Source organism: Hippopotamus amphibius, chromosome X, assembly GCF_030028045.1.
Source record: "Hippopotamus amphibius kiboko isolate mHipAmp2 chromosome X, mHipAmp2.hap2, whole genome shotgun sequence".
Classification (NCBI taxonomy): domain Eukaryota; kingdom Metazoa; phylum Chordata; class Mammalia; order Artiodactyla; family Hippopotamidae; genus Hippopotamus; species Hippopotamus amphibius.
The window spans coordinates 94,940,751-95,004,763 of record NC_080203.1 but is presented as its reverse complement, the minus strand read 5'-3'; the positions used below and the strand labels follow the sequence as shown (position 1 = coordinate 95,004,763).

Sequence of the window (64,013 nt, the reverse complement as noted above, 5' to 3'; positions counted from 1 at the left end):
AAATCCTCTCCTCCATAAAAGCAATGAGACTATCGGCAAAGATTGTCACAATCAACTTTGTCAGAACTCTGGAAACTGACCAGAGGTTTACAACAATTCAGGAAGCATTTATTCAAGAAAAAGTCTGAATCTTACTAAAACAGTAAGTTTTGTGGCATTTGAACTTTTCCTGTTCCCATTCTCTTCTTCCCACTTCCACAACAGAGTTTATCCCTGGAATGCAAGGATTCTTTAATATATGCAAATCAATCAATGTGATACACCATATTAACAAATTGAAGGATAAAAACCACATGATCATCTCAATAGATGCAGAAAAAGCTTTCGACAAAATTCAACACCCATTTATGATAAAAAGTCTCCAGAAGGTGGGCATAGAGGGAACCTACCTCAACATAATAAAGGCCATATATGACAAACCCACAGCAAACATCATTCTCAATGGTGAAAAACTGGCAACATTCCCTCTAAGATCAGGAACAAGACAAGGATGTCCACTCTCGCCACTACTATTCAACATAGTTTTGGAAGTCCTTGCCACAGCAATCACAGAAGAAAAAGAAATAAAAGGAATCCAAATTGGAAAAGAAGTAAAACTGTCACTGTTTGCAGATGACATGATACTATACATAGAAAATCCTAAAGATGCCACCAGAAAACTACTTGAGCTAATCAATGAATTTGGTAAAGTTGCAGGATACAAAATTAACACACAGAAATCCCTTGCATTTCTATACGCCAACAATGAAAGATCAGAAAGAGAAATCAAGGAAACAATCCCATTCACCATTGCAACAAAAAGAATAAAATACCTAGGAATAAACCTAACCAAGGAGGTAAAAGACCTGTACTCAGAAAACTATAAGACACTAATGAAAGAAACCAAAGAAGACACAAACAGATGGAGGGACATACCATGTTCTTGGATTGGAAGAATCAACATTGTGAAAATGACTACATTACCAAAAGCAATTTACAGATTCAATGCAATCCCGACCAAATTACCAATGGCATTTTTCACAGAACTAGAACAAGAAATTTTACGATTTGTATGGAAATGCAAAAGACCCTGAATAGCCAAAGCAATCTTGAGAAGGAAAGAAGGAGTTGGTGGAATCAGGCTTCCTGACTTCAGGCTATCCTCCAAGGCTACAGTGATCAAGACAGTATGGTACTGGCACAAAAACAGAAATATAGATCAATGGAACAGGATAGAAAGCCCAGAGATAAACTACGGTCAACTAATCTATGACAAAGGAGGCAAGGATATACAATGGAGAAAAGGCAGCCTCTTCAATAAGTGGTGCTCAGAAAACTGGACAGCTACATGTAAAAGAATGAAATTAGAACACTTCCTAACACCATACACAAAAATAAACTCCAAATGGATAAAAGACCTAAATATAAGGCCAGACACTATACAAGTCCTAGAGGAAAACATAGGAAGAACACTGTTTGATGTAAATAACAGCAAGATCTTTTTTGATCCACCCCTTAGAATAATGGAAATAAAAACAAAAATAAATAAGTGGGACCTAATGAAACTTCAAAGCTTCTGCACAGCAAAGGAAACTATAAGCAAGAGAAATAGACAACTCTCAGAATGGGAAAAAATATTTGCAAATGAATCAACAGACAAAGGATTAATCTCTGAAATATATAAACAGTTTATCCAGCTCAATATCAAAAAAACAAACAACCCAATCAAAAAATGGGCAGAAGACCTAAATAGGCATTTCTCCAAAGAAGACATACGGATGGCCAAGAGGCACATGAAAAGCTGCTCAACATCACTAATTATTAGAGAAATGCAAATCAAAACGACAATGAGGTATCACCTCACACTGGTGAGAATGGGCGTCATCAGAAAATCTACAAACAGCAAATGCTAGAGAGGGTGTGGAGAAAAAGGAATGCTCTTGCACTGCTGGTGGCAATGTAGATTGATACAGCCACTATGGAAAACAGTATGGAGGTTCCTTGCAAAACTAAAAATAGAACTACCATATGACCCAGCAATCCCACTACTGGGCATATACCCAGAGAACACCATCATTCAAAAAGACACATGCACTCCAATGTTCATTGCAGCACTATACAATAGCCAGGACATGGAAGCAACCTAAATGTCCATTAACAGATGAATGGATAAAGAAGAAGTGGTACATACATACAATGGAATATTACTCAGCTGTAAAAGGCAATGAAACTGGGACATTGTAGAGACATGGGTGGACCTAGAGACTGTCATACAGAGTGAAGTGAGTCAGAAAGAGAAAAATAAATATTGTATATTAACATATATATGTGGACTATAGAAAAATGGTACAAATCAACCAGTTTGCAAGGCAGAAATAGAGACACAGATGTAGAGAACAAACATGGACACCAAGTGGGGACAGCAGGGAGGGTTGGGGGGGAATGAATTGGGAGACTGCAATACCAAATTGTACACTCTAAATATATGCAGTTAATTGTAAAAAAATAAAAAAGTCAAATTAAAAAAAAATAAATACCCTCAGGACTTCCCTGGTGGTGCAGTGGCTAAGACTCTGTCTGCCAGTGCAGGGGACATGGGTTCAATTCCTGGTCTGGGAGGATCCCACATGCCATGGAGCAGCTAAGCCCATGTGCCACAGCTGCTGAGCCTGTGCTCTGGAGCCTGTGATCCACAAGTACTGAAGCCCCTAAGCTCTAGGGCCCACGTGCTCCACAATAAGAGAAGCCACTGCACTGAGAAGCCCATGCACTGCAACAAATAGTAGCCCCCATTCACCACAACTAGAGAGAAAAGCCCACATGCAGCAATGAAGATCCAATACAGCCCAAACAAACAAACAAACAAAAAACAAAGACAACAATAACAAAAAATCAACACCCTTGCAATTCTCATGAAAACCAGCAGGCTAGCAGCCAATGGAGGAAGCAGAACAGGGTTGGAGTTCCTCCAAAGCCCCATTCCCAGAGAACTATCTTTATTTGACCTGTCTGGCACTTCCTTAGAAACTCCATTCACAGGACTTGTCTATTTGACCTGACTCAGTATTCACCTGGTGTGAACAGTTTTTCTTGGGGGTGCTTTTCAAAAATAATCAGCAGTGATTGTTTATCATCGCAGCTTTTTGAGGCAACAATTACAGTTAAGACAATCAACAAGCTGACCAAAAACTTAACAGAAAAATCTGGGTAATAAGATGTCCATAAGAGACTGAAAATTCTGACATATTCCTAGGAATCTAGAAAGCCATAAATATGCATAAGGCTGTGTGCATGCCTAGGATCTCTGGCTGACTTCGAGGCTCTGCACATGCAGGAAGTGAAGGCTAAGGCAGAGTTGTAAACAGCCTGCCTGAACATTGAAGGCATGCCCCAACATGCCTTCAGAGCTCATCAGCAAAGGCTGGAAGAGTTACTATTACTAGATCCAGGTGTTTAAAAAAAATCTGTCCAGGACTTCCCTGGTGGCACAGGGAAGTTAAGAATCTGCCTGCCAATGCAGGGGACACAGGTTCAATCTCTGGTCTGGGAAGACCCCACGTGCTGCAGAGCAACTAAACCCATGCGCCACAACTACTGAGCCCACGCACCGCAACTACTGAAGCCTGCACACCTAGAGCCCATGCTCTGCAACAAGAGAAGCCACCACACTGAGAAGCCTGCGGACCACAATGAACAGTAGCCCCTGCTCGCCACAACTAGAGAAAGCCCACGAGCAGCAATGAAGACCCAATGAAGCCAAAAAAAAAAAATCTGTCCAATCATTAGCTGAGAGCTAAGCTAACAGAGCAGAGACTTCAATGACCATATATGACAAAGAATACAGACTTTACAGAATTAGTTCAGGAAAGTCCCCAAAAAACAAAACAATACAAAACAGCAAAAGAAAATCATGGGGGAAGAGGGGAATATGATTTCCAGAGTTGCTACATTATAGTATTTAAGATATTCAGTTTTCAACTAAAATTGATAAGACATGCAAAGAAACAATAAAGTATGACCCAAACACAGAAAAATAAAGCAGTCAATAGCCAATAGCCATTGTCCCTGAGGAAGCCCAGATGTTGGAATTAATAGACAGATTACAAATCAACTACTTGGAATATTTTCAAAGAACTAAAGGAAACCATGTCTGAAGAACTAAAGGAAACCATGTCTAAAGAACTAAATGAAACTATGAGAATGGTGTTCTAACAAATAGAAACTATCAATAAAGAGATACATACTATAAAATAATAGGAATTCTGGAATTGAAAAACATATTAACTGAAATGAAATATTCATTAGAGGGGCTCAACAGTAGATTTGAGCTGGCAGAGGAAAGAATCAGTGAATTTGAAGATAGATCAACTGAGCTTATCCAATCTGAGGAACAGAAAGAAAAAAATAAACAAAAATGACCAGAGCCTCAGAGGCCTGTGAAACACCACAAGCATGTCAACACACACATTTTGGGAGTCCCAAAAGGAGAGAGAATAGAGAAAGGCACAATAAAGAATATTTGAAGGAATAATGGCTGAAAACCTCCCAAATCTGATGAAAAAGATTAATCTATACATCCAAGAAACTCACTGGACTTCAAGTAGGATAAACTGATAGAGATCTACATCTAGATGCATCATAAACAAACCTATCAAAGTGAAAGACAAAGAGAGAATCTTGAAAGTAGTAAGAGAGAAGAAGTGACTCATCACATACAAAGGATCCTCGGTAAGACTGACAGCTGATTTCTTATCAGAAACCTTGGAGGCCAGAAGGCAGTGGGACAACATATTCAAAGCACTGAAAGAAAAAGATTGTCAACTAAGAATTCTATATCCTTCAAAACTGTATTTCAAAAAATGAAAGGAAAGTTAAGACATTCACAGACAAGCAAAAGCTTGGACAATCTGTCACTAGCACACTTCTCTTATAAGAAATACTAAGAGAGTCCTTCAGGCTGAAATGAAATGACACTAAAGAGAAAATCACATTCACATGAAGAAATAAAGAGCACCTGGGGCTTCCTAGTTGGCACAGTGGTTAAGAATCTGCCTGCCAATGCAGGGGACACGAGTTCGATCCCTGCTCTAGGAAGATCCCACATGCCGCGGAGCAACTAAGCCTGTGCACCACAACTATGGAGCCTGCGCTTTAGAGCCTGTGAGCCACAACTATTGAGCCTGTGCTTTAGAGACCATGAGCCACAACTATTGAGCCCATGTGCTGCAACTACTGAAGCCCAGGTGCCTAGAGCCCATGCTCCACAACAAGAGAAGCCACAGCAATGAGGAGCCAGCACACCACGATGAAGAGCAGCCCCCACTCACCGCAACTAAAGAAAGCCTGCACACAGCAAAAAAGACCCAATACAGCCAATAAAATAAATAAATAAATAAATATATTAAAAAAAAAGAAATAAAGAGCACCTGTAAAGGTAACTATATAGATAAATATAAAAGACAGTATGAATGCAGTTTTTGTTTGTAATGCTTTTCTTCCTCCTATCTGATTTAAAAGACCACTGCATTAAGCAATAATTATAAATCTATATTCATGGGCATATAATGTGTAAAGAGGTAATTTGTATGACAATAATAGCACAAAGGCAGGGTGAGGGAATAAAGTTATAAAAAGGCAAAATTTTTTTAATACTATTGAAATTAAATTGGTTTTAATTAAAACAAGAGTGGTGTAAACTAAAATGTTAATTGTAATCCCCAGGGAATCTACAAAGAAAATGTTTTTAAAAATGGAAAAGAAACATCAAGATAATTAAAATAGCACACTGGAAAATATCTATTTAACATAAAAGTATGCATTAATGGAGGAATACAGGAACAAAAAAAGGCATAAGAAATATAGAAAACAAATAGCAAAATTACAAACATAAATTCTACCTTATTGGTAATTACATTAAATGCAAATTAATTAAGCACTCTAATTAAAAGGTAGAAATAGGCAAAATAGATGAAAAACATGACCCAATTATATGCTGTCTACAGGAGACACACTTGAGATTCAAAGATACAAATAAGTTGAAAGTAAATAAATGGAAAAATATTTACCATGCAAATAGTAACCAAAAGAGAGCTGGAATGACTATACTAACATCAGATAAAGTAGACTTTAAAACAAAATCTGTTACTAGAGATAAAAAAGAACATTTTATACTGATAAAAGGGTCAATCCATCAAGAAGATATAACAACTATCAACATATATGCACCTAACAACAGAGCCCCAAATACATGAAATAAAAAACCAGGCAGAACTGAAGGGGAGAAATAGACAATTCAACAATAATTGTTGGAGATTTCAATACCTCACTTTAAATAATGGACAAAACAACTAGACAGAGGATAAACAAGGAAAGAGAAGACCTGAACAACATTATAAACCAACTTGACCTAACAGACATCTATGGAACACTCTATCCTACAATAGCAGCATACATATTCTTCTCAAGTATACATAGAGCATTCTCTAGGACAGACTATATGTTAAGTCACAAAACAAATCTCAATAATATAAAAGGACTGAAACATACAAAGTATGTTCTTTGACCACAACTGAATAAAATTAGAAACCAATAAGAGAAGGAATTTTGGGAAATTCACAAATATATGGAAAGTAAACAACACACTCCTAAATAACCAATGGGTCAAAGAAGAAATCACCACAAAAATAAGAAGATACTTTGAGATGAATGAAAATGAAGACAACATACAAAAATTGCTTATAGGGAAATTCATAGTTGTAAACTTCTACATTTAAAAAGAAGAAAGGACTTCCTAGGTGGCACAGTGGTTAAGAACCCACCTGCCAATGCAGGGGACACACGTTTGAGCCCTGGTCTGGGAAGATTCCACATGCCACAGAGCAACTAAGCCTGTGTGCCACAACTATTGAGCCTGTGCTCTATAGCCCGTGAGCCACAACTATTGAGCCCATGTGCTGCAACTACCAGAGCCCACGTGCCTAGAGCCCCATTCTGCAACAAGAGAAGCTGCCGCAATGAAGAGCCCTCACACCACAACGAAGGGTAGCCCCCGCTTGCAGCAACTAGGGGAAGCCCATGTGCAGCAACAAAGACCCAACACAGCCAATAAATAAATAAAATAAAGTTGTAAAAAAAAAAAAAAAAGAAAAAGAAAAATATCAAATCAATAACCTAATCTTCTTAAGAATTTAGAAGAAAAACAAAACACAAAAACAGACACCAGAGCAAGCAGAAGGAAAGAAGTAATAAAGATTAGAGTGGGGACATCCCTGATGGCACAGTGATCGAGAATCCACCTGCCAATGCAGGGGACATGGGTTCAATCCCTGGTCTGGGAAGATCCCACATGCTGTGGAGCAACTAAGCCCATGCACCACAACTACTGAGCCCGAGCACCACAACTACTGAATCCATGCACTGCAACTACTGAAGCCTGTGCACTCTAGGGCCTGCGTGCTGCAACTACTGAGCCCACATGCTGCAACTGTTGAAGACCATGAGCCTAGAGCCCATGCTCCACAACAAGAAAAGCCACCACAAAGAGAAACCCATGAACCACCATGAAGAGTAGCCCCCTCTTGCCACAGCTAGATAAAGCCCACATGCAGCAACAAAGACCCAATGCAGCCAAAAAAAAAAAGATTAGAGTGGAAATAAATGAAGTTGAGAGTAGAAAAACATTAGAGAAAATCAATGAAACCAAAAGTTGGTTCTTTGAAAAGATCAACAAAATAGACAAACCTTTAGACTAAGATTTTAAAATAGAGAAAACTAATTACTAAAATCACGAATGAAAGAGACATAACTACTAACCTTACAGAAATAAAAAGGATTATAAGAGAATACTATGAACAATTCTATGCCAACAAATTAGAAAACCTTGTTGAAATGGACAAATTCCTAGGAAGACACAAACTCCCAAAACTAACTCAAGAAGAAACGGAAAATCTGAATAGACCTACAATAAGTGAAGAGATTGAATTAGTAATTAAAAAAAAAAAAACTTCCTACAAAGAAATACTCAGGACCAGATGTCTTCACCTGTGAAGTATGCTGAACATTTGAAATAAAATTAACACTAGGGACTTCCCTAGTAGTCCAGTGGTTAACACTCCATGCTTCCACTACAGGGGGTGTGGGTTCAATCCTTGGTCAGGGGACTAAGATCCCACATGCTGTGTGGCACAGCAAAAAATACATAAATAAATAAAAATAAAAAATAAAATTAACACTAATCTTTCAGTAACTCTTCCTAAAAACAGAAGAAGAGGGAACACTGTCCATTTCTTTCTATGAGGTTATTACCCTGATACCAAAACCAGACAAAGATATCATAAGAAAACTACAGATCAATATCCCTTATGATTATTGATACCATAATTTTCAACAAAATACTAACAAACTGAATCCCACAGCATGTAAAAAGGATTATATGTCAGACCAAGTGGGATCTGGCCCAGGAATGCAAGTGTGGCTCAATTCTCATGAAAATCAATTAATGTAATACACTATATTCATAGAATAAAGGACAAAAGCCATATCATATCAATAAACATAAAAGCATTTGACAGAGTCCAACATCCTTCCATGATAACAACACTTCAACAAATTAAGAATAGAAGAGAACTTCTTCACCACTTAGGTAGCAGTTAATATATGCCAGGTGCTCTGTTCAAACCACTTCACATTCACTAAATAATTTAATTCTCACATTAACTCTATGAGACAGGAATTATTATTACCCACATTTTACAGATGGGAAAACTGAGGTACAGAGCATTTAACTAACATTTCTTATGTTCGAAAGCTAATAAGTTGTGGAGCTAGGATTACAACACATAAATTCAGGCTACAGGCTCCATGTTCTTAACTATAGTCAGCTATACTGTCTCTCAGTGAATGTAAAATAATAATAATGATAAACAAATTTGGTTTCCTAAGAACTAATGATCTGACATTCATCTGTAAGCAAACTTAATTCATAAGACTGTTGACTTATATCAGTGACCATAATTTACAGTACTTGTAAGAATTTTTAATATTAGTACCAATGTTTATTTAAGTTGACAAAGCTGGGTCAATATTGATGTTTAATTGTAACTTAATTCATAAAACTGGTGATGATTATATAAGTTAACATAATTTGTAACATTGTGAAAAAACTTGTCAAATTAGTTATAAAATTTGATGGCATTGGTAATGGTGATTCAATTTCTTTTTCAATTTCTATTTGTAACTAAAATCTGATTCATAATGGTACTCATAACTTATATTAGTCATCATAACTTTAATATTAGTAATTATGATATCAATTGGATGTTAACCATATTAATAATGATTTCTATTAGCAACTGTAGGATAGCTCAAAACATAGGTACTCATAATTTATATTAGTAATCTTAATTTTTAATATTGGCAATAATTTGCAACAGTATTTTACAGTGTTTGCACTAATACTTTAATTTCTTTTAGTAATTATAACTTAATTCACAACATAGGTACTAATCACTTATATTGATAATCTTAATGTGTAACACTGGTAATAAATTGTAATCTTAGTTGTAATATTTGATGATATTTAGTAATGATAATACAACTTTTATTATTAACTATAACATAATTGAAAACAGGGACTTATAGTTTATATTAGAGCATAATTTATAATATTGATAATTTTAATAGTTATAATCTTCAATGATACTAATAATGATTACTCAACTTCTATTAAGAACTATAATTTAATTCATAACATTGGTACTCGCAATTTATATCAATAACAATAATCTGTAATACTGGTTATAATTTATAATATTAGTGATTATATTTGTGGTAAAAGTAGCCAACAATCCAATTTTCTATTTGTATACAATTTAATTTTTAACATAGCTACTGATAATTTTTATTGGCAACCCTAATTTGAAACACTGTTAACATTTCTATCAGGAGGAATATTTGATAATGTTAGTAACTGACTTGATTTGTATATGTAACATAATCTGAATCATTACATTAACTCTGTTAATTTACAAAGAAATCAGTGTTTTGATACCGGTGAGAATAGATACTATAAGAGGATCAATGATTTAAATCACACTTGTAACTACATAAGTAAATTCATTGTGGTAATAAACCCTGTCATGAAGCAGCATCGCCCTCCACATGCACGTGCGGGCCACGCTCTCTGATAGCATACCACTGGTAACACATCCATTGGCAATACTATTGCAACAGGCATGATGCTTTTCCCTCTGGCCCACCCCCTTCCCTGACACTCACCATCTCTTTGTGATTGGGGTAGAAGGTCTGATCAATTAGAGGGAATTCCTCTGTTCCCAGTTTCTTGTGCAGTCGAACCATCTGGGCAAACTATGAGAGTCAGGAGAGACGAGTCAGCAAGTCCCTTCACCTGGAGGGAGTCTCCAAGCTAGGACTCCAAGCTTCCAAACTTCCTCAGTTCTCCCAGATCACAGTGGTTTCAAGCTCCCACATGCATGTATGAGTTGTTCCCTCTGCCAGCAGCACCCTTCCTGTCACTTACCACCCAGGGCTTGTCACAGAAGTTGTAGACAGAATGCAAAGAGTTAACGCTGGGGATTCCAGCATACTGCAGCCCGATGACCAAACTGCGGTAGTCTCCATTCCGTGCCATGCTGAAGGCATGCTGGCGGATCAGCACGAAGTCTGGCTTCAGAGACCTGGGGTGGCAAGGGTAGGAGTATTGAGGGTCCCCCCAGAAGCTCCCCATCACCTTTAGAACAAAGGTCAGGTTTTGAACTCTTCACAGCTCCTAGAAACTGCACAACGGTTTTTCACCTCAGCCACATACACAAGCTGTTCCCTCCACCACATGCATGCGCCCTTCCCACCCTTCCCTCATCTGGGGACTCCTGCCTGCTCCTCTCTTCACCAAGGTGAGCTTGCAACTTGCCCACTCAGCTCTCACAGCTTCTCAGTCACAATGTCTCTCAGAGTACTACTGTCCACAAAGGATGCTGCCCAGAATAAACTCCAGCCTTAGGGCCTCTACATGGGCTATTCCCTATGCCTAAAATATTTCCTCCCTAGGTTTCTACATGCACCACTCCTCCACCTCCTTCCGGTCTTCCCTCAAATGTCTCTCACACTACTGGCCTACCCCCAACCAAACTGCAGACCCTTCCCCAGTCCCTTCCCCAATCCCTACATCCCTTTGCTGATATTTTTTTCTTAGCACTTTGACATTTTCTTCTTTATTTATTTATTGTGTGTATCTCACAGTAGAATGTAAGCTTCATGAGAGCAGAGGGTTATTTTTTTGTCTCTTTGGGGGGTCTGTTTTGTTCACTACCAGGACCTCAGCATGTAGAACAGCTCCTGGCACACAGTAGATTCTCAATAAATATTTCTTGAATGTAAAATGCTGAGGGCAGCACCTGGCATGCAGTAGATGCTCAAGAAATGTTTGTTGAGTTAATATCAATAACTGAAAAGTTTGGCTTGTGGTCTTCTGGGACACTTGGCTCTTCTTCAGAAGAGAAGCTATCTCCTTATATTCTGCGCCTAAGTTCTTTTTCTAAAAATTGGCATATAATTGACATGTTATATGTCAATTATCATATAAGTTTAAGGTGTATAACATGTTGATTTGATACATTTATATATTATCATATGACCGCCATTGTAGCATTAGTTAGCACCTCTACCAATGTCACATAATTATTATTTCTTTTTCCATGGTATGAATAATTCTTTTAGCAGGTTTGCTGATTTTGATACAATATTGTTGTCTATAGTCACCATACTGTGGATTAGATCTTTAGGACTTATTTATTTACCAGTTGCAAGTTTGTATTCTTAAACAACATCTCTCCTATTCTTCCACCCTACCCCCCAGCCTCTGGCAATCACCTTTTTACTCTCTGTTTCTATTAGTTTGGCTCTTTTAGACTCCATATGTTAGTGATAGCATACAGTATGATTTATCTCATTTAGCATAATGTCCTCAAGATCCATCCATGTTGTCACAAATGGCAGGATTTCCTTCTTTCTCATGGCTGAATAATATTCCACTGTGTGTGTGTGTGTGTGTGTGTGTGTGTGTGTGTGTGTATCACTTCTTTATCCATTCATCTGTTGATGGATACTTAGGTTGTCTCCATATCTTGGCTATTGTAATGTGCTTAAGTTCTTGCTCACAGAAGCATGAGAAGGGAGGTGGTTCCCTCAGCTCTGAGGGAGCCCTTATGCCTCTCCCATAACACCAAGGTAATCTTTTTACACTCACCGCACAACCTTCACCCCATTCCGAAGAACTTCCATATCCACAGAGAATCCACCATTGGCGTGAGCCACGAGGTTGAGATCAGAGAATTCAGCCTGGGAAGGAAAAAAAAACCAGGGATTCACTCACATCACACAAGAAAGACCACTCAGTTTGCAGTCTGGACAGTTGACTCCCAGGTCCACCTACCCCAACTAACCTGTTCCACTTTGATGTCAATTTCTCCATGGATCTTTTTCCCTTTGAAGTATTTCGCCCTGGAGAGGAAAAGCAGAGCACATCCGTCAATGCTCAAATTTCAGGAAGACAAAACCCAAGCTGGTCCTTTGACCCCTTTGTCCCTTCAGCGACACTAGAGAAACTATAATGTTAAAATACTTTGAAAAACCTAACAGTTCTTTGTGAACAATGAAGTCTGTTGTAATCCTTGTGGAGGTATGCAAATGTCAAAGGACATTGCAAACTATAAAATAAGTTCTTAAAACACAGAGAGCAGGCATTTCCCAAAGTATGGTCTGCTTGTCACACTGCTATTTGAAATGTTTCGCAAAACAAGGAGTGCTTTGTAAACTGTAACATACTTTGAAATTGCATGGAGGTTTGTAAATGGCAAAGGACCTTAGGGGATATATATATATATATAGAGAGAGAGAGAGAGAGTGCCCAGGTATGTGTCAGTACCTATGTTTGCTTGTGTGGCTTGAAGCATCTCTCTGCTCTCTAGCCCTTTCCCAAAGAGGAACACATTCACCATGTGTGGTGGCGCACTGAGAGGGACACAGCAGCCATGAGTGGGCAGCTGCATTAGAAAAGAAGCAGATTGAGGGGTGCAGGCTGGTGAGCGTTCTATAGAAGCTGGAGTCAGCCATGATGAGGGTGGGGAGGAATGCAGCTGAGCATGAGGGGAAGCCACAGGAGGGGAGAGGTGTAGGAACAGCAGTAGACACAACACGAGCTGCTGAGTCACTGTCCCTGGGCCCATCCCCAGATGGGCTCCTCCCCCAGGCCCAGGATTCCTACCTGACAGGCTTCTCCACAGACACAAACTCATCCCCAATCAGGTTTCTCATAGAAGGGGGCTGAGGGGAGGAGCCAGTGCTGGGATCCCCTACATGCCCACCATCAGCGTCTCTGATATACACACAGCATAACCGGGCCCTAGTGATTTCAACGACATACCCCAAAGACCCCCAAGCACAGCTACTTTCTCCTCTTCCCTCCTAGCCCCTACTCCATCACTGACACTGTCCCCTCACAGATGTTGGAAGAGAATCTCTTAGACCTTTGCATTTTTCATTTAGAAAATGATGATGATCATATGATACCGCTTACACGTAGACTCTACAAAAATGGTACAAATGAACTTATTTATAGTCACAGATGTAGAAATCAGGGGGCGGGGGGATAAATTGGGAGTTTGGGATTGACATATACACACTACTATACATGGAATAGATAACTAATTAGGACCTGTTGTATAGCACAGGGAACTCTATTCAATACTCTGTAATGACCTATATGGGAAAAGAATCTAAAAAAGAGTGGATATATGTATATGTATAACTGATTCACTTTGCTGTACAGCAGAAACTGACAGAACATTGTAAATCAACTATACTCCAATAAAAATTTAAAGAATAAAAATAAAAAATTAGACGAATGGAAAAAAATAAATGAAAATGATGAGTATAGACTATATTACTATTTGTTTTTAAAACTTTTTTGACTGTAAATGTAGTGGATACTGTGGTGTTCTGCTCAGATCTCCTCTTCAGGGCCAATGCACCCTGAATATCAGCTGTTGAAAGATCACAGCTGTGTCCCCTTGGGAACTGTCTTCTGTCACAGGGAACATCCTTGGCCAAGATTATACCTACTTTGGGCAGCCTATGGCTGATATCTGGTCTATGAATGAGGCCAGCCTCTTTGCCTCAATATAGGCTGACTGAAGGACCATCCTAGCTCCAGAGCTCCCCCTAGGATCAGCTGAGGCCTCAGATGCAACTGCACTGTGGACCCACTTCTCCCACTGCTCAACCTTGCCTTCCGTACAGGTGTTGATCCCAAAGGCACTCCCTCGTAAGCCTGTGCATGCAATTCTCTGCCTCAAAATCTGTTTTCAGAGACCCCAACCTAAAACAGTGGGTCAGAGAAGTCAAACTACAAAGAAGACTCTACTGACTTTCTGGAGCTGGGCCACCGAGCAGCTAGCAGGCAATAAGGAGCCATCATTTGTGGGGGTGCAGCACAGAGAGCCCCTGACACGCTGTAGCAACACAAAGCACCCTGTGGCATGTCTGGGCTGTGGTGCATGCCAGATGCCACTTGAACCATATGATCTGGCAAGCCCTATGATACTGGAGATGTCTGTAGTGGGGAAAAGATGCAGTGCGGAGTTGATTCTCCTGAATGGGAGAATTATAGCTCAGGCCCATGGGGTTTTGAAGCAGCAGTAACTTTAACTGATGGTGGACTGTAATGAGATACTAGTAGAAGGGAATGCACTAGCTGGTGAAATATTCCTGGAATTTGAGAGGTGCGAGGGAAATGGTAACCAGACTTGGGTGACCATTTGCTAAACACCATTAATTAGCTGAAGAAAGATATGACATGCTCAGGGTGAATAATCATCAATTCAAAGAAAAATGTAAAAGGCAGAAGACCTCCTCGGCTGTATTTTAGGAAACCCCAATCTTCTGCAACCAGAGGGCAGGCAGAAGATCAGACTTAAGACTTAACTGTAAGTGTAGCAGAACTTCAGAGAAGGTTGAATTCTCAGGCTCAGTATCTCTCTTATGCCATGCTTGGGGGCCTAAAAGGACAGGAATGGAGCCCTGAGATTGGCATGGGGATATCTGGGAAGATGCATGTAATGTCTTGAACTTACAGATTCACCTGAACCCACTGGGTCTAAAGGAGTAGCCCATTCCTGCTTGTTAGAATACAGACCTTCCATCTGCTTGAAAATAATGCAGAGGCCTCGAATGAAGCATGTGTCTTATAAGACAATTATTATCCCTTTCAGTATCAACTTCTCTTCCCCCCTTGGCAACCAGATCAATAACCAGGGATAAATCCTAGCACAACCTGACTGGAGAGGTTCTAAGTGTGCAAAGGAAGGAAAGGAATGATACACAGAAGCTGAAGAACCTGGCTAACATGTATGGGCAGGAGCTGGGAAAGCATGCCTGAGGCTGGATGCTGAGGACAGTGGATCAAGGGAGTGAAGCATGCAGTTGGAGCACTCTCCCAGGACACAGAACTTAAAACCATGGCAAGGACTCTAGGAAATGTTGCTGATACAATTTTGGATGACTTGTGGAAGCTTGGGAAAAAAACAGTGGCCCACACCAAGTGAAGCAGAAATGCCAGACTTCCATGGCAGATTGTGGGGGAAAGGATCAAAGGGCTCAGAGAAGCATCTGTGTTAAAGTAGATACACGACTTAAGTCTGGGAAACCGACCAGCTGACTATATTCTATGGGAGGGCCCAGAAGATACACCCAATTTACAAAACGGGGAATATGTTGGTGAGAATGGCACCAGCCATGTTGAGAAGCACAGTGGAGGTGAGGTCATAAATGAAGTCCTGGCCCAGGTCCTGCTCACAGTGGGTACACATTGGGTTCACAGGTCCACCTAGTGGTCACTTCCCCAGCTCACAAATACATAATTGGAATGGACATATCTGTAGTTTTCAGAACCCCTACACAAGTTCCTTGGCCTGTCGGGGAAGAGCTATGTTATTGGGGAAGTTCAAATGGATGCCTCAGAAACTATACCCCCCTCCCCTGATCAAAACTGTAAATCAAAGACAATATCGTATCTATCCTAGGGGTGATGGTGGAAATTAGTGCCCCTCTAAAAGATCTAAACGATGCAGGGGTGTTAGTCTCATCATATCTCCACTGAATTAACCAGTTTGGGCCCTGAGGAGGCTGGATGGATCCTAAAGAAAGTAGATTACTGCGAGCCCGACCAAGTAGTAGCTTTGATTGAAGCTGCTGTCCTGGTCATGCTGTCATTGCTGCAGCAAATGAAAAGATCTCAGGTATGGCAGGTGGCCACTGATTTAGTGAATGACTTGTTTTCTATTCTGATCAGAAGAGAGGATCAGAGACATTTCACACTCACATGCGACTGACAGCAATATACATTGACGGTCTCGCCATAGGGCTATGTGATCTTTCTCACCCTATGTCATCAGGTAGTCTAAGAGGACATGGACCATCTGGACATCCCAGAGAATATCACACTAGACTACTATATCGATTACATCATATCAACTGGGCAAGATGAGCAAGAGGTGGTTAGCACATTGCCTTGATAGGACACGTGCACTCCAGAGGGTGGGCGATAAACCCTAAAAAAACTCAGGGTTCTGCCACATTAGTACGATTTTTAAGGATTCAGTGGTCCAAAGTATGCCAGGACAACCTTTCCAAATAATAGGGCAAACTATTGTATCTCGTACCTCCCACCACGAGGAATAAAAGCACAACAGTTGGGAGGCCTCTTCAGGTTCTGGAGGCAGCATATTCCACACCTGGAAAGACTGCTCTGATCCATATTTCAGGTGACACGTAAGGCTGCCAGCCCTGAGCAGGTCCAGGCTGTGGTGTGAGCAGTCCTGCCACTCAGGGCATAGGATCCGGAAGATCCTATGCTACAGAATAGTGGGGAAAATGCAGTGTAGAGCTTATGAGATGCCTGAATGAGAGGCCCCCAGGGTTCTGGAGCAAGGCCATGCCATCTGCAGCAGAGAATTACACAGCTTTTGAGAAACAAATCCTGGTGCAGTACTGGGCCCTGAGAGAGACAGAATGCTTGACTGCAGGGCACCAAGACACCACATATCCTGGTGCCTATTTATGAGCTGGGTCCTGCCAGGCCCACCAAGTAATGAAGTCAGATGGGCCCAGCAGCCAGGATCGATCCCAGGCAGGAGCAGGCAAGCTGCCTGAGCAAGTAATCTGGATGTCCGTGTCATCCACACTGTTGTGTTTGTGCCTCTCTCAGCTCACTAAGGGAACTCCTGAAAACCAGCAGATGAAGGAAGAAAAAGCCTAGGCTTGGTTTGCAAATGGGTTGGCTTGGTACGTGGGTGGAAGCCAAAAGTGGACAGTGGCGATGATATAGCCCCACTTGGAGTGGCCTTGAAAAACAGTGGCAAAGCTCCCAATGGGCAGAGCTTTGGGCTGTGCACCTGGTCATCTATTTTGCAGGGAAAGAGAAGTGACCCAAGATTGGAATACATATTCACTGATGGGAAGTGGTAAATGGCGTGGCTGATTAGACAGAGACCTTGAATAAACAACATTGGAAGATCAGGAAAAGGAGGTCTGGGACAACGAAATGTGGGTGGGCATATGGGAGTGGAGATGAAACGGAGTGAGGAGTGAAGATCTTTGTACTGCGTATTAATACCCAGCAGATAGCATCCACCCTGGAAGTGGCACTAAGCAACCAGGTAGACAGAATGACTCAGCCAAATGATGTCAGCCAGCTTCTAGAATCAGCCACCCCAGTGCTGGCAGATGGGCACACGTATGAAGTGGCAAGGGTAACAGAGAGAGAGGCTGCATGTGGGGCCTACGGCATTATTGCTGAATGTCCACCCTGCCAGCACTAGAGACTAATATTGAGTCCCTGACACAGCACCATCCCTCAAGAAGACCAACCAGCCACTCCATGATGAGCTGACTACACTGGACCCCTTCTACTCTGGAAAGAGTAATGATTGATTTTGACTGGAATATTCTATATATAGGTTTGCCTTTCTTGACTACAAGACCTTAGCCAGCATCACTGTCCAAGAGCTTACATAATATTTGATCCACCAGTATGGGATCCCACATAACATTGCATCAAACTGAAGGACACACTTTACAGCAAAGGAGGTGCAAAAGTAAGCCCACGACCATGGAATCAACTGATGACATTATATACCACACCACCCAGAAGCTGCTGACCTGATAGACTGATAGAACAACCTGGTGTAGCCGCAGCTAAGACCTAAGCTTGGAGGTGATACCGTCCAGGAATGGGGTACCATCCTCCAGAACACAGTGTACACCCTAAATCAATGACCACTGTTTCTGCTGTGTTCCTTATAGGTAGAATATACCAGTCTGGGAACTCAGAGGTGAAAGTAGGAGTGCCCAGCTTACCATCAATCCCAGTGATCCACTTTTGGAATGGGTGCTTCCTGTTCCCTCAGGGCTCTGCAAGGTTAGAGGTCCTGGTTCTCCAAGGGGGAACACTGCTACCAGGGGACATAGCAAGAATCCCATTACCTTTTAAGCTTTGACCTCTCCCTGGACACTTCAGGTTTCTCATACCAACGGACAGGAAGACGAGTCATTGTCTCGGCAGGGGCACATGACCCTGATCATCAGGAGCAGATAGGGCTGCTGTTACACAATGGGGGCAGAGATGAATATGTTTGACCCCCAGGCGATCTGCTTAGGCATCTGCCGGTACTCCTTGCTCAACAAGGGTGGCAAATGGACAAGCACAGCAGCCACAGCCTGAGGAGATGGGGACTAGGAGCTCAGGGATCCCTCAAGCATGAGGGAATGGATCACTCACTAGGTAAGCCACTGAGACCAAGGGAGGTGCTAGCTGAGGGTGAGGGGAATCTAGAATGTGAGGTAGAGGAAGGAAACAATGCATCATTTATTTACGCCACGTTTATCAACTGTGGCAGTGGAGGCTGTAGTTTGTCTCACAAACTGTGCTCTTTCAAGTGTCCCCCAGAAAACAAGACCAATTAGAATCCTGGAAATGCTGTTCCCAGATGGGGTGAACTTACTTCTAAACAGCAAGTGAATCTGAGCAGTCCAGAGGGTAGGCTGTGTGCTCCACCCAGATCTTCACGCCCCTCCTTCTTGTGACATCTGTCCCCCAGCTTCTGGGAATACCTGCTGCTGAAGGCTCACAGTGCTGTCCATCACTGGGAACTGCCCTCTGCAGCAGGGACTCACCTTTTGCAAGATTATGCCTCCACCCAGAGGGCAGCCCGCAGCCAATGACTGACTGATGCAGGACTACAAAAGCCTGGCCAGCCCATCTCAATTGGGACAACTCAGAAGAAGGGTCATCCCAGTTCCAGAGCTCCCCAGATGATCGGCTGGGGCAACTGTTGTGAAGCATCACAGCTCAACCTTTCCTTCTGCCAAATCATGCTTCCCCCTACTCCTCCCCTGCAACAAGTGTTGTTCCCAAGAGCTCTCTCCGATCAATCTGCACACAAATCTCAGAGTCTCAGGGTCTGCGTCCAGGGAAGTTTAAGAAAAGAAGCCACAAGAAGAAATATATAACCCACTATATACATATTTACATAATAATCCATCCTACATATGTAACATATATGACATATAATGTTATACAGAAAATTTAATATAGGATGTCTTATATAACATATTGCATCTTATATATTATGTGTTAGAGTATCTAGAATGCATATAAACACACATACATTAGAATGAAAGTTTCAGTAAATAATTACCTTTAGTATGTGCAATGGAGTCTGATATTTCCTATTCTACTTTATTCCATTTCATGAAGAAAAACATACACATATATATTATATACTATAAACCCATTACATAACAAATGTATTAGAGAATATACATAATATATATGGTATACATTATTGATTACATTTCTTATTGGAGTAACAGTTTCACTAAATAATAATTCCACTTACTATGTCAAATATACTCTGTTATTTTCCATTTTCATGTATCATTATTATTTATCATAGTTCTACTTTCATTTCATGAGGAAAATGAAATGCTGGTCACAAGCCAAGAGGTGAGCCACAGCTTGAAAAACCCTGGACTAAAGCATCTGTAAAAAGAGGTGACGAGTCTCAACTCTGAGTTCGCAACTTTAAACCACACTGGACTCAAGACCGAGGAAGGAATAAGAGTGGCGAGGTTTGGTGGGAAAGGCATCAGACTATACTTAGGTGTGCAATCCATTACAGAGTTTGCGCAACTCCTCCCTTATTCCAGGCTGAAATCCCTAAGCTTGCGTGGTTCTGAATGTCTGCAAGTTGGTGATGCAGAGGTCTCTGTTCCTCACACTGAACCTGGTGTACACAGGCTCTCTCCCTTTGCCCATCCCACCCCACCTATAGTAGACACTAAATAAATACTTTTTTGTTTGACTGGAAGCAAAGACTGGAGCAGCTGCTGGGATAAAGGAGGGCTTTCAGGATACAGAAGTGGAAGGGAAGAATTGTTCACAGAATTCAGCAGGTGCTCAATAAATGCTTGCTAAGCAAGTTAGAAGAAAAAGTGAAAAACACTGGAGTTGTGATTATGGAAAGGGGAAGGGTCTTGTCAGTAGTCAGTAGATAATTAATAAATGCTTGATGCAACAAAGGAAAAGGCAGCAAAGGACCTGCCTGGAGGATCGAAGTGAAGAAGGGAAGTCTAAAGGAGGGCGCTTACCAATATACAGCAGGGGCCTCATTAAGGTATGATGACTTCAACAGAGCAAATTTAGCCAGGAAGATGGCATCTGTGTGAGTGGGTGTTGGTGAAGGAACTATAACACATGTTCAATAAATGCTTTATGGATTGAGGGAGAAGAGGGTGGAAGAGTCTGCTGCAGGGATGGGAACATCGTTGTTTGAACAAAACACAGTAAGAGAGTGATAAATGCTTTTTGGATTAATTGGGGGAAAAGAGCAGTTGGGAAGATTGCTACTATGTGGGGGAGGGAACCTAGCCAGAATACAGTAGGTACACATCATGAGCTTTCGGGATTGTGTAGTGTGAAAGGCAGGATGGAGATTGCCAAAGGGGGGATTAGGGCTACAGGAGGGGGAGAAGAGGCACTGAATATGGGTTCTCAGCAGTATACAATAAGCACTCATTAAAAGATTATTGGGGCTATTTTATTTGATATCACAAAAAAGTGAATCAATATTTCTTGACATTTTTCAGTTCATAAATGTCTAAATGTTTAGTTTAAAAAAAAGATTGTTGGGGCTGAGTGGAGGAGAAGGTATGGAGAATCCAGCTGGTGGATGGGATTAGAAGGAAAGGAAACTGAGGAGTGTTCATCCTAGTATATAGTAGTGCTTAATAAATGCCTCCCACATTCTTACACATGGAAAGTATGCAATAAATATCTGTAGAATGAATAAATGGCTCTGAATAGAGAGAAAGCCTGCTGGGTAAGGGCTCCTGGGGAGGGGGGTGATTAACCAGTAAAGAGCTGGTACTCAGTAAATTTAAGCTGAAGGAGACCCCTGGAGAAAGAGCTCTTGAGACAAGGGCAGGAACTTCCAAGCTTGGCAAGAGGAAGTTGAGAATGGCTCCTATGTAGTAGGTGCTCAATAATGTTTACTGGCTTAAATAGAAAAAATGTTCTTTGGGGTATAGACTTAAGATTGGGAGAGGGAATCCTAGGGATACTGAGGGGAATGGGGAAAAGGTAACCCTTCTAAATTTGGTTCTAGATTTATCGAAGGAAAGGACCCTGGGGAGAGGCTTTATGATTGGCACAGGTTATCGTGGGAATAAAGAAGAGGAATCTACTTCCAACACACAACAGGTACTGCATACATGCTCACTGGACCCATTGGAAGAAAAGCACTTTGGGGAGGAGGTGTGACTATACGGCACACAGAAGGCACTCCATAAATGCTCACAGGAGTCACTGGAGGAAAAGGCCTTTAGGGGAAAGTGATTAGAATCCAGCACCTGGCAGACAATGACTAAATGCTCACTGGATCCATTAAAAGAAAAGGTCTTTGGTGAAGGGGAGTGGAGCTAGAGATGGGCATATCATCACTGGATCCATTGAAGGAAAAATCTTTGGGGGAAGGGGGATGGGGATACAGTAACTTGATTTATGTAAGCTTGATTCTCCATCCTAGGGAGGAAAGGCTTTTATGGAGAAGGCGGAGAATTGGGCACAGTGGGTGCTCCACAAATGCTCTAGGAGTGATTTTCTAAAAAGGTCTTTGGAAAGAAAGATTCAAATGGTGCACACAGTAAGTGCAGATATATGATCACTGTACTAATTGGAGGCAAAGGTCTTTATGAAGAAGGTCTAAGGTTGGGTCATGCAGATGGTGCTCAATATAAACAGACTGAAGCCACTGGAGGAAAAGGCATGGGGGAAAGGGTCTGGGGTGGGGTAAACAGCAGGCACTCAATAAATACTTGCTGAATACACTGAAGGAAAGAGACTTTAGAGAAGGCTCACACCTTTAGATCAGGCAGTTGATAAATGCTAAGTGGGTCCACCAAAGGAAAGGTCTTTGGAGAAGTAGCTTCAGGATAGGGGATAAGGGAGGCACTCAAGTGAATGCTTTCTAGATTTGCTGTAGGAAAAGGATTTGGAGCAGAGAGTCTAAAGATGAGCTCACAGAACTCATTGAGGAAAATACGTCTGAGTAAGGGGTTTGGGGATGGGGCATACACCAGGCACTTAATAAATGCTTCCTAGATCCTTTGGAGAAATAGGCCCTTAGAGGGGAGGACTGAGCTGGGGCACACAGAAGGCATTCAATAAAGGCTCACAGGATCCATTAAAGGTAACACTTTTGGTGAGAAGCTGGGGTGGGATACACAGCAGGCACTCAATCAATGTTCAGTGAATAGTTTAAAAGGTTTTTGAGGTGACGGTTGGGGTGGGGCACATAGCGCACACTGGATACATGCTCACAGGATCAGAGAAGGCCTTAGGGCAAGGACTGAGGGGGACAAGACACACATCAAGCTCTCAACGAATGTTCACAAAATTCATGTAAGCCAGAGGCCTGGAGGAAGGGCTCCGCACTGAGGCACACTGCAGGTACTTGATAAATGCTCACAAGATCCATTAGAGGACAAGACCTTTGGGGCACGGGTCGGGGGGTGCAGGGCACATCAGGCTCTTGATTGCTCATAGGATATTCCGAAGTCAAGGCTTTTGGAAAGGAGGCACACAGCAGGCGCCCGATAACTGCTCCCTGTATGGATCAAGAAGGCCGGGGTGGGGGCAGGGGGGAGGCAAGGGCGGGGCGCACAGGAAGCGCTCCGCATAATAATTTAAAGAAAAAGGGTTTGGGCGAGGGAGCCAGGCACAGGGCACACAAGCGGCGCTGGATAATTGCTCATGATGGAACGATCTGGGGACCCAGAACCGCGGGGGGACGTCCGCAGCAGTGGCTTACCAGTCGGTGTGGGGCTCGTCGATTACCAGCAGCACCCTGGCGGCGGCGCCCCCACGGCCTGCGCCCCCAGAGCCGCCGCCCACCTGCTCGCTGAAGGTGGCAGCCGCGGCCGCCGTCGTCTGCTTGACCGCATTGGACAGCGACGAGAAGAAGCCACCACCCCCCGAGGACCCGGGGCTAGGGGCGGCCGGAGAGGCCACGGGGGCGGCCGAAGAGGCCCTCTCGGCAGTGGCAGTCGCAGGACCAGGCGTGGCTCCCGGGCTGGGGGCAGCGGGCGGCGGCGGGGGCGGCTGCGGGCGCTGCAGGTCGGTCATGTACCCATTTGGCAGATTGGCCATGAAGTTGCTGTCCGACAGGCGGCGCCGCAGGTAGTTCATGGCTGCGGCGCGGGGCAGGGGGTCCTAGGAGCAGTCTGGTCAGGACCGCGGGGGCGGACCGCGCGGGGCCCAGGAGCCCAGCTGCGCTCTCAGGCACGACGCGACTCTTCCGCTGCCCGCTGCAGACTGAGGCAGCGCTGAGTCGCCGCCGCCGCCGCAGCGCGGATGGTCGCGCCTGTGACCCCCTATTTCGCGCCCCTCGTGGTGCAGTCCGGCTGGGCCGGCGGCGGCGCGGACGCGACCAAGGAGACTGGGAAGGGGAGTTTGCGGAGGAGCGGCGAGTGACGTCAGCGCGCCTTCAGTGCTGGGGCGGCGGTGGCGCGCGCCGGCAGCCGTGGGCGAAGGCTCTGTCCGCGGTGCTGAAGGCGTCAGTGCGCAAGCGCCACGCCGCATCCTGTCTCCCCTCCCCCGCCTCCGATTGGGGATGCGCAATTTGGGGAGTGGGGGAGGGGTGGGTGCTTGTCCGGAGGGTCTGGGTGGGTGCGTCGGGCAAGACCTCCACCACGCCTCATCCTGGTCTTCACACGCACTGGCGGGACCCTCCGCAGATACTTGGATTCCAGTGCTGATATTCACCACAGGAGGCACTTGGGGGGTAGGAATGGAGACACAGCCAGAGACTCCAAAGTAGAGAAATAACCCCCTCACGGCAAGGGCTGGGGGTCACACGCAGTACTCTGCGAGATCAGTTTCCCACGTCCACGTAGGCTCAGCTAGGCAGAGAGATGGATGTGGGGGTGGCATAGACAGCATCAGATAGGCGGAGGTGAACAACTTGGGGGAGTACAACCCTTGCCCTGGGTCTGGGGGGGGCCGGAAGCACACAGGGAATGACACATATGTGGAGAAACATATAGACACACACAAAAGTAAGGAAAGATACGAAGGCATGTCTAGAGAGAGAACACACCGCCCTAGGTATCTATACAGACACACACAAGCCCAGGGTAACATTCATGGGCATGCATGCATACACGCGTCGTGAATACGCCTACACACGCACCACATGGACACATGGAGACCCAGGGAAACTTGCATGCACAAGCACATCCAGACAAAACACATCTACAGACAATCATGGACAAACCTAGATCTCCACACATACATTTCCTGAAGCTCTAGCCTTGATGTGTGTTCATCTCCTCACCTCATCCCCCTACACACACACTTGGCCTATAGGTCCCCCTCCCTTTGCCCTGGACACAATCAAAAACCATGATAACCACCTGACATTGTCGGTGCCCAAGGCTATCTTCCCCTGCACCAGAGAACTTTCCACAAACAGAGGGAGGCCCATCCCAGAGTATGTAAACTGTAGGTGCCACATGAGCAAATGATCCTTGTAGTCTGGGCAGAGGTGGGCTGTGGAAGCTCCTATAAGATCCTGACTACAATGAAAACACAAATCCATTTAAAAATAATCATTTGTTGACTGATTTTATCCAACCCTCACAACAATACTATGGGGTGGGTAATATGATTTCCATTTTACAGATGGAATCCAAGAACTCCAATTCATTCCCAAAGGGTCATGTTCACTTTGTGATCCGTACCGTTTTTTCTTCATTTAAGAATGTATCAGAAAGAAGCGTCAGTGTGCCTGGAACAAATTGAGTGAAGGAGATTATGGCAGGAGACGGGGTCAGAGAGGTTAGCAGGGACCAGATGGAGCAGGGCTTTCTGGGCCATAGTGAGCAATAATGGTGGACTAAGTGAGGTGTAAGAATATATGGCAAGAAGTAGGCAGATGTGGAGTCTCTTCTGCCTGCAGGATTTTCAAGTGAATCATCCACTTATTCATTTATACATTCTTCATTCATTACATTTTTGGCCTGTTTAAACAAGGTCATGGTGTGAGGTATGGAGTCAGAGAGCCTGGGTTCAAACTGGGCCTCCACTATACTCTCGGGAAAGTGACTTAACGCCTCTGAAACTTGGCTTCCTCATCTGTAAAAATGATCACCTGACCCAACTCTAAAGGGGTGGGGGTGGGGGTGTGCTGTGACTTCTGCCAGGACTATCTTTTCCTTCTCTCTCTCAAGAATCATTTTTGGCCAAGGTCTCCAGGAAGTCCCCTCTTCCCATAGGCTCCCATAATCCACTATCTCTGTTTCCTCTTACTATCCCAGCCGACTTCAGTCCACCTGCAGGCCTTTACTTTGGCCATTCCTTCCCCCTCTCTCATGGGTGCCCTCTCTGGCATCCCATATCCCAGTGTTCCCCAGATGGGGAACTCTCCAGAAATTGGATATTTCCCAACATTTCAAAGTATGTGCTCCCCGGTTTTTGCTCGATAACGGAAGCAAACAAGCTCTGCTGGGCCCATGGTGCCCTCTCTGGGGGACAGGAGCAGCTGCAGGTCTATAAACCTTTCCGGCTCCTCTGGGAGTGAGAAGTCGGGCTCCTTAGGAATCTGTTTCCAGACTGCCTCTTCCCAGTGGCTCCATTGCCAGGTTCCTAGTACTCATGTCCCCCAGCGTCATTCCCTTTCTCTAGGTGGCTTATTTTCCAGAAATTAATTTTTTGTAGATTGTTTTGCATATGAATGAAGATCCTCCCCTAGGAGTCTCTCAACTCCCTGAGGCAGAGGTAAGGCTCCTCTGCACTGGCTTCATCTTCTCCAGCAGGAAGAAGCATACAGAAGGGGCCCCAAGAATGTGTTTCTTTGTTGTGCATTGGTGACCAATGACTCTGAAACTCACACCCTTGACATGTTCGTAATCAGTATTGCACCCATGTTTATAACTCACACACACACATGCATACCACTTTAATGAGCATGCACCCACACCCACACACACCCCTATAACTCACACATTGTTATGGTGCACACGGTTGTAACTTCACACGCACTCTGCACTTCACACGCACTCAATACATCCTTAATTCTTGCACAGACCCTTAGGTCTCCACATCACACATACACAAAGACATGTGCCTCGTAACGCACACATAGAGCCAAATTTCCACTTATAAACACATACCTTTCTCATACCCAGCAGTAGCAACCAGAACCCCTCACTTAGGTTTATTCCTCCCAAGATAACCAAATGTTCATCAATTTTGTCTTCACCCCAATCCATCAACTGACCCATCTTACACAAGAGAAAATCGACTCAGAGAAGTGAGCACCCTGACAGACTCCGGGTGTCGCAGATCCCCCATCCAAAGCCTCCCATACAGAGGTAACCCTCCACTCACAGGACAAAGTCCTAAACTTTGCTCCTGATGTGGTGTTTCAAGAATGCCCAGCCCACTATCTTTCTATGCCTGTTTCCTCCTTGGTAAAATGGGGATAATAATATTGACCTCATATGTTTGTTGTGGATTAAATGAATTCATGCTATGGAAGGTCTTAAAACACGACCAGGCACACAACCTGGGTTTGTTGTCCTCACTGTGGAGACACATATCACTCTGATTCTTCTTCCCCATCCCCCATGACGTCCAGCGCTATTGTTAGTATCCAGTAAGTGGATAAAATGTTCGAATGAAAGGATCACCCATTCTAGCCTGTTCCCTTGCTTAGATATCCTCTCCTTCTACCAGCCCTCCTCTACCCGATGTCCAGACTTAGCTCTAGTATTCGGTAAATGCTTATAAGTATTGAATGAATGAACAAACGCTAAAGGAGTGTGTATGAGTGTCTTGGGGGCTCCTCCTGGCAGATGCTGACTCTAGCTTCTCTGCCCCTGTCCCAGCTCAAAGCACCTCGTAGGCACTTCCTCGGTCCGCCCTCCGCCTCGCGGGAGCTATTTGTCGCCGCTAATTGCCGCGTTGGAGCTGGGCTGTTGGGAGTGGGTGGGTGCAGGTGTTCGCTCTGCGGGGTGCCAACACCAGCCACGCCTCATTGCTGGGTTGACGCGGAATCTGCCAGCTGAGGGAGCTTTAGGAGGGGGAGACAGAAAACAAGCACGCCGGCCAATCAGAAAGTGCCTGCCAGGGCGGGTAGCCAATCAGGAAGCCCATAATTCGTAAATCTGAGCTCTGCAGAGGGACGTGCTGGGTGCCCCGGGGCACTGCAGGGAGTGGGGACAGACATCAGGGCTACAGCAAGGACGGATACTAGCCTTCACTCCTGTCACACCGTGGCCACAGCGGAAAATACTGTTTTCCACCACAGGCCACTGCGACTTTGCCTGTGCTGCGCTCGTTGGCCTAGAAGATGCTGTGGCCCCACTCCTGGGGAAGAAGCTGGTTTATTGAAGTCTGAGACGTCAGGGGGTCAGAGTGGAAGAGAGAGATTTTTAGAGCTTCTCATTCTCAGGGTTCTTTGCAGGCAGGCACGTGTAGACATGGCCGTTTCTCCTCCACCACCACCTTCTGTCCCTGCAGCGCATCGCACAGTGCCGACGGTTTCCCCCAGAAGGTCACATTCTTCTCACCCTGACCTTCGACCATGGTAACGGTGGGCCTGGTGCGTTAGGGGGGGAATGAAGGGGAGAAGCTCAGGGAAGGCAAGAATGCATTAAAAAAACTCTTATTAAGTGCCTACTGTGTGCCCAACACTATTTTTTTTTTTTAGCTGGGAGATACTGGGCAATTTCTTTATTTCCTTGGTGCCCCAGTTTTCCTCATCTGAAAAATGGGAATCCACCTCACTAGGCTGAGTGAGGATAAATGAGTTGATTCAGGTAAGGTGCTCAGAGTCATGTCTGGTACACAGTAAGTGCTCAGTAAATGCTATTTGTTGATATGAGCTACCTTCTCTTACCTCTAAAACCTTTTCTTTCTTTCCCCATTTCTGGCTGGAAAAAACCCAAATGCCTTGCCCTGGCATTCAAGGCCTTGTTGTTGGGCACAAATCCCTGCCCCCAAGTCAATCTCTAGTTCTCTCTTCCACTTTACTCAGACTAAACCCCATGTCCAAAATGGTCTTTGCCTGGTCCCACTAGGGAAGCTCTCCACTCACTCCCATCTCGATTCTCTCAATCAGTCCTTTCTTCATTCATTCCCTCCCTCTGTCAAGTCCTTTGTACCTCCATTCAACACCCCTAACTCATCTTCCGGACCCACTCTAAACCCCACACCCCGACACCAGATGGCAGGCTTTCCACGAGCTGGGAAGAGGCCACTTAATCTAGTAGTTTGATGTATGTGGAAATGAGGAAGGGATAAGTGAGTGTTTTAACCCTCTCCAACACCTGGGCCACCCTGGCCACCTGGAAACACTTCGGGCGGCTGATCACCTGCATCCAGGACTCTGCTCACACAGTTCTGATGGTGGGAAAGCCTTTCCCGAGCCCTTCCTGCCAGGGGAGGCCCAACCAGCTTGCTGGACCCAGATTGAGATGGCAGTCCCTTTCCCAAGCACCAACCATTCCTCAGATGCCTTCCATCAGGGCCCAGCGGACCTAGATCCCTTGGGGGAATCCATGGGATCTGGGTTCTGTGTATCTGCAACTGTTGCCAAAAAGGCCTTCATGGGTGACTGAGGGAATGAGAAAGTGAATGCAGACATGAGTGACTGAATGAGCAAGTCAAAGCTTGGGTAACTGAGGGAGCAGAGCACGTGAAGGACCAAGTGAATGGCAGAATGGCTGAGTGACTGAATGAGTCACTGAAGGGCATGGAGGCTACTGATTCTCCCCTCAACATCCTCTTTCTCTGCTTCTTTAGTTTCTCCCCTCTTCCTACAGCTGGGAGATGGCACTCGGCCAGGCAGGCACCTTGGACCCAGTGGTGGAAGCCCTGGTTGGGGGTGGCCAACTCTCCTGCCCTGACTGATGACATATCAATATCATGACCCCTTCCAAGGCACACTGCCCCCTCACTCACGAGAAATTGGGGAGCGTGGCCTTGCAGAGGCGCTGGCGGGTGCGGACAGGGTTGGGTCCACACGGGGGCATGCACAGCCCCCAAGCACTCCACTCCAACCAGGAGCCTTTCCCTGCAATGAGGGGGGTTCCCGAGTCAGAATTAGAGGTCTTGGTGGGGTGGTGAAAGAGAGGCTACAGGGACATGGGGTCCGTGGCAGAGTCAGAAAGCCCCGCTCCCTGCACGTGCTGCTCCACCCTCACAGCATGGTCTCTGGGGGCACTTACAGAGGCAGCGCTGGATGTTGTAGCAGTGCCGGATATCCTGTTGTTCCCCGACACATCGTTGTCCGTCAAACTTACGGCCCTTGCAGCTCCTGGAGCGAGTCTGCTGGCCTGGGATCTCCTGGCAGCTGATGTGTTTTATGCTCCGGCGGACACAGGTGCTCCACTCCCCCCAGAGCCCCCACTCTCCATTTACTGCAGAGACAGGGGCAGCTGGGCTTGCACCAAAGAAGGGAGCCAGCGAGGGAGTTCAGAGGAAGGAAGGAGGGGCTGGGGAAGGGAGTGGGAATGATCAGATATGGGAAAGGGGGGATCAGAGGTGGAACCAAGGCATTGGGGCCAGGAATGGAGGAATTAGAGGCAGGAACAAGGCATTAACAGCAGGAACTGGGCAGCAGAGATGGGTGGGGGGCTGACCAGGGCAGTGCACAGCTGTGTTGCAGATGTGGGTCCGGGTGGCATCACCGACACAGGAGGGGCCCCCATACTTGGGCACAGGGTGATCACATGTCCGTTGTTCCTGGGTCTGACCCAGGCCGCAGGTCACAGGGCAGGGGCTCACAGCACCCCATGGCCCCCAGCCACCAGCCACTGTTGGATGTGGGGATAGGAGTGAGGAGAAAGGCCACCTCAATCTGCCCCCCTCAGCCACTAGACCCTTGAGGCAGACTGCCCCCAAACGAAGAGCTCCATCGTCACATGGTTTCAGATCTCTGCCCCTTGAAGTGCCTACATCAAGAGCAGAGTGTCAGAGGCCTCATCCCTGAGTACCTGGGCAGGGTGGCAGGCCAGAGCAGACCCGCTGCTCAGAGGCTGAACCTGGGCAGGGCTTCCCGGGAGGCTTCGTGGAGGGCTCAGGTGCAGAGCACGTGCGGCTTCGTTTCTCCATAGGTGCTTTGGGTCCACCGTTGCAGGTGCCTGAGCAGGGGCCCCAGGGGCCCCAAGTAGCCCAGGCCCCATGTGCTGTGATGGAGTGGGGGCGGGGAGATGCCAAATGCCGTCATGCATGCTGAAGTCCTCCCCCCCGGAGGTTCCCTGCTGTAAACCCCAGGCCCACCCTGGGTGCCTGCATCATTGCCCTGTGGTTGACCTCACTCACTGGGGCAGACCTGTTTGGTGTCACAGGGCTCTGACTCCTGTGCCTCTCCCGGGCAGTGGCCCCCACACTTGGGGGTGGGGCGATCACATGCTCGACGGCGAACCTGGACCCCTTTAGAGCAGGTGACAGAGCAAGTTGACCAGGGCCCCCAGTTGGACCAGCCGCCCATCTCTGTGGGAGAGAAAAGAGGGAGACAAGATGGAGGTGGTGGTGTTGTTCAGGGGTCCAGCCTTCCTCATGTATCCCACATCAGCTAATCCTGTCCCCACAGTTTCTGCCACCCCTGGCCCACCATCATTGCTCATCTGGACAATTTCAGTAGCCTTCCCAGTGGTCTCTTTGCTTCACTACTCACATCTGTCAAAACCCAAGTCAGATCATGTTTTTCTGCCATCACTACATCACTCAGAATAAAAGCCAACGTCCTCACCGTGGCCCACAGGGATCAGTCCCCCTCTGACCTCACCTTCCGCCCCTCTCCCCCAGCCACACCGGCCTCCTCCTTGATGCCTCACAAACATCAAGCACAGTCCCACCCTCAGGGCTTCTGCCCTGATTGTTCCCAGTGCTGGGTAACTGACAGTGCTCTCTGGCCTTGCTCATCCTCCTCACCAGGACAGCACAGCTTGTCTTCACAGGCCTGCAGCTGCCACTGGAGGGTCCCAGGTGCCACCTTCTCAGGGCATTGCCCGTCCCAGCCTACGCAGCGCCGGTGCCGCAGCTGAGAGCCCTCAGTGCAGGTGACTGAGCAGGGGGCCCACTCAGACCACGGCGACCATTGTGGCAGCCTGCAGAGAGAAGCACATGTCCCATCCTGGCACGCTCTGACAAGGATGGTGTATGGTGGCGGTCCCCAACCTTTTTGGCACCAGGGACCGATTTCATGGAAGGCAGTTCTTCCACGGACCGAGCAGCGGGGCATGGTTCAGACGGTAATGCGAGCGATGGGGAGCGGCAGGTGAAGCTTCGCTCGCTTGCCTGCCGCTCACCTCCTGCTGTGCAGCCTGGGGCCAGGTTCCAGTTCGCAGCCCCCGGGGGTGGGGACCCCTGGTGTATGGGACCACAGAGTGTGGGTAGGCACACGTGGGGTATGGGATACATGTATGTGGAATGGAGTGATGGGAGTATCTACCTCTTAGTGATGTTGGGGAAGAGGTGGGCACACAGTAAATGCTCAAGTATCATTTACCTTCATGATCAGGAACCTGGAGTTACCCTTTGAAGTCCCCCAAGGACAGTGCCAGGCATGCAGTAAACGAGTATAAGGACTAGGGGCCCAGAACTGCTGTCAGAAGCCTACCAGGCCACAACCATGAACGGTAGCAGGCAAACAGGAAGTGCTTAATTAGTAGCAGCCAACATCCCAAGGAGCTCAGAGATCCCATTAGAAATACCCCAGATCTATCCCCAACCCCCTGCAAGGCATAATGCTAAACAGATGGAACCTGTTGACAACTGGGGGCTCAGAGCTGCCTTCAAAAATCCCCAAGCTCCCCATCCCCCTGGTGTATCTGGGATATATAGTAAGCAGTTAGAAAATACATCTGACATACAGAAAGGGCTGAATACACATAAGCTGGCATCATGATTAGGAGACTAGAGATACCCTCAGAAATCCTTTGGCTACCCCCAACCTCTTCAATGCATCTGGTATGCTGGAAGTGCTCAATGAATGTGAACTGTCATTATACTTAGGGGCCTGGAGCTGCCCTCAGAATTGCCCAAATTCTCCCCCTCCCGCAATGTGTCTGTATACAGTAAGCACTCCGTTTGAGCTACCTGTCTACGGCCATACCACCCTGAACGCGCCCAATCTCGTCTGATCTCAGAAGCTAAGCAGGGTCGGGCCTGGTTAGTACTTGGATGGGAGACCGTTTGAGCTACCTTCAGAAACACCTGAGTTGCACCCCACCCACAATGCTTCTGGTATGCAGGAAGCGCTCAATACACATAAGCCATGGCAGTTCTCAACCAGGGGTGATTTTTACCTGTCTGGAGACATTTTAATTGTTGCAAGTTGCTACTGGCATCTAGTGGGAGGCCGGGGATGCTACAACACATCCTGCAATGCACAGGACAGCCCCCTACAACGAAGTATTTTCTGGCCCAAAATGTCCGCAGGGCAGAGGCTGAGAGACCCGGAGCTATGGTCACGATCAGGGCCTTGGAGCCACGTTTGAGAATCTCAGAGAAGGAAAGAGCCCAAGTTCTGGGTCGCCCCGCAGACAGTCCTTTCTGCCTCCCCTCAAACCCCAGGCTCCCCCTAACCTGCACGGCATACAGAACTTGCTGTTGGCCTCCTGGAAGGCGTAGTCAGCATTGAGACAGCAGTCTTCCGCGCTGACACCTCCCCCAAGGAGGCCCTTGCACTTGCCCGTGGAGTCCTCATACTGGGTGAAGCAGTGTACAGGGTCTGAGCCTGTAATAGGGTGGGTGAGCACGGTCAGGGGTGTGGGGGGCCCAGGCACCCCTGGGGGCCAGCTGGGCCCCCACCCACTCACCTGTGGCTGGCAGGGTGAGCAGTAGCAGTTGCAGTGGCAGCAGCAGTAACCGACCGGTCTGTGCTCTGGTGGGCATGTTGAGTACTGTACCCCTGCAGCCCTGCCAGAGAGGGGGCCTGGTTTATGTGCGCTGATCTGCTCCTGGAGTCAGCGGAAAAGAGGAACCAGGGGCAGGAGGAAATAGGAGGGTGAAGGGCAGCGGTGGTGGTGCTGGGGGGGGAAATGGGGGGGGATGGTGGGGGAGGGGAGGCTATTGTGCAGGTCTCTTCAGCTCCAGCCTCTCCCTTGCCACCTCTGTCCAAGTGCTTCCTCCTCTCCTCTCCCCTCCCTACTTCTTGCCTCACTCTTTGTCCTGTTTTGTCACATATCCCCAGCACCCCAGGCCCCACCCAGCAGCCCAGCAGCCACTCAACCAATGCTCCTGGACAAATTCTTACTGAGGGGGAAATGGAACCTCGAAGTTGGAAGCAAGACTGACCTTCCTCGCTCTGTGATCTTGGGCAAGTCACTTGAACCTCTCTGAGCCTCAGTTTTTCCACCTGCAAAATGCACACCCTCTACCACAATGACAGGGCCAACGTCACGGGGGTGTTGAACAAGGGTGAAGTGAGTGTGGTGTGCTCGGTGCCCCCCCCCCCAATGGGGTGGAGTGGGCATCGAGGTAATTGCTTCATCCTCCACCCTGACTTCACCACCACCCTCCTCTTTCCTAAAAGTGAGGTTCTTCGTGGTCAGCAATGTGGAAGGGAGGTCAGCACAAGGGAAGTGAGATGGGGAAGTGGCAAGAGTATGGGGAGAATTTAGAAGGACTGAACTAGGGATATCCACTGCCCCGGGGGCCAGCTGGGGACAGCTTCAGGGCCCGAGGAGGGGGTGGTTAGCTTGGCCATGCTCCATCAAGCATCTTGGGTATGTAATACCCGCCACCCCTCCCCACCTCACCCACAGCCTACATCAGACGGCACGTTGCGAAGACTGGGAGTTAAGATTCTTAAAAGTCCTTAACCCAGTGCCTCGTATACAGCAGGTGCTGTTTGTTAAATATATTGCTTCAACATTTATTGAACAACGACTGGGTGCCAGGTGTTGTTCTGGGCATTGGCTGAAGCTGACAAGACAGCCCCAAATCCTGGCCCTCAAGGGACTTATGCTCTAAAAGAGGCAGACAATAAACGTCACCTCCCTCACAGAAGCCTTCCCCAGCTTTTTGTAGGGCACCTGTCATTCTCTAGCCCAGTGGCTCTCAAACCTATGTGTGCATCAGAATCATCTGGAAGGTTTGTTAAATCCAGGCCCCATCCCAGTTTCTGATTCTGTAGGTCTGGGGTGGGGCTCAAGAATGTGAATTTCTAACAAGCTCCCAGGTGACACAGATGCTGCTGATTGGGGACCACACTTTGAGCCATCATTCTAGTTCCTGACCCTTTACTTTTCTTTGTGGATCTCACATAGATAAACCATTCTTCGTAATCCTTATCTTATTGTTAATAATTCCAATTCAGCCCATTTTCCATGCAGGTAAAACCGAGCTCCACAGAGCCTTTTATTTTTTAAAAAAGAAGTCCTAATGAGTGAAACTCCAGAGCCTGCTTTAAAAACAGGAATCTTTTTTAATTAACAAAAAGGAGTCTAAGAAAGTTAGGAAGGCAATGTCTCATTTCCCCTACATTCATGAACACCGTTCTGCAAATTAAAACAAGGTCCAAGGATTTGATTTGGTCAGATGTCAGACAGAACTTTCTCAAGAATATTGGTCTTGCTTTATGGGTGATAAGGTGTGTCGACATTTGTATCCGTTACAGATGTACTGTTTCCTGATTAACACAAGCCTGTCTTTGAAAGTGTGAACAAAGAGGTCTTGTTAAGCTTCTAGGACTTCAGACATTAGTGCTGTTATCCTATGAAAACAAACTCCCCAAGAAACCTGTAATTCTGGTTGGCTGCTTTATCTAATCACCTGTTGCCCCGGTAATAATGTTATAATCAATACTGTCTTTGTTCCTAAGCTGTATACCTACTCACTGGACTCCCCTGGGAAGAGGACTGTCGCCACTTTCATCTTCTACACATTTGGGCCATAAAATGACTGCAGATTTCTTATTTAAACAAAGACTGAGAGAGTCTTATCTCATGTAATCACTGCAACATCACGTGATATGATGTATTTGTTTCCTGTCTGTTGTCTTCACTAAAATGCCAGCTCCACAAAGGCAGGGATTTGTGTCTGGTTTGTTAACCGCTGTGTCTGCAGGGCCTGGATGGGCACCTGCGAACAGTAGGTGCTCAATAAACATCTGCCGAATGAATAAATACATGCAATAAACAGAACTTTAGAGATTCTGATAAGTGTGAAGAGGAATAATCTGGAAATGGAGGTAAAAATGTGAGCATCATGGCAGGGAGAAGTAGTGTCTCAAGTGTCGGGACTGGACCAGACCACCTGGAGAGGGACTGGCTCATGAGAAGAAGGAAGGGAAGCCCAGGAAAAGCCCTGGGGAACTCCAGCTTTCACGTTTTGGAGAAGCCAGCCCAGGGGCCTAAGGAGAAAGAAGACAGACAAAAGAGGGTTTTCCCCTAGGTCTGGCATGTTCCATCCACAGGCTCTCACACACTAATTCAGTTTCAGTCATTTTCTCTTTTTCTTTTTTTTACATATTTACACACACAGTTCCGAATTTACAGCCTCTACTATAGTCTCTTACGAACAAGCTCACATACGTCCACAAATGTACGGCCTCTCCCAGCCACTCACTCAGGGAGTCATTTGCTGTCATTGACTCCCAGTCTCCTGCAAACAGTTTCACACACACAGTCAGGTCTTCTAGCCTGTCTCCTTTGTCTCCTTTGGCCAAGACCACAGTTACCCTCACTGGTCAGTTTTGCACATATACACACGGTCTCGCCTTTTGATAACATGTTTCAACCACTCACTTAGGCCATCATTTTCTCACATACACAAATCGTTAGGGATTTACAGCCACTGCTAGTCTCTCTGGAATTTTCTCGCACAACACACGATCACTCTTTCTCCCAAATCTTCATACTCACACCCATTTCACACACCCAGAGTCACTGACTATGCTGAGTTTCATGCGCATACACAATCACCCAGTGTCTCAGATGCTCTTAGTCACCTAGTCTCACATTTCTTCGCAAGCAGCTTTCAACATGCCCAGTACTTGATCTACAGCCTCTTGCAGAGTTTTACACAGACTCAGTTTCTTAGACACTCTCAGTTACCCATTCAGCGTCATGGTCACTTGCCCTCATTCAGCCTCTGACATCCTGTTGTCACTCACTCACAAATGTTACTAGGCTCTCAGCAAGTCTCACACACACAGTTTCTCACGGACCGTCTTAGCTGGGTCATCGTTGGCGGCATCCAGCCAGGGAGTCGTGTAAGCTCAGACACAATTATAGCCTTGTCAGTGTCTTGCACACACCGATCGCATGGTCTCTCAGTGTCTCCTTTGCTCAGTTGCATTTTCTCAGTTTTCCACCAGCATGGCGTCTTGGGTTTACAGTCTCTCATGAAATGTTTCACTCTCACACACTGCTCAGTCATCAGATTTCTCTCATGCGGCGCTGACTTCCTTCTTTTCACTCCTCACCTCTTACTCACAATGAAGTGGTCTCTAGCACACTTTCACTCCCTCAGTCTCACCGTCATTTTCTCTTACACTTTCACAGTCCCCAAACCTGTGGGCTAGACTGGAGTAGTAACTGCGAATCAATCGGTCACTCGGCTCAAGTACACACACACACACACACACACACACACACACACACTACAGCCTCTCATGCTCTCCCAGTCACAGCCACATTTTCTCAGTTTCTCACGCAGTCTTTGCTAGTTTAGTCTCGCAGGAACGGTTTTCTTACACACAATTGCGCATTCTGGTATCTTAAGTCTCAGGCACCCATCTGGCCTCACAGCCATTTTCTCTCATACGATCAACCTCTCACACATATGCTCCCATTACTTTAGTTGAGCCAACAGACACACGAGCCGTCTCCCAAACACTGAGTCACCTGCTTACTTTCAGTGAAGTTTCTTACCTCCGCGCAGTCCCTGACGATCTCTGCTGCACGTTCGTGCCCATACAGGCGCTCACACGTTGTTTTGGTTGCTCAGTCTCTCTTGCTCACCATCAGCCTGTCCAACAGTGACTGAGGCGCAGCACCCACTTCCTTCTCATAAATGGTATTTCACATACACCACCAGTTTATGGTACAGTCCCTTAATCACTCATTCACTCTTACAGTGGTTTTCTGCCACCCAGCCACAATTTCTCACACAGACACAATAACAAGTTTGTGGTTACAACTTCCATTCTCTCAACCCATGGCTTCACAAACGTACATGTGCAATCACAGCTCTCCATGGTTTTCTCTTTTTCCCACACCTGGTTACCAATCTGCAGTCTCTACTACTGTTTCTGACACACACCACCCATGCTCTCTCTCTCTCACGATCAATCTCACACCCACATTGCCTTTCATACAGAGTCACGCCTTTGCACACAGTTACTCCCAACGGCTTCAGAGGTTAAAAAAAAAAAAAGCTAGCAGCCTTCAGCATCACCTTTAAAAATATATATTTACAGGAACAATTCCCCATTCTCTGGGACTCTTAGAAAAAAAAATCCATTTTTGGGGAAGTAAAACAAACAGTGGAGACAGGTGTAGCACCGTCCCCCACATCACCAACCCCCAGGTCCCCAGGCCCAGGCTTGGCCAGTGCTGACAGGAGGTGAACCCAGGAGTCCTTTGAACCCACCCTTCTCCAGCCTGGAATTCACGTAGGACAGGCTTTTTGTCCCTCATTCCTCCCTCCCAACTCCAAGGACACTTAAAGGGTCCTTTGTACCCGCCCGCAGGAAATTGGGGGGCTGGGAGGGAGCTGAAAATACACGTTTGGTATCAAAAATAAACACTTGGGGGTGGCAGGAAGACTCCCCCTCCCAAATCCCTTCCTTCCCACCCACCCCATCTCAGATATAGGACGAGATGCCTCCCTCTCCCCTATTGAAAAGCCCTGTTTAAAAATAGATTATACTATCAAAATGGCAGGGGGGTGGGGGACAGGGAGACCTGGAGTACTGGCTGGAGGGGCCCCCCAGACGGGGACCACTCCCCAAAAAAATCCTCCGTTGGGAGGTTAACAGGCAGGACCCCAGGAGTTTGGCAGACACAGAAATGGCTTCTCAGGGGGAGAAGAACAAAAGGGGCATTCCTCCCTGGCCAAAAAGGTGGTTGAAAAAGGACAAGCTGTCTGAGAGAAAGGCTGGGGAGGTGGAAATTCCCATTTCCAAGGGTGTGAGTCTTCCTTGGCCAAGACTCTCAAACCATTAAATGGCACAAATGCTTCCTAGACCCTTGGGGAGGGCCAGGAATAATAAACTACAACAAGCTAGCTCTTCTACCCACACCCCAAAATGGAGACAGGGCTCCCCTCAGCTCCCCAAGGGCAGGCTGAAAAATAAATAAAGGTCCTTCTCAAGCCAGACCCCGATTGTCTCATCTTGGGGAAAACACGTGGAGATGGGGGAGATGCCCTCGCCACCCCCCAAAAGAGTTGGGCCAGGCTCCTCCCAGTGGCCTTCAAAAAATAAATAAATAAACCGTCCCCACCACTGCAGGAGGAGACGTGTAAGAGCGGCCACTGGAGGACTGACCAAGAAGAGAGAAGTTGTTTTTTTTGTGGAAGGGTTATTGAGAGATCCTTCTTCCTCAGAATCCCCACCCAACCACGACCAGAGCACGAGTCTGTCAGCTGAACTATGTTTCTCCTTGAGACAGCTGGCTGGAGAGAAGTTCAGGGCATGGATGGAGTGACCCCAGAAAGGGGTGGTGGTGGTGGTGGTGATAGTCATGGCTTCTGGGGCCCTGGGGAGAGCACCACGGGGGTTGAGAGGCCATCCACGCTGATGGAAGGGATGTGCACCTGGGCGCTGCCACTGGATGGAAACTGGGGACAGAAATAGGGAGAGGTCATGGATAGGGACTGTGCTAGGGTCTCTCACCCTTTCCAAGATAGGAGGAGCTGATCCTACCTGGAAGGAGAGCTTGGCCGGGCTACGGGGTGCAATGGGACTCAGGGTGCTCCAGAAGTGAATGCTGGGGGGCAGCGAGCTGGGCGTCAGCAGCACCGGGGTCTGTGGGGAAGGAGGGGTCAGAGCACAAGTGAGAGAGATGGCAGGGGTGGGAAAACCAAAGGAACTGGGTTCCAGCCCCACCAGATTTCCCACTCATACTTCTGAGATCACTACTCAAAAGTGCACAGACCTAGACCATAACCACTAAGGCCATGCCCGTGACAGCTCTCCAGCTTTACAGACAACCCCCCCTAACACCTGAGGGCCCACCGCAGCCTCATGGGGCAAGACCATGTACAAGACCCCACCCACACACCGCTTTCAAACCTCACCATCCCAGTAGCTCAGGGTCAACTTCCAACTCTTATCCCCCACTGCGTACCTCACAGGAATCCCGCTAAGCAAATTCCAGACCCAAAAGCTCCACTCAGGTTCCTCAAGCTATGCTCCAACCCAGAAACAGTTCCTGCAGAAAGCCTCTCGGGCCCCTCAGTCCCTGCCCACAAAACTCCCCAGACCTGCTCTTCTTTTGGAAACCCGACGCCTTGGCATGGCAGACTAGCTCGCCTTAGAGCAATCAAGCCCCATCCCTCCGCGCAGCCAATCCCACTCGAAGGCTCCACCCTCCCACTCACTCAGAGGTAACCGCACCGGCCTTCGCAGTCAGTCTAACTCCTCCTTCTCCCACCCGGCCCCAATCCCATTCATCCAAGTGCCAGCCCGCCCCTTCGAAGGCTCTCACCAATGTGTGCGTAGGTAGCAGGGAAGGCGTCAGCGCTGGGCCTGGCGCCTGCAGACCGGAGCTAGTTCCCGATCCTGGAGTCCGTTCGGGTCCCGGCCCACCCAGCAGGCTCGGGCTGAGTGGAAGCTCCAGGTCCCGGGGCTTCCGGCCCTTCTGAGGCTGGGCGACCTCCGTGCTGGAAGTTGTGGAAGCCGCGAGGCCGCCCACCTGTGCCGCGGTTTCCATAATGACCGCGGGCAGCCGGGCTGGCACGCCCTCCGCAGGAGGGACTTCTGGCTCGGCCTTGGGCTCAAAGGGCTCGGCCTTGACGGCTTCCAGCACAAACCCCGCCTCCCCAGTGGCTGCAGCTTCTAACTCTTCCTTGGGCTCTTCCACTTTGACTTCTGGGGGCAGTGGCCGGCCCAACCCAGGCTCCATATTTGGCTCTTCGGATTTAAGGTTTGGGGCCTCGGGTGGGGTCAGGATGACCTGGGAGAGGAACGAGTGCAAGAGGGGGTGCCTAAGGATTGCTGGGGTAGTGAAGCCAATTATTTCCCTTGGAAAACGGGACCCGGTAACGGGGGCAGGTCCTCCAAGAAGACGTGGGACTTTGCCAAGGAAGTGGGGCTTCTTCTGGAGTTGGTCCTCCTATCTGGGGGCAGGGGAAGTGTGAGACACCTGAGAGCCAGGGCTGCCTTTCCAGGCGAGACTCCAGGAGACACCGCCCCCGTTCAGGAAAGCAGTGGTTCTCAAATATTTGCTTTATGAACCAGCAGTACATGACGCCTCATCTGGAAACTTGTTAAAAATGCAAACTCTCAGGCCCATCCACAAACCCACATAAACAGACACTCTGGGGGGTGGCTCCCAAAATCTGTGGCTTAAAAAGCCCTTCTGATGAGTGCTAGAAGTGTGAGAACCAGTGCACTAAGCAAACACATTCAGGGCACCTACTACACGTTGGGTGTGCTGCTAACTGTAGTGCACTTAATTTCCTTCTTCCTTCCCAGGGTTTGCATAGCTTTCCTCTCCATCCCTTTCTCCAAGGGGACTTCTGTGTCCCTCCTTCCACCATGTCTCCTTTCATAGGACATTTCTGACCCTCCTCCTCCTAGCCCCCCTCCTCATTTGGGAATTGCACATCCCTCCTCCGACTGTATTTCCATATTCCAGTCCTTACCTGCAGAGGCAGGCCGGCCTCCTCAGCCTCCAGGCAGGCCTCCAAGGGGCTTGGACTGGTGCTCCTGCTCCCCGAGGGGGGCACTAATGCTCCTGCATGGGCGGTGCTGGGGAGCACTGTGGAGGGCCGAGGATGAGAGGGTGGCTGTGGCTGCGGCTGCAGGGACTGGATCGTGAAGGTGGAATAGAGGCCTGAGCGCATGTAATCGTTCCGGCTGCTGCGCACCAAGCCCCCCGGGCCTGCCATTCCTGCACCCTTGGGCGTGCTTGGCTTCCCAGAGGGAGTGTCCCCGGGGATGGCGTGTACAGCTGTGGTGCCCACATTGGCCACAGTGGAGGTGACAGACACCTCAGGCTGGGGCGGGCAGTCCTCAGTGGAGCACCCTGCGACCTCGGGGTAGGACACAAACTTGTAGACGAACTTCTGGCCGCTCACTTTGCGGATGATGTTCTGGGAAGGGGGAGAAAGGATAAAGGGTCTTATAAGAAAGGGGCAGGGAGGGTGTAGAGGGTGAGGGGTGAAGGGGTGTGTCTCCTAGTGTCTTTCTGTCCTCGTGCCCCTCTCCTGTCCTTTTACATATACATTGTCCCACCTCAGTGTCAGCCTCCCCATAGGTTTCCCCCTCCCAGCTTCTTTCACATCTCACCCATCTCTCAATTTGGGGTCTCCTCCCTTCTCTCCAGTTTCTACCACTCTTCCCCAACCCGATTCCCCTCTCTGTATTCTCCCCTAGTCTCCCCATTCTCTGTCCACCCCCCGCCCATAATCCTTCCTTTAGTCTACTGCCCTTCTCCCCTCCACGTCTCCTTCCCGTCCATCCCCCTCCAAGTCCCCCTCTGTCACACTCTCTTCATCTCCATCTGTCCGATTCCCCCAGCCCCACCTTAGATACACACAGCCACACCCACTGGCTCCTCTCCACACTGGGGTCCACCTAGAGGAGTAGATCCAGGAGCAGGCTTTCCTCCTGGCTCCAGGTACCAGGAGTGTCTGTGGGCTAACAGGGCCAGGTCCTGGGGGTGGCTGTCATGACAGTTTTGGAGTCTAGCTAACGCAGTAAGACAGGAAAATGAAGTCACTGATACAAATGTTGGAAGAGACTCAATGAATGTAGAATGTGGTGATGAATTGCTAATAAATATGAATTATTAGAGGATTATTTAAAGCTCTTGACACAGACATGGAACAGGGCAAGGTCATCAGGGAGGACAGGATGAGGAGCTTCATTCTTAATACTGTTGGGGAGGTGTAAGCTGAGGCAATTGGAAAATGAAGTCACTGACAACAACTAACAAGAACTTAAAATACTGCTATAAATATTGGGGGAATCTTAAGGCTGACTTGGGTGGGTCACAGGGCACGTTTGGGGTATTTCAGGGTAGGTCTGGAGGGTCTCAGGGATATTCTGGTGATCTCAGAGCATAGAGTGAGGCAGCCTCATTATTAATATTGTTTTGGAGGTTTGAGCTAAAGGATTAAAATATAAAAATGAAATAACTGCTATACATGAGTTAAGGGTGTGCAGCATAGGTCTAGGGCTGTTCTGGGGGACAAGAGGCATCTGGGGGGGCACTAGGGCACCCTGGGAACATCTTAATGTTGGTCATGTATGTCACAGGGTGGGTTTCTGTTTCTCAGAAAAGGAATAAAAAGGGAGAATCATTAATATTGTTTTGGAAGTTTCAACGGGGGTTAAAAGGAAGGGGAATTGGATGAAGGCAGTCAAAAGGTACACTCTTCCAGTTATAAGAAAAATAAGTACTAGGGATGTAATATACAACATGATAAACAGGACCCACACTGCTGTATATTATACATGAAGGTTGTTAAGAGAGTAAATCCTAAGAGTACTCATCACAAGGAAAGAATTTTTTTTTCCTTTTTCTTTTATTTTGTATCTATATGAGATGATAGATGTTCACTAAACATCGTGATGAACATTTCTTGGCGTAAGTCAAATCATTATGCTGTCACCTTAAACACACAGTGCTATGTGTCAATTATATCACAATAAAACTGGAAGGTGAAAAATATTGTTTTGGAAGTTGCAGGTAAAGAAATAAGAAACTGACGGGAATTCCCTGGTGGTCCAGTGGTTAAGACTCTGTGCTTCCAATGCAGGGGGCCTTGGTTCGATCCCTGGTCAGGGAACTACATCCCGCATGCCACAACTAAAGAAGCCCGCATGCCACAGCTAAGAGTTCACATGCTGCAACTAAAGATCCCACATGCGGCAACGAAGATCCTGTGTGCCACAACTAAGACCTGGCACAGCCAAATAAATAAATTAAAAAAAAAAAAAGAAAAAGAAATAAGAAACTGAAATAACTGGTATAAATATGGGGGAATACCTAGCACTGGTTTGGGAGTCTGAAAGGATAAGGAAATTTTACAATTTTAGCTATAGGAATAAGATGATAAAATAAAATAATTGATATAAATACTGGACCGGATCAGTGTTGCCCTGGGAATACAAGAGGATGAGGTGTGGAGCAGGCCTGATATATGTTGTTTTGGAGGTCTTAGCTAATGGGATACGAGATGAAAAGAATTGATAAAAACATTGAGAGTCCTAGAGGATGAGGTAAGGAAAGGTCAGTATAATGCTGTCATGGAGGCTTTGATTCTAAGAATAAGGATATTCTAGAATTCTTATTCTGGGATAAGTGCAGAGTATGAAATAACCGGGGAAGCCCAGGACTGGTCCAGGATAAGGAAGAGTCATTACTAATAGTGTTTTCAAAAGTTTTGGCCAGAGGAATAAGGCAAGAAGATGAAATGTTGTGCGTGGTGGGACAGCAGGACTTTGGGGATCTCAGAGAGAGTGGAGTGAGTAGGGGTCAGTGTTAATGTTACTATGAAGGTTTTAGCCAAAGCTAAAATAAAATATAAGGAAATAAAACAACTGAGATAAATGTCTAGGGGCCCCATCATTGGGCTGAGAGTACCAGAGGATGGGGTAAGAAATGGTACATTTTAATATTGGTTTCAAAGCCACAGCTGTATCAATTAAGACAAGGAAATGAAATTACTGATATAAATGTTCAGCATGGGGTGGGATTCCCAGCCCTGGTCTCAGACACCTTACCTTATCATAGTAGTACCGCAAGGCCCGGCTGAGCTTGTCATAATTCATGTTGGTCTTATTCTTGCGCAGCCCCCACAGCCGGGCCACCTCCTCGGCATCCACCAGCTTGAACTCACCGCCATCCCGTGAGGTCCAGGAGATGATGTGCCCGTTGCTTTGCTCTCTCAGCAGCTGCAGCAGAAACTGCCACAGCGTCACAGAAGGGTCCATTGCTGGGAGAGTGCTCACGCCATCCCAAGGGTACCTGAAGGGCAGAAAGCTCAGAGCTGAGAGGTTGTAGACCCAGGAAGGGGAAGAGGTCAGCAGGAGGAGGATTCATTTCCTGCCATCTTGCCTCCACCTCTGTCCCCAACTGCCACCATCATTCCCCGAACACCCTCAGCCTGGCTTTGGATGACCCCTGTAATGGGATGAGACTTCTGGGGATGTTAGGATAGTGTGAACGCATTCTGCGTGTGGGACAAACATGAACCTCTAGGGGCCAGAGGGCAGACTGTGATAGGCAGAATGCCCCCCACCCAAAGACATCCACATCCTAATTTCTGGAACCTGTGAGCATACTATGTTCTATGGCAAAAGGAACTCTGCAGGTGAATTCAAGGTTATGAGCTTTATTTGGGTGAGCTCAATCTAATCACATGAACTTTCTTTGTGAGTGGTTACAACATACCCTTGCTGCTTATTTATTTTATACAAATCCTACAACCTCAAGGAATTGAATTCTGCCAGCAACCTAAACAAACAGGAAATGGATCATCCCCTAGAGCTTCCAGAAAGGAATGCAGCCCTGCCTGGATTTTAGCCTGGTGAGACCTGTGCTGGCCTTCTGACCTCCAGAATGCTAAGAGAATAATTTGCTGTTTTAAGCAGTTAAACGTTTGCGACAATTTGTTACAGCACGAATGGAAAACTAGAATAATGCCCTTCACCTGAACATTTTCATGTGCATCTTCTACCACATCAAATATCAAGTTTTCCAGGAGGCTCCTTCTGTCAGCTCCTCACAAAGGCTGTTCACTCCATGCTGGGTTCCCGTCCTCTGCCTAGAAGTCGTCTCCATTGTTCAAATGCCAGCCCCAAGGGGCCTTGCCTTTATGAAAATTCCTGACACTGAACGTCTGCTCTCTTCTGTCCCTCTACCCCGCGCCCCTCTGACCTGTTCCTGTCCCTCTGTGTTCTCCTTCTTGACACCAGCAATAATGAACGTTTATTGAGCGCTAAATACGTGCCAGGCATTGTACCAATCAGAGGCAATATGGCCTAGTGGACCATCACCCAGGCCCCAGAGCCAGGCTGCCAGGGCTGGAATCCTGGTTCTGCTGCTTATTAGCAGTGTGACCCTGGGCATGTTCTTTAACCTCTTTGTGCCTCAGATTTCCCATCTGTAAAATAGAGATGATGATGATAACAGCACCTAGCTCATGGGGTTATTGTACAGATTCAATATACTGTGCTTGGGGTATGATAAGCTCTTACAAAATACTAGTTTCTGATTTGTTCATAATTCCGTGTCTGCTACTCCAAAACCTGATTCGAAACAAAATACGGCTCTTTGTGGTCTTTATTGATCCTCGCTTGGTGTGACTCTTCATATATCTTGCTGCAGAAACCTGAATGTGGCTGATTACAGAGCCCACTAAGTGTAACAGCTTGTATGTGTACCTTGTTACCTTGCTAAAATCTGAAAAACTCAAAATTGTGAAACACATCTGGCCCCAAGGGTTTTTGATAAGGGCATGTAGACCTGGACTGCTATTTTTATAACTATCGACTCATTTCTCTCTCATCACAACTTTGGGAAATAGGTACTCTTATTATCTCTGATTTATAGAGGAGGAAGCAGAGGTACAAAATGTCTAAATGACATTTACAGACCACACAGCCCTAAGTGGCAGAGCCAGGATTTGGACCCAGGCAGCCGAGTTCCAGGTGTCTAAGCTTTTCAACCATTAGACTAAACTCCCCTCGCAATGACTGCTCCCTCAGCGTGTTGTGCAGAGAACAGGACCCTCCCTGGCCCCCCACCCCCACCCCATAACTGCTCCCTTTGCCGAGTGCAAACTGGAAATAAACATGAGTTTCCTATTCCTTAAGGAATGAACTTTCATCAATCAACTGTTCACCCAGCTGGGACTGTTGGGTTAAGAATAAGACCTTCCAAATCGGAAGGTTTCAAAGAAGCTCCCTCTATTATTTATAGCTTGAGTCTTTAATCTGTAATGAAATACAGTCTGATCCTCTTATGTCTGAGCTGTTTCGAAGTTCGTTCAGCAGACACAATTTTAGGCAATTATGTAAGTCACAAGGCCACGAAGTGTCCAGATTAGAGTCCCATCGTCAGAGACCTTGCTGGGTTTATCTGGAAGGCCTGTTTGTTTTAGAGGCGCAAAGAGTCCAGTGTGACTCCTGGTGGCGACAAGAGGCAATTTTAGCAGTTCCTCTTTCAGCAGCCACAGAACCTATCACTTAAGGTGAAACCTGACGGTTGGCTTCAAGCCTCGGCAGCACACGGGGTTTTGTATTTTATTATCACATCTCCCACATGACCTCTGATAAGCGTTCTACTCATATGCCTCACTCAGATGCGTTTCCTTCCCTTTATTGCGTTTATTCAGCAAGCATTTATGGAGGGCCTACGGTGGGCCAGGTGCGGGGGATACAGCAGTGAATACAACAGACAAAAATCCCTGCTCTGGCGGAATTCACATTTTAGTGAGGAAGACAGTCAAGAAACAAGATAAACAAGAATATGTCAGATGGTGATAAGAGCTCCGGAGAGAGAGCGGAAAAAAAAAAAAAAACAACGAAGCAGGGAAGGAGTTGTTTTTGAAAAGGTAGTCAGGGGAGGGTAGTCACTGAGGAGGTGATATCTGAGCAGAGGCCTAAGAGAGGTGAAGGCATCAGGTCTGTGATGACCTGGGGACCAGCCACCCAGGCAGAGGACACACCTAGGGTGAAAGGCCCCGAGGCCAGAAGGCCTGGCAGGTCAGAGGAAGGGAAAGGAGTCTGGCGAGGTCAGAGAGAAGGCAGTGAGGGGAAAGTAGGAGATGATTACAGAGGGGCAGCAGAGGCCAGACTGACTGAGGCTTTGCTGGGCCCTGGAAGGGCTTTGACTTTGAGTGAGACAGGAGCCATGAGAGGGCTGTGAATAGAGGGGTGACAGGCTGTGATTTGGATTTTAACAGGATCCCTCTGGCTGTTGTGAGGAGAAGCAATGATAGGGGCTGAAGAGGCTACTGCAATAGTCCGTGTAAGAGATGGTGGTGGTAGCAGTGGAAGTGGTGAGACGTGCCTGAGTTCCAGATAAAATCTGAAGACAGAGAGAATGGGATTTGCTGACAGATAGGATGGGGGGAGGCAGTGAGAGAGGTGCCAAAGATGATTCTGGGTTTCTGGCCTGATCACCTGAGATGGGAGCACTGCATGAGAGCAGGTTTTGAGGGGAGATCAGGAGGTCAGTTTTGGAGATGGTCAGTCTCAGAGGCCTGTGAGACACCTATGTGTGTGCTAGGAATAATAATACTAATTTAAAAAACAGGAACCAGTCATATAGCCCTTACTGTGTACTGAAAACCATTTTAGTCACTTAACTCATTCAATCCTCAAATCAACACTATGGGTGGGATTATTACCTTCCTGTTTTCCAGATGAGGAAATGGAGGCACAGAGAAGTTACATAACTTGCCTAAGGTTACACAGCTGGAAGTTAGCAGAGCCAGGGTTCAAACCCAGGCAGTTTGTCTCTCGGCAGTGATCCTAGCCACCCTGCTCCAACAGCTCTTTATAGAGCGAAACAGAAGGATAAGATCCTAGAGGGGGATAGGGATGCTGTTTTACACAGGGTGAGCAGGGAGGGCTTCCCTGAGGAAGCGACATTTGAGCAGATCTGAAGGCGGGGAGGTAGCAAGCCATGCTGACATCTGTGGGAAGGGTGCTTCAAGCACAGGGAACAGCATGTACAAAGGCTCTGAGGTAGGCCCAAGCTTGGCCTGCTACATCATGGGCACCCTGAGTTCATCCACTTCCCACCTCTGAGGAGATGTATGTGCTCTTCTCCCTGCCAGGAGTGCCCTCTTCCCTCCCCGCACATGAAGAACCCTTTATTACACACATCATCAAGCTCTGGTATCTCTCAGGCAGAACTGATTCTTCCTCTGTGTGATCCAATGTGCCAAATAACCTGTCTGCCCTTGAAGATCTGTTCTTCTCTCTGGGTCTCCAGCCTCACACTCCTCTGTCCTGTTCTAGCTGTGTGACCTTGAGCAAGTTACTCAACCTCTCTGGGTCTGTTTCTGTACCTGCAAAATGGGGAATATGTCACTCTCAGAGGAAAGTATCTTCAAGACATGCCTACTCTCGAAAGCTTTTGTGAGCACTAAATGTCAGTATATGTAAAGGACCTAAAAAAGTTATCTCTGGGACACGGTAGATACTCAACAAATTAGTGGGCGTGACACCATTCTCCCTCCCCTGACCCCTCCCGCACAAGCTTATGTATCAGCATGGCCTCACATCTGGCTCCCACCACCTTTCTGACCTTACTTCCTACCTCTCCTTCCACTCTGCTCCAACCACACTGGCCTCCTTCATGGCCCGTGAACATGACAGGCACAATCCACCTCAGGGCCTTTGCACTGGCTGTTCCTTCTGCCTGGTACGCTCTCCCCCTAGACATTATGGCTCCCTTCCTGTACTCCTTCAGGCCTTAATTCAAGAAGCACCTTCTAAGTGAGGCCTGCCCTGTGCCTAAGATTTCAACCACCCTGATACTCTATTCCTACCTTCCCTACTTCACTTTTCCTCCTTAGCACTTGTCTAACATACTATCTAATTAGACTTATTCATGTATATAGTCTGCACTCTTAGCAAATGCCTGCTGCACAAAGGCGGGAATTTCTGCCTGTTTCGTTCCCTCCCTTATCCCCAGCACCTAGAAGAATGCCTGGTGCTCAGCAGGTGCTCAATAAGTTTGTTGAATGAACAGTCCCAACTAACTAGCCTCTTAACTAGCTCTCTTACGTCCTCTTCAGCTCCATCTGCTCCCCCCACACCCTGATTTGTCTGATATTATATTTTATCCCATTCATTCATGCCATAAATTCTTATCAAGTACTGGATAAGAATTTTAGGTGCTGGAGACCCAGCAGTGAATAAGCAGACAAAGAGTCCCTCATGGGACTCCCATTCTAATGGGGAAAGACAATAAATACGACAAACTGGTAAACTACACAGTGTGCCTGACAGTGATAAAGGGCAAAGACACAAATAAAGCCGAGAAGGGGCCTGAGTCCCGCCGGCTGTGCAGGTTCACATGGTCAGGGACGGGTTGACATTTGAACACAGCCCTGAAAGGAACGATGCAGAGATGGGGATAGAGTGTTCTGAGCAGAAAAAATAGCCAAGGCAAAGTCCCCAAGGCTGGGTCGCACCTGGTGTTTCTGAGGATGAGTCAAGAGGCCAACGTGGCTGAAACAGAGTTTGGGGGGCGGGGGCAGGAGGTAAGGCCAGAGAAGTTACTTGTTTTATTCACTCACAGGTATTCTTTATTTACACTGGAGAGGATTCTAGTTCTGATTCCCCCATTTTACCAATGAGGAAAGAGGTGCAGAGAGAAAGTGGTTAAACCACTAAGGTCACACAGCTGCTGGGATCGGGGGTGGATGGGTGCTGAGACAAGGTGTGGAATGGAGACAGCTCTGCAGGCAGAAGGAACAGCAAAAACAAAAGCATGGAGATGGGAACTAATGTGGTTTTAAAGGAGTGGGGCCTCACGTGGGGTGAGATGAATTGAGAGAGGAAAGCCTCAAACATTATCCTATGTTCTGAGGGGTAACCTAACCTGGTACCTACTGATCACCTCTGTGTAAGGTGTTTAACCTCCTTATGCCGAACTTCCCTCAGTACCTATCTCGTAGGATGGATTAAATGAGCTCACTAACATACAGCATTTTGCCTGGTACACAGTAGGTGCTCAATAAGTGTTAGCCCCTACTGGCATTATCACTATCACTAATGTATTCATTTACTGGAGTGAGGCAGGATATCTTAGCGGTTAAGACTGTGTATGAGAGGGTGTGTTCTAGAGTAAAAAAGACCTGGGTTCAACAAGCATACAGGCTGATACACTATTAAGAAGGAGGAAGAGTGGCAGGGAAGGTCACAGACTGATCCACCACAAGGAAAGGAGGGGGAAAATAAAAGCACACAGGCTGACCCTCCTGGAGGGGTTACAAAGCACTGGACTCACAGGAGGGTATACTGGAGGGGTGTGAATGCAAACACATGGGTGGCAGGAAGGCCAATGAACAGATCCATTGCAAAGGTGAGGGTGAGGGTGTGGGTGTGTGTGTGTGTGTGTGTGTGTGTGTGTATAAAGGCTCACCTTATTTACTAGGGGCAAGGAGAGCAGAAAAGCACACTGACTCCTGCACAATAGTGGAGGAGGAGAAAAGCCATCCTACAGACTGATTAAAAGGAGAGGGGAACAAGGCCATGGACTGGGTTACTGAAAATGGGGAGATATAAAACACTAAACTATTAAAAGGAAGGTAAAAACCCAAGGACTGGAGTGACAGTCTACAAAAAAGGGAGCATAAGGCAATGGGCTGATAAGCAGGGGGACGTGAAAACAAGCATGTAGACTGATCCACTGTAAAATGCTGTGTGTGTGTGTGAGAGAGAGAGAGAGAAAGAGACAGATAAAGCCATGGACCGATGCAATGGGGGACTGGAGGCTGGAATACAAATTCACAGATTAACTCACGGGGAGGGGGTACAACGCTACGGATTGACTCACTACAGGAACAGTAGGGGTGGAAAAACAAGGCCACAGACGGGTCCCCTGAAAGTTGAAGACAGGAGAAATACAAACACTCAAATGCACCTACTGTCAAGGAGTTGGACACTGCCGGAGACTGGTTCCCTATAAGCTGGGGTGGGGGGCAAGACCACGGCTGGGTCTACTGTAAGGTGGGGTGGGGTGGGGAGGAATACAACCACGCAGACCGATCCATTTTAAAACAGGAAGGGGGGTTAGGCCACAGTCAGATCCACTACAAGGGGCAAAGGGAGGGGACAATGTCATAGGCAGGTCCACCAGCCATGGTGGTGGGGAGTCGAACACCATCAGGCCACCGGCCAAGCCACATCCCCCCGCGCGGGGGCGGGAAGGATACGTAGGGTCACGGACCGGGCCCTCCACCCTCCAGGGCCCGGGCTCACCTGTGCGTAGCGCAGCGGAGGTGTTGGCAGCTCCGGGGGGCGGGGGCTCCATGCGCGGCCCCACCGCCCCCCAGGCCCGGGCTCCGAGGCAGCGGTGGCGGCGACGGCGGCGGCAGCGGCGGCAGCACCTAGAAGCCGCCCCTGCGTTTCCCCACCGCTCACGTGGGTCCGTGAAGGAGGAGCCGAGCGTTCCGCTGCTCGCTGATTGGCCAAAGCGCCGTGGATAGACCGCGCGGCTTCCAGGGTTGGGAAGGCGGGCCCTGCTCCACAGAGCTATGCTGTGATTGGCCCGAGGGAAACTGATGGAAAGCAGATGGCCGCCTGCGTTCCGAGGGGGCGTGCTCGGCCCCGCCGGTGCTCCACGCTGATTGGTTCAAGACAGACGGCTAGGCTGTGGGCGATTGACAAGGTTCTGGGGGCGCCTGCCTCGCACTGATTGGCCTATATGGGATTGATGGAAGACAGCCAGCCTCCGAAGATAGGGGTGGTTAGGCCCTGCTTTTTGCTGATTGGAGGGCGAGGGATTCTTAGCTGCCAGAACCCCAACGGGGTGGTGCCAAACTCCACGCAGCTTAGCGGAAGCTGGACTTGTATAGAAGCACACAGGCATAGCAGCCCGCAGGGAGGAGGTCTGGCCAGGGTTCTGCGTAGGCGGGCAGGGTAACTCTGTAGTGATTGGCTAGGAAAGACGAATTTAGAACGGAGCAGCTGCCAGACAAGCGAAGGAGTGATGAGTGGCGGAAACTAAATGCCTACGAGGGCGGGGTCGAGCTGCAGCCAGTTATAAAGGGGTGGAAACTGGCTCTGCATGGATTGGCAGAAGCCAGACTCAACCTAGAATAGGGGCCGGACCAGGGAGGGCGGGATCGGCCCTACGCCCATTGCTGGAAGCTGGAACTATTGATATTTAGAAGCTGGGGCAAGGCCAAGACTGGGCCTAGACGGGCGTGGGCGTAATTTAAGGTACTTGAGAAAGATTGGGGTGTGGGAGAAGGGTAAACCTTAGGGCCAGGAGTGAAAGGCTAATTGCCTTGGGGAACAAACTTCCACCCCTGAATCGGCCCATTCTCTATGGTAATTCAAAGAGTAGTGTACAGGAAAAGAAATAGAAGGGTCAGGTGGGGGCCCAGGTTGCCAAGGCGAAGGTAGAGAAGGGAGAGCAGAAAGTCAAGTGACAAATTCTGCCAGGGAACAGGCTGGAGGCGGGACTTAAGTGGTCTTTAAAGGTTCCACACAGACTGGATCTCTGGGCCTCCTGGTAACTTTGTGCTTTAGAAACAGGGCACTTTAGCAAACAGCAGGGGTTAAGGGGGGAAAGAAGGGCCATGTGACTCAAAGACATTCAGACTCTTTAATGTCAGGGGAGGTAGGAAGAAGTCAATGGTGAGGCTCCGGGAAATTCTGCAGGCCTTGTAGTTCTCTAAGCCCCTGAAAAAGAGAATAGAAAAGATTGAACAGAGACTGGGTCCAGGCCCTACCCCAGGCTTGCTCAGAACTCCCTTCCCTCAGAGCCAGCCTGTTTCCAGTTTGACTCCAGTTTAGAGGGAAAGATGGTCCTTCTCATCTCTGGCTCTCTCTCTTCCTCAGGTCACCACCCTAAACATCTGGAGATAAGAGTCTGGGAATGGGGTGAGTTGCTCTCACCTCTAGCAACATGTGGATATGGGCCTTGATATTCATGGAGTCCTTGGTGAGGCTGTCGCTGAGCCTGGAGAAAAGAAACAAGAAAGGGCGAAGTGGGCCCCACTTATAATCATGAGGATGATGCTTCCTCATCACTTCAAGAACTACCTACATTCTGGATGACTTCCACATGGCAGGTGGTAGGACATCCTACTACCTGACCTGCTCCTATGCAGAGATGCCTGGCTGCCATCTGGGCTGCACTGATTCAGAGACATTTACTGAATGCCTACTCTATGCCAGGTCGTTTTAGGTACTGGGGAGATAGCAACAAACACAACAAACAAGAATCTCGGCCTCGTGGAGCTCAAATTCTCATTAAGAGGGACAAATGATGGAATAAAATATGCAGTATGTCAGATGGTTATAAGCACAATGAAAAAATTAAATGAGAGAGGATAAGGACTGCAGGAGTGGGGGCTGTGATTCTAATTAGAGTGCTGAGGGATGGCTTCACCAAGAAGCGTTTGAGTAAAGACTTAAAATGAAGAAGCTAATCATGTGGATACATGGAGGATGAGTGCCCCAGACACAAGGGGCAGCAAATGCAGAGGCTCTGAGGTGGGAGTGTACCTGGCATGTCTGAGGCACAGCAAAGAGGCCAGCAATGGCTGGAGAAGAATAAGCGAAGGGAGGTTGTAGAAGGTGAGGTCACAGAATAAGCAGGGGAGACAGATCGTATAAAAGCTACCGGGCCATGGTAAGGACTCTGGCTTTTACTCTGTGTGAGACGGGACCCAGGGGAGGATTGTGATCAGAGAAGGGATGTGAAACAACTAGAGTTTAAGAGGATCCATCTGGCTGCTGTGTGGGGAACTGACTGGGGATAAGGACAGCTAGTGTGGAAGAGGAACTCCAGTGAGGAGGCTACTGAAATAGTCCCGGTGAGAGATGTGCAGACTCAGACCACAGTGGCAGCAGTGGAGGTGACGAGAAATGATTGGATTTGGCATATATTTTGAAGGCAGAGTCAACAGGATTTACCAAAGGAGGATGTCGGGTGTGAGAGTGAGGACTCAAGGAAGACCCCAAGTCATAAGCAACTGGGAAGCTGGAGTTGCCTGAAACCACTTTGGTTCTGGACTGTTGAGTTATGTGAACTAGTCAATTCCTTATATCCATGCCAACTGGAACCAGTCTCACCCAAAAGAATCCTAATTGATACAAAGGATCAAGGAAGGCCTTTCTGAAGAATGAGTAAGAGTTAAACAGTTAGGACCGTCTTTTCCACAGAAAGTCCAAGAGGCAGGAAAGAGCTTTTTGAGGAGCAGTCAGGAGGCCAGAGTGTTAGAAATTAAGTGAATGGTGGAAGGAAAGTGGTACAAGATAAGATCCAAGAGGTAGGAAGGGGCAACATCATGCAGGGTCTTGATACCATGATAGGAATGTAGATTTAATTGTGCTGAGCTATCTGTCAATGAAGGAGTTAGTTTTAGGGAAATGAAATACTGCTAAGAAAAGTAGAAGGCAACAACATAGGATGTTAAATTGGGAAAAAATAGTATGAACCCATTTATATATCATTATTTCCCAAATTTATATTTTCAATCCAGCACTCTCTCCCGAACTCCAGCCTTGGGAGTTTTACCTACACCTTCAGAAAATCTTCTTCAATGTTTAATGAGCACTTCACACTTAACAGGTCCTAGACTGAACGTCTGATCTTGCCCTCCAAACCTGCTCTTCTCTTATCTTCTCCATCTCATAAAATGGCAATTCCATCCTTCTAGTTGCTCAGCCAAAAACCTGGACTCCTCTCTTTTTCTCACACCCCACATCCAATCAAGCATTCTATTTAAAATTGCAACTGCTCCATCCCACGCAATGTTTCCAATCTCCAATCCTTGCTGTTTCCTCCATCACTGTCAACCTGTGACATACTACATCCTTTACTTATTTGTTTATTTTCTCTCCCCTGACTAGAATGTAAGCTGTGTAAGGGCAGAGATTTGGTCTGCTTTGTTCCCCGCTGTATCCTCAGGAACAAAAAAAAGTATGTGGCACATAGTACGCACTCAATGTACAAAGCTCAGTCTATGAAAGGTTTCAACACAAAAAAGAAAAAAGTATAAAGTTCACCAAATGCTAGTTGTAACACAAAAGGGTTATGTTTAATTTATTGCTACTCATTTAATATAAGGCAGTGTTAACAGTCATATGGTTATTCTGTTTCTTCTGTAATCATGTCTGCTTATGGGTGTGGATGTGTACGCCTTTCTGTGTAGTCAGAAAGAATATACAGAGGCCTGATTCTCCCATTCCCCAAAGAAATAGACTAAGAACAGGAAGCACTGATAGGCTGTTTTGGTTATATAAAATAACCTGAAAGAAGGTTACTTTCTTTAAAGTCTGTCGCAAATAACCAAGTATTAAAGAAGAGAGTGAGCTACACAGACTCAAATCTTCATCTCCTAGAAAGATTCAATTACTAGGGAGTCCTGCTAACTATAAGAAAGTACTAAGATTCACATTTCTTACCACACTAACAGACAAGGTCAATAAATCAAAAAGACCAGACAGGGGCAGGCAATGACAAATACCTCATTTTGGGGAAAGACATCAAGTCTCAAAAAATTAAAATCTATTTGAAAGGCTCAGGAATCCTGCGACATAACAATGAAGGCTTTGTCATAAAAAATCGGACTTGGTCTAAATGGCTACCAGTTCAGAATTGCATGGGCCTACGGAAGCAGGCCCCTCGACCAAACTATTCACCAACTGGTCTGATCACTAAGATTTAGAAATCCCAGCAGGTCTGAGGCTCATTTGGATCTATGAACACTGAAATCCTGAAAACGTTTGAAAAGAGAAGAATTACTGAAACCTACGGGAGGCAAATCTGGCAGAAATGAATGTAGGAATAAAGAGAAATATAGCCTAGAAGGAATTTTAGATCAGTGGTATTCACACTTCTAAGATGTTGCTAATCTAAGTGTATTTGTTTGCTCAGCGTCCCCTCACTCACTCCATCTGAGTGAGTGAATGTTCACCGTTCTCGCCGGTGCCTGTAACATGGCAGGCACACTGGTTGCCTTGCCAGGAATGCTCTTCCCCAGACAGCTCAATGGCTTGTTCACTCAACCAAGTGACTCAAACGTCACTTCCTCTGGGAGGCCTTCCCTAGCCACATTTCAGACCTCTCGCCCACACTCCCAATTCCCCTTCCCTGCAGAGAAACTTAAACTCAATCAGAGCCTATCCTCCATCCCCACCATTACCTCCCCATCACCACCAACAGAGATCTGCTTCAATCCCCACTTAAATCTATTTCCAGCATATGCTTTTAGATTCATTCAGCAAACAGAGTGCCTATTATATGCTATGTGCTATTCTAGTGACTTGTGGTATAGAGAAAACCTCTCCCTTTGCAAAACTTATATCCTAATGGGAGGAGGCAATGAACATTATAAAGAAGTAAATTACACAGTAAACATTAGGAGGTCGTGCTAGGATAAAAAAGAAAAAGTAGAACAAGGGAGGGGAATCAGGAGTGCCAGGGGTTGCAATTTTAAAGTTAGGTTATAGAAAGCCTTGTTGAGGAAGTGACATTTAAGCAAGACTTAAATTGAACAAGGAGATCGGAAGCCATGCAGGTACCTGGGGGAAAGAGTGCTGTAGGCAGAGAGAAGAGCCACTGCAATCGCCCTGAGGTGGGATCATTCTGAGGGTGTTTAAAGAAGCCTGTGAAGGTTAGTGTGGTGAGAGCACAGTGAACGAGCAGGAAAATTAGCAGGACGTGAAGTCAGAGGTAACTTGTTTTATTTTTACTGATTTATAGGCGGAGACCTCCAGGATCTGGTCAAAACTCTGTTGATGTGTAACAGTTATAGTCCTTCCAGAATGTAAGCCTTCAAGGAATCCTTCTGTCTTGTTCACTGCTGCCTCCCCACCACCAAGCACAGAGCCTGGCATACAGCAGATGCCCAATAAATTTTTGTGTGAGTGAACAATACAGAGACCATTTATCAAGTGCTTATTATGTGCTACACCTGGGGCTAAGCTTTGCGTCCCCACTTTCCTCAGCCCTGGCCCTGAGGGGGAGGGAAGATGGGTTCCTAAGTATCATCCCAGGCCGCCATGGGGAAAGGGGGAAGAAGGGTGTTGCAAATGGTGGTGTTTTTAGGCACTATCCTCATGCAGCGGACTTACTCTGTGAGGAGATTGCTCTTACGATCAATGAACTTGAGAGCTTCTGCCAGTGTCAACTCCAGGAAAAAACCATATCCAAGGGCCACATAGATCCGTGAAGTGTCTGGCCTAAGGAAACAGTGGTTAGAGGAAGTGAGGAAGTCCTTATCACTGTTTAGCGTACCACACAGTTTATTTAAGATTTTTTTTTACTACCCCTCCCCCCCCCCCCACCTTCCCCAAATTGAAGCTCTGGGTGGGCAGGGATTTTGTCCTATTTTATTTACTGTCACATCTCCAACACCTGGCAGTGTCTGGTACATAGCAAATACTCAAAAAAATTGTTGAATGAAGGAAAGGGGAAGCTGAACCCTGTGGGCTCAGAGGGGTGGGTAGACACTCACACCACTGTGTCAACGAAGAAGTTACAGCCCAAATCCACCTGCATATATAACTCCGAGTGATTAGCTTCCTGTGGGGCCAGGGAAAAAAGGTAGGGGTCAGTGGTCAATTTTTAGGTCAGGTGACAGGGTTTGGTCTGGGGTATCTCCTCTCTTCCCACTCCTTTGCCCACAAAAAGATGGTACCTAAACCTGGCATCTTTACCTGGAGTCGCTCGATGACATTTCTCAGTTGAAGGTATTTGGCCAGCTGCTCATATACCTTGTCACGATGTTCCAGCACCTTTCTGATGGGACATGATGGGACAAGAGTAAAATGGTGACCAAGAGGAAGCCCTGGCCCCTTTGGAATACCTCATATCACGACCCTCTGAGACTCTGATGTCGCCATGCCCTAAAGAGGCGTTTTAGTACAGAAGTCAAGATTTGGACTCTGGGTCAGACTGCTTCGGTTTGAATCCAGGCTTTCCATTTTACTAGCTGTGTGACTTTGGCAAGTTGAGTAACCTCTTTGGAATTCAATTTCTCCATCTTTAAAATAGGACTAACGAGTATTATTACCTCATAGAGTCATTAGAAGGATTAAATGAGTGTTTACTATAAAGCATTTAGAAAAGTGCCTGCCAAACAAGCTCTTTATATGTGCTGGCTATTATTTATTAGTATTATTATTACACTCTACTCCCAATGCCTCCCTCCAATCAGAATATCCCAGTCTCACCCTAGAAAAATTCCTCCACCCCTTTTAGGATGCTCATAATCCTAGACCTGAACACTCTACTTCCTGCTCAGACTAATAATGATACTATTAATTTTTCATACTCACTGAGCCTCTAATATCCAAGTTAAATCCTTTACAAGGACTGAACACATTGAAAACTCAAAACCACCGCATGAAGGTTGCCTTAACTTCCCCATTTTACAGATGAGGAAACTGAGGCACAGAAAGTGGAGGCGAGGTACAACGTGTTCACACGGAAAGCGAAATGTTAAAGCCAGGATTCGAACCTGAAAACTCTGGCTTCGGAACGCTCTTAGCCCGAGCATGCGCAGACACACTTCATTAAGACCCGCCTTGTCTCCTCCGCCCCCCGCCACCGTTGTCGCACCCCGGATATCTTCCCTCCTTCCCCCTCGAATGGCGCGCGGGGCAGGGCTCTGAACGCTTCACCCACCAATCAGAAGGCTAGGCCCTGACTTCGAACGCCCCGCTCACCACGTGGACCACTCCAAGCGCCCCGCCCCCAGTTCTGTCACTCACTGCAGGTCCCGCTGCAGCACGTCAGAGATGAAAGCCTCGTAGCGCAGCACTTTCTCCGCCGTGGCCTCCACCGCCCGCCGTTTAGGGGGCGTCGCCATGATGGGCTCCTGAGGAATGGGGAGGGGGAAGACCACGTTGACCACTCAGTTTGGCCTCAAACACAGAACATCTGCACCCTCTCAACGTTAGGAGTGGGGTCATTCGGCTCATGCTGGGGCTTCAGCCTTCTGCCCCTCCCAACTCTGGGACCCAGTCATAAAGGGACACCCAAACGCAGCCGTTACCTGAGAGCCGCCGGCAAAAAGAACGGTTAGTAAGAACCGTGGCTTCCGGGTGGCGCGGGTAAATGACGTACGACGAGGGCGCTGGCCAACCAAATAACCAGGTGGGGTGGGGCGGTTCTGAACGCAAGAAAACGCCAGAGAGAAGAGAAGGGCGGGGCTTTACGGAATCCGATGAGATTAAGGAAGGCTGCGGAGCGTGGGAACGGGACTGCGCGCGGAGCCTATGGGGACAGTGCGTGGTTGGTGTGGGTGGGGTTTAATGGGATTTGGCGGGTTCCAGAGGAGGCGGGACGCACAGGTGGAGGCAGAGAGAGTAAAGCTTAGTATTTAAAAGTCAGAGCTTCAGAAGCAGACGGGCTAGAATCGATTATGGATCTGGTCTGTAGAAAGGAAAGTACATCTTTGAATCGCCCTGGATTTTGATTTTTCACACGGGAAGTTTGGGTGTGACTCCCGATAATGGAAATGAATGTGAGCATTTAAGAAAAGTTTTTAAAAGGAGACACATTTTCTGAAATGCACCTTTGATGACTCCAGTTCTGTGGCCCGCAGTCTAACTGGAGTTCAAGCAGAGACTGACAACTCACTATGTCTAATGACGTCATTTAATAGCGGCGTCAAATGGATGGTCGCTGAAGTCCTCTGCCCAAGATAGGTTATCTTGTAGTTAGAAATAGTTCCTATGTTTTTATTTAAATGGGTAAGCTTTTTATTAATTTATTTTTATGCGCTCAATTACAGAATGGATTTATTTCCCATATTAGATTTTCAGATAATAGCATCTGACCCAGTAAGTCCAGGCCTGAGTCTGAAGGAGAACCCAGATGCTGGATCCCCAAAATGATATCCCCGCCTGCAGGGCCTAGAGCGCCCACCCCTATCAGGGAAGTCTTCCCAGATAACTTGTGGGTTTATTTGTCGAAAAGCAAGCTTTGTTTCAAATGCTCAAAACCTGAGCAAATCAAGCTTTTCTTTGCCCTCAGAACAAGATGATTGCAAAGGAAACATTGTGAGTTATGAAACTTTTTAAGTAAATCTTCCCATGTTATGTATAGTCACAATTACATTTAGTTTGATCAAAACAGATACTAGGCAGTTAGACAAATCCATTTTCCTGTGGAAAAAAAGTGTTAACGTTTATTATCTTTATTTAACAAGGAGAGCACAGAGTTCTGATGAGCTGGAGATGGGTTTGTGCAAATCTATTAAATTGCATTTCACAAAAAAACATTTTTCTTTATAAAAACGTTTCCAACTTTATGGTTTACATTTCAAAACTACAGAAAAGTTGGCACTTACCAACTTTTCAACAGTGTACTCACTTAGATTCAAACAAATGTGAATATTTGACAGCTTTTGCCTTCTCTCATTTCAGACCACGAAATAATTGTTGACATGGCTGCATAGCATTCCGTCTTTTGGATGGCTTCAGATTTTCCAGCCAGTCTTTTGTTCCTCGATGTTTGGATGTGTCCAGTTTTCTTTGTAGTTATAATCCAGGATAACAGTCTTTGTTTTCCAAATTTTGTAAGCAACCATGTTTATTTTCTTGTGACAAATTTCTAGAACTGTAATTTATTGATCTAAGGGAGGTCACTGCATTGTAAAGCAAGTGTTAAGTGACAATTGTACACCTACTCCCAATAACAAACTTCCTCATCCAAGTTTTACATTGAGGTCAGCACACTGTGGCCCCCAGTTTGCTGACCCTTGTTTTCCTACTACCTGCAAGCTAAAAATACTATTTACATTTTTAAAGGCTTGAAAAAAAGTAAAAAGAAGAATACTTTGTGATGTGAAAATTATATGAAATTCAAATTTCAGTCTCTAATAATAAAGTTTTTTTTTTTTTTGGTTATCAGTGTATCATACTTTATATGTAAAAATTGACTGGATCATATTTACAAAATTTGTAATTTTTTTGAAAATCAGAAACATAAATATTGCAATGCTCTCTTCAGACAGGACAGGGGTCTTGGTCATTTTTAAACAGTTCTTTCCAATAATAAATTTTTTTTAGAACTTTTATTGAGATACAGTTAACATACAATAAACTGCATAGATTTAGAGCTTACAATTTGGTATCCCAATCTCCCAATTCATTCCCCCCCAACCCTCCCCGCTTTCCCCACTTGGTGTCCATATGTTTGTTCTCTACATCTGGGTCTCTATTTCCACCTTGCAAACCGGTTGATTTGTACCATTTTTCTATAGTCCGCATATATGTGTTAATATACGGTATTTGTTTTTCTCTTTCTGACTCACTTCAATCTGTATGACAGTCTCCAAGTCCATCCATGTCTCTAGAAATGTCCCCGTTTCCTTGCTTTTTACAGCTGAGTAATATTTCATTGTATATATGTACCATATCTTTTTTATCCATTTTAAACATAGCCACACTCATTCGTTTACTTTGATGAAAGAAATTTTCACACACTGAGGTATGGGGAAGTCATTCTGACTCATATGTGAGTTAACTTGAATTTTATGCTAACTAAAACAGCCTGTTTGTGGCCTATCAAACTTACATTGTGTATCTGCTTTAATCATTAAAGAAAAGGGCTCATTGACCAGAAGTAAAGGGTGTCCATGTTAAAGATAAAGATTAAATGCCTCCCTTCCTGGGATGCCAATGCTGGTACTCCTTCAATGATAAGACTCCCTTCCCAGGTGCCAAGGCCATACTGAGTCGCTCTGTATGTGCTGATCTGTTTGTTGTTGTTGTTGTTGTTTTAACTTTGAAGGAATGTATCCCTGACTTGTTCGACATTCTTTGTTCTGACAAGATATAAAACTGGGCTGAAAACCAAGCTTCTCCAGAGCAGTTCCTCAGAATTATCTAGGAGGCTGTCTTCTGGGCTATAGTCCTCAGTTTGTCTCAGTTTTACTCTTTTCTATTCTTATTCCTATCATAGATTGTTTATTGATTATTTCTGTCGACAACTTTTTGTCCGTGGCTGCTTTCATTCTGTGTTAACCAAGAATTCCAAGAACGGAGGCCTGGTTGAAATAAAGAGGCATTTATTTGGGGTTTGTTAGGACTAGTCCAAGAGACACAGACCCAAGAAGCACTTGATTTGTGTTCTGCAGGACTATGAAATGGGGGAGTTTTATAAAGGCAAAAAACCCACAAGGTTACATAAATTGTCAAGACTTTGGATTGCAGCTGGCAAAAAGTGAGGGTGCTTGTTAAGCAAGCATTGGTTGGGGTTCAAAATGATTACATAGTTGCCAAGGGGGGGACTTTGAAACCACAAGGTTGCAAGTAGCAACTGCTAGCAGATATTGTTCTGAAAATGCCCATTGGCGTCTTTGAGTTTGATATACTTTAGGGATAATTCAAGTTCTCAGTGGTGCACGTATGTGTCTAAGATGAGATCCTCAATAGCTGCCTGACTCCATTTTTTTTTTGTAGGTCTGAACTGTGATTACTCCATTATAATTTCAATTTGTCATCACTACAATGGCAGAGTTGAATAGTTGCCAAAGAGACCGTATGGCCTGAAAATTCTAAAGTATTTACTATCTGGCCCATTACAGAAAAAGTTTGCCAACCCTAGCTCTACACAATCATGTCAGTCACCAATACATAGGTTGGGGCTATAAGCATGTGGGCCTCCCTGACTTCAACTTGCGACCTCTTACCTGGCTTATGGGTGGGCATTTTCAGGCTTCTGGGAGATATGAGGCTCTCATATCTCTATTTATATTTTCTCTTCCTCCGATCCAAACTCCTATCCCCTAACCTCCCCCAGCTCTGACTTAAAAAGCTCTGCCTTTACCTTTACCCAAGAAGAGCAAGCAATAACTGAGGCCCAGATGAGTTACAGCTCGTTTGTTTGTTCACTACCTATTTTATTTCCCACTGGATATTTGGAACCTGATAAAAATACATCGCATTAAATTGAAAAGTAAAGGTAAGATCACAGAAAATATAAAGCAAGTAAAAGATTAACATGAGAGAAGATTGGGATGTAGACTTGAAATTCACATCTGTGTTTAGCTGTGAATTTGTCTCTGATCTTCCTACAGCCATAGCAAAAAGGAAATTGCGTCAGTTATGTCGATGAAAATAATCAATAAAAAATCTAAATATAATAGGAATAGAAAAGAGTTTTGTTTGAGCCAAATTGAGGACTATAGCCTGGAAGGCAGTCTCTCTCAGATAATTCTGAGGAACTGCTCTGGAGAAGCTTGGTCGTATATCTTGGCAGAACAAAGAACATGGAACAAGTCAGGGATACTTCCTTCAAAATTTAAAAAAAGAAACAGGTCAGCACGAACAGAGCAAGTCAGTATGGCCTTGGCACCTGGGAAGGGAGTCTTATCGTTGAAGGAGTACAACAATTGGCATCCCAGGAAGGGAGACATTTAATCTTTATCTTTAACATGGACATTTTTTACTTCTGGTCAATGAGCCCTTTTCTTTAATGATTAAAGCAGATACACAATGTAAGTTTGATAGGCCACAAACAGGCTGTTTTAGTTAGCATAAAATTCAAGTTAACTC

At 46.5% G+C, this 64,013-nt stretch overlaps 4 protein-coding genes across 5 annotated transcripts; all 4 read right to left on the bottom strand.

Moving 5' to 3' along the window:
* Positions 1-4,353: 4,353 nt before the first annotated feature.
* Positions 4,354-23,801, bottom strand: SYN1 (synapsin I). The gene is made up of 6 exons (XM_057717654.1): positions 23,421-23,801; positions 12,438-12,495; positions 12,242-12,333; positions 10,517-10,673; positions 10,255-10,344; positions 4,354-4,362 (listed from the first exon to the last, which is right to left on the bottom strand). Exons 1-6 carry the CDS (start codon positions 23,795-23,797, stop codon positions 4,354-4,356), a joined length of 783 nt encoding a protein of 260 aa, XP_057573637.1. The 5' UTR covers positions 23,798-23,801.
* A 4,179-nt stretch (positions 23,802-27,980) lies between these two features.
* On the bottom strand, positions 27,981-37,890 carry CFP (complement factor properdin). Of its 2 annotated transcripts, XM_057718537.1 has the most exons (10): positions 37,498-37,890; positions 33,439-33,538; positions 33,206-33,356; positions 31,550-31,725; positions 30,938-31,108; positions 30,610-30,801; positions 30,256-30,429; positions 29,842-30,033; positions 29,576-29,687; positions 27,981-28,211 (listed from the first exon to the last, which is right to left on the bottom strand). In XM_057718537.1, the coding sequence occupies exons 2-10, from the start codon at positions 33,512-33,514 to the stop codon at positions 28,061-28,063; spliced, it is 1,395 nt and encodes a 464-aa protein (XP_057574520.1). In that variant the 5' UTR covers positions 33,515-33,538; positions 37,498-37,890; the 3' UTR covers positions 27,981-28,060. The 2 variants fall into 2 exon arrangements, with proteins under 2 accessions (XP_057574520.1, XP_057574521.1); XM_057718538.1 differs by lacking the exons at positions 33,206-33,356; positions 33,439-33,538; positions 37,498-37,890 and adding an exon at positions 32,926-33,178.
* Positions 37,891-39,130: 1,240 nt separating this feature from the next.
* Positions 39,131-51,905, bottom strand: ELK1 (ETS transcription factor ELK1). The gene is made up of 6 exons (XM_057718539.1): positions 51,747-51,905; positions 44,526-44,769; positions 41,438-41,887; positions 40,279-40,746; positions 39,495-39,596; positions 39,131-39,409 (listed from the first exon to the last, which is right to left on the bottom strand). The coding sequence occupies exons 2-6, from the start codon at positions 44,733-44,735 to the stop codon at positions 39,311-39,313; spliced, it is 1,329 nt and encodes a 442-aa protein (XP_057574522.1). The 5' UTR covers positions 44,736-44,769; positions 51,747-51,905; the 3' UTR covers positions 39,131-39,310.
* Positions 51,906-53,083: 1,178 nt separating this feature from the next.
* UXT (ubiquitously expressed prefoldin like chaperone) lies at positions 53,084-59,554 on the bottom strand. Its single transcript, XM_057718421.1, has 7 exons — positions 59,504-59,554; positions 59,220-59,326; positions 58,164-58,245; positions 57,962-58,029; positions 57,579-57,686; positions 53,391-53,454; positions 53,084-53,174 (listed from the first exon to the last, which is right to left on the bottom strand). The coding sequence occupies exons 2-7, from the start codon at positions 59,315-59,317 to the stop codon at positions 53,124-53,126; spliced, it is 471 nt and encodes a 156-aa protein (XP_057574404.1). The 5' UTR covers positions 59,318-59,326; positions 59,504-59,554; the 3' UTR covers positions 53,084-53,123.
* Positions 59,555-64,013: the final 4,459 nt, after the last annotated feature.

Bases quoted from the DNA above. Each gene is read 5' to 3' on its own strand.
- SYN1 (XM_057717654.1), bottom strand. From the start codon at position 23,797: ATGAACTACCTGCGGCGCCGCCTGTCGGACAGCAACTTCATGGCCAAT. The intron at 12,496-23,420 runs GTAAGCCACTGC...TTTCCTCTCCAG, and splicing joins GACGAGCCCCACACCGACTG to GGCGAAATACTTCAAAGGGA. The intron at 12,334-12,437 runs GTTAGTTGGGGT...TTTCCTTCCCAG, and splicing joins TTGACATCAAAGTGGAACAG to GCTGAATTCTCTGATCTCAA.
- UXT (XM_057718421.1), bottom strand. From the start codon at position 59,317: ATGGCGACGCCCCCTAAACGGCGGGCGGTGGAGGCCACGGCGGAGAAA. The intron at 58,030-58,163 runs GTAAAGATGCCA...CTGGCCCCACAG, and splicing joins ATGTCATCGAGCGACTCCAG to GAAGCTAATCACTCGGAGTT. The intron at 53,455-57,578 runs GTAAGTCCGCTG...TCTTTTCTCCAG, and splicing joins AAGAGCAATCTCCTCACAGA to GCTCAGCGACAGCCTCACCA.
- CFP (XM_057718537.1), bottom strand. From the start codon at position 33,514: ATGCCCACCAGAGCACAGACCGGTCGGTTACTGCTGCTGCCACTGCAA. The intron at 30,034-30,255 runs GTCAGCCCCCCA...CTGTCTCTGCAG, and splicing joins CACAGCTGTGCACTGCCCTG to TAAATGGAGAGTGGGGGCTC. The intron at 28,212-29,575 runs GTGAGTGAGGGG...CTAACGCACCAG, and splicing joins GCCACGCTCCCCAATTTCTC to GCCCACCGTTACCATGGTCG.
- ELK1 (XM_057718539.1), bottom strand. From the start codon at position 44,735: ATGGACCCTTCTGTGACGCTGTGGCAGTTTCTGCTGCAGCTGCTGAGA. The intron at 40,747-41,437 runs GTAAGGACTGGA...TTCCTCTCCCAG, and splicing joins AGGCCGGCCTGCCTCTGCAG to GTCATCCTGACCCCACCCGA. The intron at 39,410-39,494 runs GTAGGATCAGCT...TTCTGTCCCCAG, and splicing joins CGGCCAAGCTCTCCTTCCAG to TTTCCATCCAGTGGCAGCGC.